Genomic DNA, 72089 nt, shown 5'->3' on the forward strand with positions numbered 1-72089 from the left:
CCTTTGTGCAAAATCTGAAGAAGAATATCATACATGCAACAATTAATGCTTGTGTCAGTTGTGTGCATCATATATGGCTCAGAACTAGAGCAAGATTAACGGTAAGCTCGACAGGCAGCAATGAGTTGCTAAAAAAATCAGGGATGAGATGAGGATAATTATCCAAGGCCATGTCAGATTACCACTCAAGTCTAGGGATCGGCATTGGTACGAGAAAATGATTTGCTAGACACTTGTGGATGACTGGTTTTAGCCAATGCTTGTTTAGAGGAGACCATCTGATAGACATGTTTGAACTTTAAATATGAATCTGTAATTAACCAATCCGGATATCAATATCCCCTTGAACTAAGCAACTACTGTTTCTCTGTAGTATACCAGAATGTCATCCCGTGTGTGTGGTGCTCACCTTTGTCCTATGACTCACGGACCTTGGTTTTCGGATGATTCATTCTTCCAGTTGCATAACTGCCCACGAGAATGATGAAGAAGTTTTTGATGAATCTATGATTTCCATGTAATATGAGATTTTTGTGTCAGCATTATTCATTCAACAATGATGAATAACTGAGTTTGGGCTCTTGGCATGGTCGGAATTCTACCAGTAACTCTCGAAGTACAAATTTTCACAAGTTCGGATAAGGCTATTGCACCCAAAAATCTTGCCATTGTTTTAGGACGGGAAAGGGTTCAAATTAAATTAATGTCTGTTGGTAAGACTTACTCGTTAACTTTGCTTTTTTGTTAAGAGGTCTCTGTCAACGCGAAACAACTGGTTCTGCTGTAGCAGTTTCCTTTTAAATATTATCTGTTAAATTAAAAACAACAGTAATTAGTATCATTATATGACCAACTGATGCAATTGAAGAACTTTTTAATGCACATAGAACCTTATTTCATGCACATAGAACCTTATTTAATGCCCATTTAATACTTATTTCATGCATATAGAACCTTATTTTATGCACATAGAACCTTATTTCATTCCCATATAAGGATAAAATGTAAATGCTTGCTATTGAAATTAAAACTCCTAGTACAATGTTGTTAGCCCAGACAACAACAGCTTCGTTGCTGAAATATTGATAGAATTGGGTAATTGCAGAATCTTAGTTTGGCTTGATTTGAACACCAATAATCTCACTGGTGAAGTCTCCCCTCGGCTAGGTAGGCAGCAAGGTAATCCTAAGTTACTTGAGTTTTTATCTGGAATTTACCTGATTTTTGTTCGGAAAGTTGGCAATAGTTGTAAAAGAGTAAGAGAGCTATTTGAGTTTGTAGGAATCAGATCTGAGAGATTGAACCAAATACCATCACTCAGAAACGGTGATTCTACACGTATGTACTCAGGTCTGTTCCTCAGCTTGTTCATCCAGTACTCATTATTGGTGCAGATTGATTTGTCTAATAGTCAGTTAACTGGCCAAATACCTCAAAGAGGGCAACTCAGTACTCTTCCGGCTACCCAATACAAAAATAATCTCGGCCTTTATGGTGTGCCCTTACCGGAGTGCAAGCATGCAGGTGAATCTAAGCCGCCTAATCCAACCTTAAACCCTTTCCTTTATGATGAGAACGGGTTTAACTTAAAAATAATGTCCTTAACCAACAGTAATTAGATGCAACTGGAGACATTTGTAATGCACATACAACCTTATCTTATGCACATATAACCTTATTTCATGCACATATAATCTTATTTCATGCCCATATAACACACTTATTTCATGCATGTACACGGTTATTTTATGCACATATAATACTATTTCATGCATCTACAAGGCTACTTCATACATTGATAATGATAACTTGACTGCAAAAAGCAAGAACAAGGCGAAATGATAACTACTTAGCTAGCAAGCTAGCAGCTCACCAGCAGCACGTGCTGATACTTTACCTGACTTAAGAGATGAACAAGTTAATGAATGAACTCTTCTATGATTATTATACAATCAAGACTAACAACTTTAACTCAAATTCTAAATGGCTCTATTCCTAAGTTCTAGCTTCTCGAGCAACTGCATAAGCAATTGGATAATTAGAATAACGTATGCTTCTTTGGCCAACTATTGTTTTTCATCGACTCAAATTACGGTTTGCCTAATCTAAAGCAGGAATATTTAGTCTATAATTGAAGGGGAAATTACAAGCAAATCACATTTTGGAAAACCACAAAAAAAAGCATTATTTTGGGAAATGGAATGCATCTAGACTTATAAGCACGTCACAGAACTCAATCAATCAACCACAAAAATTAAAAATCGTATTGCAACATTTATGGAAGAAATTAACAAATCAACTGCAAGGAACTGGTCATACCTTTGTCTCTGGACATTAGTAGACTCTCAAAATTTAGTATCGCGTTGCCTCTGTTGTACCAATGATACGCAATTACAAGTACAATCAACAAAAACCTAGATTCAACATCAAATTCAATTATTAACTCGAATCAAGCCTATTCAATTAACTCGCATATAGCATGAACAAATTGGCGTAGAATCGCCATGAATTTGAGAAGCGGATTACCTTAATTTGTAGGAATGAAACTCAGTAATGGCGATTGAATCGGATTAGAGGAACAAATATGCTATGATGAATGAGGTGATATTTGAGAAGTGACGTAAATATGATTTGGTTAACGATGATCGGAGAGGACGATCGGAAAGAATGACGGAGAGGGTGATGGTCGAAGAGAGAGAATGAGAGATCAGTGAGGAAATGAAAATGGGAAAATGAATAAGGTTTAAGGGTTTGGGGGTGCGCGTAGGTTTCAAACAAAATAAAGTCTAATGTCGTCCAAAGTATTATTATTAGTAGTAGTAGTGGTTCTCATGGTTCTCATTATACTAGTGGTTCTCATAGGATCCCAAATATATATATATATATATATATATATATATATATATATATATATATATATATATATATATATATATATATATATAAAAACAAACACAAACATGCATCGATCCCTCCAAGACATACCCCGTAGTGACTGACTCGGACTTGTGAGGGTCTTATTGCAGTTTTAGGACGTCTCCCAAACCTTTGCGGCAACTCCAAACAACTCCTACCCGGGTTCATTTTATTTGGACACCCTATGTTCATTTGGTTCATTATTTTTAGGTTCCAAAATCGTCGCTCTGATACCACTTTGTAACAACCCTATCTACCAAAGTACCATCCCAAGGCCTAGTATAGCAAACATGAGAGCTACCATCTCGGCTGCCCAAGGTAGTACATATATAATGAAACGTTTATGAATATAAAGTAAAGTTTAACAAGGTTACAAGTTCCAAAACCAAAATAAATTTCAACTCAACTAAACAAGTGAAAGTCTAAACAACAGCGAAAGCTAAAAATGTGATAATCTCGTAGATGTCCCGTCCAATCCCGCAATGAGCTCAAACATCAATACCTGCTAGATATCTGCTCTGTGACACCCCGCGATAAAGCGGAAAGCATACTAATAAATTTAAGCGGAAATTATGGAATTTTTAAAACTTTTATTTATAGATAAGGTTTAACATGCGGGATTCACTAAAATTCATCAGAAAGAAAGTATGCAGAAATGAAATAATGGTTCATACAAACACGATAGTCAAAAATGGAGAAAATATATCCCACGAATTACAATACGAAAATAGGTGAGTTTAGCAAAATGATAAATAAAGTCCAACGGTCAAGGTACTCACTAGCTCACACATGTCTTCACTCCATATAAGCACCAACTAATACCTGTCATTCATGAAAAATGAATGCCACAGTCAGTGGGGAGTAACTCAAGGTTCTCCTAGCCACATTATATCAATTTAAACGTAACAGAGAACTCAAACAAGCAAGCATACAACTTGGGTTATAAGAAAAACATGGGATCATTCATATTAATAAGATAATAGAAAACAAGGTGGAGTAATAAACAAGCATGTAAAAGGCATATTCAACAAGTGAAGTAAGGGAGGATCATAGATACAGTTAAATAATCACGAGTACGAATTCCAATGAAATATGACATATGCAACTATCCAAATTATGCAAGACCTTTACTACTCTTAGACTTAATTCCTTCCGGTACGCCGACGATAATATAATACGGTCCTAGTCTAAACCTCGCCAGACTCTCAGGATGTTACTTTACCCGATTTGACAAGCGATAAACATTTTGCATCGAAGACTCAAACGATAGAACGGAAGTCGAGGACCCCGAATTCGGCAGAACGACACGAAAGAGGCGGAAATGGAATGAGATAAAACCAATACTAGGAAGAATGGCACAAGTAGGCGTAAAGATAAGCCAAGCTAGAAGGCATAACATTATGGTATTTTCACATGGATATGACTCATTTCAAATAATCATGTAGAATAAATCACTCGTATTTGAAATACGATAAGTATGTGAAAAAGAATGAATTAAAGCTCACATAATAATTAAAATATGACCTTTCGTATAATTATGGCGTAATAAAAAGATAGATTCCACATTTACGATTCATGTGAGAAAAATGTAAATGAGCGATAATTAAAGAATTACGTTATATAAAACACGAGACGAGATTTAATTAAATTAATCACGGACAAAATTAATGAATTAGGTTATATAAAACACGAGACGGGATTTAACAACAGTAAAATTTAGGCATTCCAATATCCATACACGACCCAACATGACATTCCAAAGACCAACAAACGTACTCCTTTCATCCGTCCAAAACGTGTCAAGCATAGCTCAAATAACCGCCCAAAAATGGGCCAAACACAACCCATTTGACCACCCAAAACCATGAGATAAACAATCCATTAACCACTCTAGAAACTCGTGCCAAAACACGAGTTTTTGACCTGCAAATCGTGCCAAAAACAGAGGTGCAAAGCAGCCCCAAAACTGTCCAAAACAGCCCAGTTACAAGCTATGGTAAGGCGACTATAAGACGGATTTTAAAGCATGATTAAAACGGTATTTGTCGCATACAAGCAACTGAAATCATTCATGGATACATACTCAAGTTGGAAGTTAACGGTTTCACTCAAATTGACAAGAAAAACCACTCAAAACAGAAGCCAAACACACGGCTATACAGCCCTCATACACGGTTTTAACAGATTTTTGTACCGTCTTAAGACGAAAATTTAAGCATAATACAAGCCCGAATTCACCCAAACAAAAGACCCAATTTATTCATGTATATATATACAAGACGAAAGTTAAAAATTTTACTCAAATCGACAAGAAAAAAGCCCCAAAACAGTAGACAAAATACGGCTATACAACCCCATATACACTGTTTTCAAACTATTTGTGAAACCGTCTTAAGATGGAAATTTAAGCATGTAAAATATGATATTCACCCATTTAAATTATCACATTCATTCTCCCATTTCATAAGGAAGCTAAAGACAAAAACTTTACTCAAACTAACCATGTAAATCTTGTATAAAAACCGTCTCAATCAACAATGGCTCAAAACATGTGAAAATGTAAACTTTAATAAATAGAAGAGTAAGCTACCACATAAACACATATAAATCTAGAATAATGTCGAATAAGTTATCACCGTTACCTTCTTAGCTCTTCAATCTTCAAGAGAGTCGTCCACAACAAAGATATCTTCTTCCGGGTTGTCCAAGCTTGTACCTAGACACCGAAAACAACAATTAGTAGCCATTTTCAAGTAGAAAACAGGACGTCCAGCTGGTAGCTTGTGTAAATATGAAGTTTTTATTACATAGAAATGTGGAGGACGGAATAAGGAAGAATCTGGCGCGAAAATGAGTCGATTTGGTTATGAAATGAGCAAGTTATGAAGGTTTTAGTGAAGAGAAGAAAGTTGTTTCAATGGAGGTGGTGCCATGGATGAGTTTGCTGAAATTTTGAGTAAAAATGAGAAGATATGGTTCATCTCAACTGATTGGTGGAAAGATAGAGATAAGAGGGAGGTCCATTAGTCAATTTTGGCCCAAAACACCTAAATTGAGTCGATTTTTGCTAGAAAACACGCCTCAAGTCTACTATAACTTGACTCGGAAATTATTATGATTATTATTACATAATTAAAACTATATATTTTTATGAAAAATTAGATTTCAAAAATAAAATTATTTAAATAAAGTGATAAAATATTTTAAAACAATTTTACAAAAAAGCTAGTGTTACAATCACCCCTCTTTTTAAAAAGTTTCGCCCTCGAAACTTGACGCAAGGGAGATTACATTATGAGAACAAACTTCCACAACACCTTCACCAAGGGCAAAAATATAGTCCTTAACGTCTTATCATTCTTATCCAAAATGCGAATCGGTCTCTCTTCAAAAGAAAGACTAGGCTTAAGCTTGGGAATTTCATTTTGCAACACATGTCTTAGGTCGCTAATGTACTTCCTAAGTTGAGACACATGGAAGACATCATGAAATTTACCCAAACTCGGGGGCAAATTCAATTTGTAAGCCACGACACCAATTCTTTTCACCACATCGTAGGGTCCAATGGACTTTGGACTGAACTTTCCTTTGACTCCAAATCTCTTTACTGTTTTCATCGGGGATACTTTCAAGAACACCTTATCACCAACTTCAAACTCCAAGGGTCGACGGCGAACACCGGCATAAGACTTTTGGTGATCTTGAGCGGCTTTCATTCTTTCTCCGATGATCTTCACTTGGTCAATCGTTTCGGTTACCTTGCCGGGTCCTAGATCACGGACATCACTTGCTTGATCCCAACAAATCAAACTACGAAACTTCCATCCATACAAGGCGTCATAAGGAGCCATCTTGATAGAAGCATGATAACTGTTATTGTAGGAAAATTCCACCAAAGGTAAGCTCTTCTCCCAACTAGTATGGAAGTGAAGGGCGCAAGCATGCAATAAATCTTCAAGGGTTTGAATCGTCCTTTCGGCTTGTCCATCGGTAGCGACATGAAAAGCCGTACTCATCAACAACTTACTACACATTGCATCTTGTAAGGCCTTCAAAAATCTCAAACAAAACCTCGGGTCACGATCCGACACGATCTCCTTAGGGACACCATGGTAACGAATGATCTCCTCAACATAGGCACTAGCAAGTCGATCTAAACTCTAAGTCTCCTTGATAGGAAGGAATCTTGAACACTTGGTCAACCTATCCACAATCACCCAAACGACATCCTTCCCACCAACGGTCTTAGGCAAAGCCATAACGAAGTCCATGGAGATGGACTCCCATTTCCACAAAGGCACATCCAATGGTTGTAGCAAACCTCCGGGCCTCTTATGCTCAATCTTCACTTTGACAAGGGAGCCATTTTCCAACGTAAGTCACAATGTCATTCTTCATGTTAGGCCACCAAAATTGAAGCTTAAAATCCTTATACATCATGTCTTCTTTGGGATAAATCGAATAAGGGGATAGCTGAGCTTCATCTGGAACTCTCTTGCTCAAATCAATGACATCGGGGACATACATGCGGCTTTGGTAACGAAGATATCCACTAGCATCAATCTCACAATCTTTAGCTTTCTCTTCAAGAAGCTTGACTTGAAATCTTTTGAAAGTAGCATCATCCACCGAGTTATCACGAATCTCACGAAGAAGAATGAGTTCGGAAACCATAGAACCAAGGTAATCAAAACCACTCTCAACAAGTTGCAAACTACGAAACTCGGTAAAAAGGTCATCGGGAAGCACACGGATAACACTCAAGGAATGAGTTGAGTTTCTACTAAGGGCATCAGCAACTATTGGGTGAAAATATACCTCAGACTCTTATGATCGGTGTATATACGACAATGAACTCCAATGAGGTAATGTCTCCACGTCTTTAAGGCATGAACAATGACGGCTAACTCAAGATCATGAGTGGGGTAGTTCACTTCATTAATTCTCAATTGTCGCGAAGCATATCCAACAACTCTCCTATTTTGCATAACAACACAACCTAAACCTATCTTAAAAGCATCACAAAACACCTCAAACTCTACTCCATCCTCGGGCAAGGTCAAAACAGGAGCGATAGTCAACCTTCTCTTCAACTCTTGGAACGCTTCCTCACAAGCTTCAGTCCATAAGAACTTGGTCACCTTCTTCAAAAGTTGAGTCATCGGTCTAGCAAGTTTAGAAAAATCCTTAACAAAGCGACGGTAATAACCCGCCAAACCCAAGAAACTATGGATCTCACGAACATCGGTCGGGCTCTTCCATTCCATAACGGCTTCAATCTTTGAAGGGTCCACCATAACACCTTCTTTGGATATCACATGACTAGGGAAAGACACCTTAGACAACCAAAATTCACACTTGGAGAATTTGGCAAACCACTTTTGACGACGTAGAACCTCCAAGATAGTACGAAGATGATCGGCATGCTCCTCTTCGGACTTAGAAAAGATGAGAATATCATCAATGAAAACCACAATGCACTTGTCCATGAACTCACTAAAATTTCGGTTAATTTGGTCCATGAAGATAGCAGGAGCATTGTGTAGATACCCAGTATCTCTTCAATCCCCAACAAACACCCGATGATTATCGGTCTACAACATGCTTAGGAATCGCTACGTTTGATTGGGAGTTTGTACAACTTTGCGTCTGAAAACTCAAAATGATTTCAAAAACAAAACATTTTCAAAACATTTCAAAAGTACCTGAAGTGTTTTATGTACGACAAAAAAGTCGCAATGACATTAACTAAAGTCAAAATCGACACTGGATAAAAAACCTACTCGAAATTCAAATCCCGACTCCAACAACGGGTTAAACCGAGTCAAACACAAAAAACAAACATCACAAACCTTCCATGCAAATTATACACGGTATAATTGATGGTCAAGTACAACAATCATGACATCCAAAACCTAGGATAGAACAAGCCATGAATCCAAATGTGTGATAGTGACAAGACAACTCGAAGACCCGCGGACATGCTCGCGCCTCTTCGAATAGCCTATATGGCCACATCGCTCAAAACGCATACAACCACATAATCCTCTATTAATAGCCCTCAAATGCCACCATTTGAAGGCACGCGAGCGTCCCCCCCCCCCCCTCTCTCTTTTCTCCCTTAAAATTCTAGACCTCGACTTCCCCAGTCAACAAACGACGCGTATTTTCGACCTACCGATCGAAAATACAAGCCTTACACATTGTTTGGTACTGTCAACGTGCATTAAACCACTTGACCGACCACTTCCACTAACTACACCATCACTAAACAAAGCAACACTCCTTATATTACAAAAACGGTTTTAAATCGAGTTTTCGGACTGTGGACAAGGCCCTCGGGAACTGCGTCCGCGGGATCCACACTAGGCATAATCGACTCGAGGTTCTTTCGAATCGAATTAAGACAAATTAGAGTCGCCACCAAGTTTTTTGGGAACTTGGAACCGTTCAAGTCAACTTTACACCTTTCATCGAAAAGCATAAAGCCAATCGACTACGAGTGATTAAAGATAAAGACTTGTACCCTATATCACTCGATTTGAATGACTCTCGTAATCCAATGGTACTTAGACGGATCCACAAACCATAGATCTTGAGTAAGGGGTGAGGGTACGTGTTAGGAAGCCCATAAGGACACCTAACCCCGCCCGTCAATAACGGCCTCTACTAAGTCAAGTGTCGGATTTCAAACAAGGTCATAGCTACTACGATATATGGTATGCAAACATCGTTTTAAACCCTAACATGTGACAACAATTTCTATGTCGTTTTAGATGCAACTAAACTAACTTTGTCAAAGTTGTAATTTAGCATGTGGGTTGATTAATCTAACAACATACAAAACAAAGCAAACAAGGCTTAAGGGGGAATGGGGGAGCCGTGGGATCTACCTATTACAAACCAGGCATTTCATGCCGACACAACAATAAATTAAAGATACAACTCGATCTAAATACAATTGCTATATACGACACCATACACGACACATGGCCATTCGGCCTAGGAAAACGTGCACAAAGGGGTGACTCACGGCCTACATGACTCACGGTCTTGGGTCACTCCTTGTAATGCGTGCTTTCACTTAATCTTATCGAATTAGACATTGGGTCACACACCAAAGCATGCATTAGCATAAATCGGGCCATGTTGCTTTAAACAACATGCGATTTACTACGCTCTTACTTGCATTGGGGCACAACCATCTAACCAAACAAGACTAAGGTTTTTAGAAGAGGTTTTGACTCGATAAAATAAAACTAACTTGAAAATTACAACTCGATAACAAACGATAAATTACAAGCGACAAAACAAATAAAGAACGAACGATGCAAAAACAAACGAAACAAGAAAGGCCAAAGGCCACGGCCAAATCTCACGGCCTAAAGCCACGTCCAAACCTAGGTCCTAGGTTAGGTTCATTAGGTTAGATAGATGATTGCGAAACGGGATAGGAAACAAGTTAGAAAACGAATTAGAAACAACGTTGATCGATTGGAAGGATGTCGAGCAAAGGTGTATTCTACACGGCCTAAAAGGGGTCAAATTAGGTCAAGTTTGCTAATTAAGTTAACTCATAGAGTGTTAATAAGAAGGTGCTAATCACGCACTCTTATACTAGCGAGAAATTAGGTGAAAGAGAGAGATGCGTTCATTAACTTACAGAATTGTCGATTGATTTTAAAAGCTATGTCGAAGCACCCTAACATGTCCAATTAGGTTATTTAAATGATCGAATGTCGTCTAAATAAGTTATATGTTAACAATCAGAGGTCAAACTAACATGTGAATGGTCCTAAGGTGGGTCGAATCACACGAAACAAAGGAGGGGTCAAAAGCGAAGAGCGAAGTTAGAACTCGTTTTATTAATGCCCTACCTTGAACACGAGGATATGTAAATGAGACGGGGGTGTACGACCGACTGATGTAGCGGTTTCTTTCCCATCTCAAGTCAACGCGGGTGTTCATGGTGGTACTTTAACTAATACTCGGACTAAACTAGTTTCATAGTTAATTAAACAATCGATAAACGAAATAAAAGGGAGAAAGAGGAGGATTTGATGCACCCTCAACCTACATGTATCGTTCACACCGTTTTGGGTCATAATCGATGGTAGATTTTATCTCGAGAGGCCGTCGTCGACGAAGAAACAAAGCAAACAACACGTTTTTATCGAATCTGGACAGCAACTTTCAAACAGCGATTTCTCTCTCGTTTCATGGTGAAAATTCGATTTAAAAGATGTTTTGAAAACTAGAAAGAGAGGAGAACAGAGATATTAAAACAATCCCTGCTCATTTTCAGTTATTGGGCATGAAAAACGAGCACAAACAGAACTGGACAGACAGGAACAAACCGCGAAAACAGAGTGTATAACACTCTGTTTTTCGAGGGATTTCGTGTACTCTCAAGGGCAATTTGGCTCGTAAATCTTTGTCTAATGTGTATATGGATGTTATATGGTTAATTAGGAACAAGAAACTCGAGTTTTGATGGAGGTTTGAAGGAGGAACGAATTGTTTTTCGAAGAGGACACACAAACTGTTTCAGTTTGGATGTCGGTTTTGTGGAGGGTTTTTGAGAGGCAATTAGGGTTTGTTTCTGAGGTTTAAAGCTTGTAAGTGACGGTTGTATGTATGGAGAACTTAGAGGCATGAATTTATGATGAAGGGTGGGTATTTATAAGGAGTTAAAGTAGGGTAAAAGAGAGGAGAGGCAGACGGGCTCGGCTGAGCATAGCTGCTGTCCAGCAGCTTTTGGGGGGTTTTCTAGGGTTCGTATGGGGGGTTTTCTTGGTGATTAAGGTAAGGTAATATGGGTAGGATATTAGGGTATGGGTTAGGGTTAATGGGCACGGGCTTTGGTGGTGTTTGGAGCGGGTTTTGGACTCGGGATTGAGCTGCAAAACAGGGGGGCTGCTTTGTGTATGCGGGCTGGTTGGGGGTGATTTGGGGCATGATTTGGGCCATGGTTATGGGGTTCGAACTGGGGTTGGATGGGTAGTGGTCTAGGTTGGTTAGTGTACTCGATATTCGTGCCAACTCATAAAGAAAACGGGCTAAAAAACCGAGCTAAAATCGAGCTCAAAAACGTGTGTTTAAAAACGAGTTTTTCTCGATTTTTAAATCGATTTTTCAAATCAATTAACACATTAAAGTAAATGATTTTTCAAATCAAATATACTCATAAAATGATTTTTCAAATCAAATATTTATTTTATTTTCAATAAAATAAACTCAAGAAAATAAATTCAAAACAAAATAAAATAAATTGAAATTACCTTAAAAAAGGCTTTAATTTAAATATCATTTAAATTAAAAAAATGAATTCACTTAAAAAAACATTAATTTAAATATCATTTAAATTAATAAAATACTTCATCGACGACGCCCATTCTACATCGTAAAACGAGCTCCAAATAATGACAATGACAACTAAAGAATACATGTGTCCTATCATCATCGGGTGTTTGTTGGGTTCTCTATAAATTCCAATATCGACGGATACGGGTATCTACAGAGCCCCCACTTTGACTGAGGCTTGGACAAGGCGAAAGTCAAAGTATACCCCAGGTCCCTCTCGACCTGAGGATTCTTCGGGTCGTTTATAGTCCATTAGACTTGCGTACGTAAGCTCGCCAGCCATAAGAAGAGATCATACCTGAAACTTCGCTGCGGACTGACTCTTGCTTCCGTTGCGTCGAATTATCATCGTTGGTCATCGACCCATAAATTGCATAAATGGTGGGTTGAGCCTTATCCTCGGGCGCCTACGTATCCGTTTCTGACGGAATCAAACCCGCGTCGTAGTTCGGCAGCTGCTGACATATGCCCAAAGTTTATCATCTGCTGGCATTTGTCCAAAATTCATCATCTGTTGACATTTGCCCAAAGCTTATCATCTGCTGGCAGGTGCTCAAATGGGACGGGACTTTCCAAGGAGGTTGCCGCCACTTTCATTATTTGCTTTCTGCTACGGAATTCTTCCATTTCATACTCTTGTATTGAATTGAATTCTGAGTGGATGTCATCCATTTCATCTTTATAATGGTCTCTGAAGCCAACGGCTTCAGAGCCCCCAGTTTGCAATGGCTCTAAAGTCGAAGACTTTAGAGCCCCCAGTTGAAGCATATCCTGCTATATTTGAAACATAGAAAATGTACTAGCAATAATCATCACATAAGCACATTTGGATCATCGATCTTGAAATTGGATCATTTGAAATACTGGGTCATCGACCCGAAAATTGAATCTGAAAATTTTGAATGATTGGGTCATCGACCCGAAAATTGAATTTGAAAATGTTGAATGATTGGGTCATCGACCCGAAAATTGAATTTGAAAATGTTTAATGATTGGGTCATCGACCCGAAAATTGAATTTTGAATTTTTGAATTTCGAAGGATTGGATCATCGACCCACAAGGATTCCACTACTTGGATCATCTATCCACAATTCGCAAAAAGTATTTGGAATTTTGAAATTTTGAATTTTTTTGAAATCGAACCTTGATGGGTGAGCATGAAATACGACTCAGACACTCCGTGTGACCCGTAAACAACGTGGGCGTAGCCCGCTACCAGAAAACAAAAAGGAAAATAAAACCGCAAGTGTGCACGGGTTTTAATTCGATTATTGACTTGTCGGGGGTAGAAATGTAAATTGGCCATTCTGGCGCCAAAAGATGGCAAATGGGAATCACAAGGCCATCGAACTTGAGACAGAGATATCGTATGGCATGGGCGTGCTCCCGAGGGCACATGGGAATCAAGATCACTTGGCATTGACAAGATGGATTAAAATCACAGAGCAACAACGTTGGCTTCGCCCGACACTAAACACAGACTGATCTTATGAAAGCACTTAGACATCACACATCACTCTTGTTGGGAACATTCTGTCACTCTTCTCCTCGCCTCCTTTCTTTTCAGCGAGTTTCATCATTTCTTGCCACCGCCTTCTTTCTTTTCAGCGGGCTTTTACTATTTTTCTTCCACGCCTTCTTTCTTTTCAGCGGGTTTTTCATATTTTCTGTTCCCAAAACAAACCCACATCTATGTGACTCAGCATCTTTGCCTACACCGTTAGATAAAGCTCATTCCGAGACTTGACACTACTTATCTGAACCTATATCCTTATCCTAGCCTATATCGAGTGCTAAGACCGACCGACTCAAACAAATGTGGCTTCATTTGGACTTGGTTAAGACCCGTAATAAACCGACAAGACGACAACTTGGTTGATGAGTGGATTGAATCCCTTATTCTGAAGGACTGCCTACGTATTCGCGTGGAGCGAAATCAAATCCGACGTAGTTCGATCAAGGTGCATTAAATTGGCATTTTGATTGTGTGTACACACTCGAAGGTTTCACCTATGGTATCATGTCGTATCCCATTCTAGCCTGTAAGGTACCGTTGTATCCCGTGTCTAGGGTTGGTACAAAAGGTTTTGATTCTTTGGGATGTGGAGCTTGGTAAAAATAGGTACGTAAGGTAAACCATCATTCTGAAGGTTTGTTTTGTGGTGCTAAGGCCAAGGGCTATGGCTGCTGATGTGGTTGGAATGGGTGTCTCGGGTTTGATGAACCACGAGTGCAAATGGGTTGAAAAATGATGTGGGTTCAAATTTCCATGTCTGGACCCTAAAAGCTGGGTGTAACAACACAAGCGGAATGATTCTCAAAATTCCTGACTATCCCCTCAGAATCGTCTCTCGGAAGGACTTAGAGGGTAAAGAGGTCACTACTTACGCTTTTGGGCTTCGCCCATTGATCCTCAACTATGGGTACTTGACTTGACTTCTGGCTTCCGTAACTTCGACATCCAACCAAAAGCACTCTGCAATAACTTCAACATTTTTTTTCTTTTTTTCTTTTTCTTTCATCTTTTTCATTTTTTTTTTCTTTTGCTTTTTTTTCGTCCTTTTTTTTTTCTCATTTTTTCATTATTTTTCATCTTTTTTTTTCTTCTCTTCTTGAAAATGGTCTTCTATTCATTCCCTTAGTCACAAACGGATACACCTTAAAAAATGGGCTTCGCCAACTAAATTGGGTTAGAATTATCAATTCCTTCTTAGAACGGGTTGACATCTTCTCTCTTCGAGAGGGGATGATTATGTGGGAAAAAGGCTTGCCTTCCGTCATCGATATGGAAAACAAGGAGCTAGTCCGGGTTCGTCCTAGAATCATCTAAAAGCTTGTCAAAAGCACTGGTTCTGATGGAGGTTTTCTACCGCCAGACATGGAATAGGTAGAGGAATCAAACACGGAATCCTATTGTACCTTACATTTTGAAACGGGACATATTTCTACCCCAGGGATGCCTTTGAGTGTGTTGTGCGTTTTATCATGTTTCAGAATGATTGAGGATTGAAAACAAGACATATTGGGAAACGAAACTGCAACTTTTTATTGGAATGGCAAAAGCTTAACAGACTCGAAAGAACGATTCCTAGGACACACCCTAGGTCATCGCGGGACAAACGATCCAACTTCAAGAAAATAAAGTCCTAGACTCGACTCGACTAAGATAAGAAAACAGATCCGGCTCATAATTTTCAAATCTAGTTTTGAGCTTTCCCTTGTTCAACTGTCAGCTTAGATGCTCGGCTCTTGTCCTTGATCCCTTTGATGGTCGACCTCCATCCCGAGGTAGTCCTCTGAGGATCTACGCCAATGATGAAGGTTGGTGAATAGAATTGTCTTTTATTAACTTCGTTAACGAGAGGAGTACGTTCTAGAGCAAGACTCCCCACTTGAATTTCATTCTTCGGGTTTGGCAAGAATTCAAAGCAATCCACAAATATTTTCCCGATAAACACGCCTTTCAAGTGACATGGGTGGATAAGATGGGAATAATCGACATTGTCTTCGACAGAAACAAAGTTGGCGTGATCGCCAAATGGATTGGTGATATTATTGGGCTTTATGGCTGGGATTGGGAGCGTTCCGTTCTCAATCATGTCTTGAATTTCGTGCTTTAGTCTAAAGCACCTTTCAGTATCGTGTCCCTTCCCTTGATGAAAGGCACAGTAGGCATTCGGTTTGTACCATTTGCCTTGTTGTTCAGCAGGTGGATCCGGAGTTGGACCGATGGGCTTCAGCTTTCCTTGGGCTATGAGCCTTTGGAGAGCGTATGTATAAGTGCATCCGATATCGGTGAATGCCCTAGGTGTTTGGCGCTGCGACTTCTTCGATTGCCCTTCTAAGAGATTGATGGCTTCATCAATATGGGCCGTTGCTGGGGCCTTGCCCTTAGACGATGAGGGTCCTTGGTACCCTTTCGGCTTTTCAGCCTCTGCCCTTATGACATCATCTTCTACCTTTATCCCGATTCTTATCAATTCTTTGAAAGAGCCAAAATTCTGGTATTTCAGAGCATTACGGTAGACAGGTCGTAGATTCTTTACGAACTTATCTACCATTTCAACTTCATTAGGCTTCTTGGCTAGTTTCACGCTTTCAGCGCGCCATCTTGCGAGGAATTCAGTAAAGCCCTCTTTTTCCTTCTGTGTCATTACTTCCAAAGTCCTTATGTTGGTTTGAATCTCAACATTGTCAGCATAGTGCTTACAGAACTCCACCGTAATATCTTCGAAAGTGGGGAAGTTCTTAAGGTCCAGATTATAGAACCACGCCTTCGGGTGTTCATCCAGAGATTGGGCAAAGATTTCAGAGAGCATGTCAGCAGGTACTCCCTTTAGTGCTAAGTACCCCTTATAGGCCTTAACATGGTGGACTGGATCTTCTGTGCCCTTAAACTTTGGGATGTCAGTGAGTACCATGTTCGTGGGCAACTTATCCTGCACCGGGGCATAGGCCCTAGCATTCTCATAGTGAATGTTCTTCCCCTGGGAGAGTTTCAAACGGTCTTCGATGAACTTGAACCATTTCTCCAGATCAGTCAGAGGTGGAGGGGAATCTTCACCCAGCTTAGATTCGATTGCATCCATTCGGGTCATCATGAGGTTCACGGCCTCAGTGAGCTTGTTAACAGCATCTTCCATTGCTTGACGTCGGGTTTTTGGCGGCCTTTCTACAAGAAAACCCCGTGATCGAGTCAATATTTAAAGTAAGAGCCCCTGCACACTCAAGGACACGACCCCAACTTGACTCAAACAAAGACTCGACTTGAGACTGACTAACCAAAGGTTCGACTCACGGTTGGATTTAGACCTTGGTTCATTTTAGACTCGGCAAAAGGACATGACTCAAACTGTCATAGCACGATTCTAAACCGGACTCGGTGTGACTAAACCCGTGATTGGACCAACATAGTCCTTAGGTTCGGGTGAAACGTCCTAAAGGGCCTAGCTTGGACGTGTCTGTGGACTATCCTAGACCAAATGGATGACCGACATGACTCAAAGCCCAAGAGGTGAGCTTGGGTGACCCAACAGGGTCATGTTCTAGACTCTTAGAACGAAACACACCCGGCCTAACACGGCCATGACCCGGACACGACTCGACGCATTTCATGCTTGGTTGAGGTTCAAGAGGCATTTTGGATTGATTTTGAAAAACGAATGATCGATTTGGAAAATGAGATTTGAAATGGGCAGCATGCCGGCTATAAAAGCTTGTTTTGGCCGAAATTTCTTGTCCTATTTGGGCAGCATTCCGCGTTTTTAAAACCATGCTAATTTTGAAAGTAAATTGTTCAAAAGTTCGGTTTTGAAATGGACATGGAAAATTTTGAAAAGACTCGGGAAACAACTTGCACATTGTCATTCTCATGTTATAAGGATGTATGCTCCTAGACATCTCTAAGTCTCGGCAAGTCTTCTACAAGAAGGTCTATGCCCTCCATCCTTTTGCGGTCTTATAGAGCAAGGGCCTTAAGGTAAAGTACCTAGAAGAGCGTCCCCACCATCAAGAACCACGCGAGGTGAAGTGGAAGCGAGCAATGTGCAGCTTCCTAGCATAGTGGGATGTCGCCCCCCACGCATCACAAAGAAACGCTGGGACGGCCCGGGAAAATCCTTAAGGTTTTATGCATGAATCGTAGCACTATGAGTAATGTTTTACTTTCCAACACTTTCTTTTCAAGTTTCACCTCGGAGGAAAAGACCCTAGAAACAAAGTGTAACTAGTCCTCTTTTCCCAGTGAGTCGCCAAAGCGTGGACAAGGCCCTCGGGAAGGCTGCGTCCGCGGGATCCACACTAGGCATAATCGACTCGAGGTTCTTTCGAATCGAATTAAGACAAATTAGAGTCGCCACCAAGTTTTTTGGGAACTTGGAACCGTTCAAGTTAACTTTACACCTTTCATCGAAAAGCATAAAGCCAATCGACTACGAGTGATTAAAGATAAAGACTTGTACCCTATATCACTCGATTTGAATGACTCTCGTAATCCAATGGTACTTAGACGGATCCACAAACCATAGATCTTGAGTAAGGGGTGAGGGTACGTGTTAGGAAGCCCATAAGGACACCTAACCCCGCCCGTCAATAACGGCCTCTACTAAGTCAAGTGTCGGATTTCAAACAAGGTCATAGCTACTACGATATATGGTATGCAAACATCGTTTTAAACCCTAACATGTGACAACAATTTCTATGTCGTTTTAGATGCAACTAAACTAACTTTGTCAAAGTTGTAATTTAGCATGTGGGTTGATTAATCTAACAACATACAAAACAAAGCAAACAAGGCTTAAGGGGGAATGGGGGAGCCGTGGGATCTACCTATTACAAACCAGGCATTTCATGCCGACACAACAATAAATTAAAGATACAACTCGATCTAAATACAATTGCTATATACGACACCATACACGACACATGGCCATTCGGCCTAGGAAAACGTGCACAAAGGGGTGACTCACGGCCTACATGACTCATGGTCTTGGGTCACTCCTTGTAATGCGTGCTTTCACTTAATCTTATCGAATTAGACATTGGGTCACACACCAAAGCATGCATTAGCATAAATCGGGCCATGTTGCTTTAAACAACATGCGATTTACTACGCTCTTACTTGCATTGGGGCACAACCATCTAACCAAACAAGACTAAGGTTTTTAGAAGAGGTTTTGACTCGATAAAAGAAAACTAACTTGAAAATTACAACTCGATAACAAACGATAAATTACAAGCGACAAAACAAATAAAGAACGAACGATGCAAAAACAAACGAAACAAGAAAGGCCAAAGGCCACGGCCAAATCTCACGGCCTAAAGCCACGTCAAAACCTAGGTCCTAGGTCAGGTTCATTAGGTTAGATAGATGATTGCGAAACGGGATAGGAAACAAGTTAGAAAACGAATTAGAAACAACGTTGATCGATTGGAAGGATGTCGCGCAAAGGTGTATTCTACACGGCCTAAAAGGGGTCAAATTAGGTCAAGTTTGCTAATTAAGTTAACTCATCGAGTGTTAATAAGAAGGTGCTAATCACGCACTCTTATACTAGCGAGAAATTAGGTGAAAGAGAGAGATGTGTTCATTAAGTTACAGAATTGTCGATTGATTTTAAAAGCTATGTCGAAGCACCCTAACATGTCCAATTAGGTTATTTAAATGATCGAATGTCGTCTAAATAAGTTATATGTTAACAATCAGAGGTCAAACTAACATGTGAATGGTCCTAAGGTGGGTCGAATCACACGAAACAAAGGAGGGGTCAAAAGCGAAGAGCGAAGTTAGAACTCGTTTTATTAATGCCCTACCTTGAACACGAGGATATGTAAATGAGACGGGGGTGTACGACCGACTGATGTAGCGGTTTCTTTCCCATCTCAAGTCAACGCGGGTGTTCATGGTGGTACTTTAACTCATACTCGGACTAAACTAGTTTCATAGTTAATTAAACAATCGATAAACAAAAACGATAAACGAATAAAAACAAACTATAAAAAAACAAACATAAAAAAAACGAAATAAAAGGGAGAAAGAGGAGGATTTGATGCACCCTCAACCTACATGTATCGTTGACACCGTCTTGGGTCGTAATCGATGGTAGATTTTATCTCGAGAGGCCGTCGTCGACGAAGAAACAAAGCAAACAACACGTTTTTATCGAATCTGGACAGCAACTTTCAAACAGCGATTTCTCTCTCGTTTCACGGTGAACATTCGATTTAATAGATGTTTTGAAAACTAGAAATAGAGGAGAACAGAGATCTTAAAACAATCCCTGCTCGTTTTGAGTTATTGGGCACGAAAAACGAGCACAAACAGAACTGGACAGACAGGAACAAACCGTGAAAACAGAGTGTATAACACTCTGTTTTTCGAGGGATTTCGTGTACTCTCAAGGGCAATTTGGCTCGTAAATCTTTGTCTAATGTGTAGATGGATGTTATATGGTTAATTAGGAACAAGAAACTCGAGTTTTGATGGAGGTTTGAAGGAGGAACGAATTGTTTTTCGAAGAGGACACACAAACTGTTTCAGTTTGGATGTCGGTTTTGTGGAGGGTTTTTGAGAGGCAATTAGGGTTTGTTTCTGAGGTTTAAAGCTTGTAAGTGACGGTTGTATGTATGGAGAACTTAGAGGCATGAATGTATGATGAAGGGTGGGTATTTATAAGGAGTTAAAGTAGGGTAAAAGAGAGGAGAGGCAGACGGGCTCGGCTGAGCATAGCTGCTGTCCAGCAGCTTTTGGGGGGTTTTCTAGGGTTCGTATGGGGGGTTTTCTTGGTGATTAAGGTAAGGTAATATGGGTAGGATATTAGGGTATGGGTTAGGGTAATGGGCACGGGCTTTGGTGGTGTTTGGAGCGGGTTTTGGACTCGGGATTGAGCTGCAAAACAGTGGGGCTGCTTTGTGTATGCGGGCTGGTTGGGGGTGATTTGGGGCATGATTTGGGCCGTGGTTATGGGGTTCGAACTGGGGTTGGATGGGTAGTGGTCTAGGTTGATTAGTGTACTCGATATTCGTGCCAACTCGTAAAGAAAACGGGCTCAAAAACCGAGCTAAAATCGAGCTCAAAAACGTGTGTTTAAAAACGAGTTTTTCTCGATTTTTAAATCGATTTTTCAAATCAGTTAACACATTAAAGTAAATGATTTTTCAAATCAAATATACTCATAAAATGATTTTTCAAATCAAATATTTATTTTATTTTCAATAAAATAAACTCAAGAAAATAAATTCAAAACAAAATAAAATAAATTGAAATTACCTTAAAAAAGGCTTTAATTTAAATATCATTTAAATTAAAAAAATGAATTCACTTAAAAAAACATTAATTTAAATATCATTTAAATTAATAAAATACTTTATCGACGACGCCCATTCTACATCGTAAAACGAGCTCCAAATAATGACAATGACAACTAAAGAATACATGTGTCTTATCATCATCGGGTGTTTGTCGGGTTCTCTATAAATTCCAATATCGACGGATACGGGTATCTACACCGACTCAACAAGTTTTTACACTTTCGTCGACTTCTCGTCAAGCAACCTAGCATGTAAGTATGAGGGTGTAATTAATCCTCTTCTTTCATGTCCTTTTATCTGTTTTTATGATCTTAAGATGCTAAAACATGCATAACGTGGTCCAAAATACAGATTGAATGAGCCAAAACTGAGTTTTAACATGATGCAGAAGCCCGTAGTCAATACTAGGTGGCCCGCGCCTATTCTAGCTGCCCAGGTCAAAACTCAAATGTGTTTGTGTTCATCCTTTCCCATTTTCATTTCTTAGTTACAATCGCTTTTTACAGTTTCAAATCATTTTTATCATAATATTTTTAACCATAAATTATATTTACCCTTGGTTCCTTATACCATGACGGTTTAATCCGTGACTCGGTAACAATATTTGGTTAATTACATTTTAAAGGGTATTTTAAAGCCTTTTATTCATTTGTTTACATTTTCAAAACAACCATATTGGTCATCCATGCATAATCATCCTTGGTTCTACATACCATGTCGGTTTAATCCGAGTACGATGATGAACTTTGACAAATTATAAAGCAATGAACTTAATATAATTAGTCCATATCAAGCATCTTTTTACACTTCATTTACAAAGCAATGAACTTAACATATTTAGTTCATATCAAACATTTTTGCATCTTTTCTTACAAAACTATTCATGTCAAGCTTGCAAAATCGAACACGACACCGAATATTGTCAACATAATGACGATTATTGAAGTCCCGTTCTTCATATTAGCTCAAAAATGGTCTCAACGACCTTTTCAATAAAACGGGTTTTGACACCCTTTTGCAAACATTTTTTACAAACAGTTTCAAAAGCATTTGAAACAACCAGGAGACACCCTTTAGGCCGTCGCCTGACTCGTGCCTAAACATGCCTCATGATTTCGAGTTTTCAAACCTGGGCAGGCTCCTTTGCATTGCCCTATGGCTCGCGCCTCAATAGACTGCTTGGATATGCTCCTGTTTCTCTTCCAGCACTCGTCTAGGACGATCACGACTTCGGTTAGCCAGAATACATGACGGATCAGATTGATGAGTCCGCATTTTACACTTTGTATTTAGAACACACTTTTCTAAGACAAATGAATCACGTTATGCACCATAAACCTAACTCGGTAAATGGATGCTTAATTTCCCTCTCGCATCCAAATCGACATTAAATCCAACTTGACATCAATTACTTGATATTTGGATAAACAACCGACATAGCAAATTTCATATGTTAGGTTTAAACTTGTCGATGCGCACTCATGCATTTACCCGTTTTATCAACTTTTGCATTCAACCAACCAAGATCGATCAGTAGGGTCCGCTACCGCGGGCGGGATTGGGTGTCCGATTAAAGGGCTTCCCATTACGCACCTTCACCTCTTACTCAGAAACATTGGATTGTGGACGACCTTATCCAGGGCGAACGAGAGTCATTCTAGCGATAGGATGCTAAAGAGGGACGATTCCTTATCTTTAGTATCTATATCAAGCACAACTTTTACCTTGATTGGCCTAGGTATAAAGTGGACTCGAACGGTTTCCAGGCATCCCATAATTGCTTGGTGGTGTCTCCGAACATCTCTGCATCATTTCGAGACCCTTAACCGAGATGAAACCGACCGATCTAAAACGATCCGGTCGAAAGCATTTAATACACCGCCGAGCGTGGCTTTCCGTCCACCGTATGTCCACAGATTGGCTTGGCGTGCGCGTGGGCCCATGTCCATATATTGGCGACTCCGCTGGGGAAAACAAGAATACTTCTGTCTTTGCGATCCCTAGATGGTGAGACTCGAACGAGGTCTTGGTTGAAATGCATTAATTGATATTACGGTCATAAGCCGGGTTCCTTGTCCGGGCCCATAACCTAACCTTTACCGACCGATTGGCTCGTCCCGTCGGCGTGAATTTTCTTATCCCCGCGTTTTGAATCCCGATTGCGTCAAGCATACCATTGACGTTACACATTTCTGTTTCATCAAAGAGCATTCATTTCCTTCGTGCACGAGGCTAGGGCACTAACCTTACACAGTTTGTTTGGATTGGTATCGCTCTCGAAAATCGGGGATTGATCGCTTGGTGTGTAACCACCCTTATTAAGCCAAAACCCGTTTCAGCATTATGCATAATATAATGAACTGCGAGTGCTTATGTGCTATTTGATCATAAGTCTTTCCGTGTCATTTCCAAACCTTACAAACACCTTATTGCGCCGTTATAATGGGCATTTCAAACCTCAGTCTTTCGCCTACTGTTGCACAACTTTTTATGCTATCGTAATGACGATTTTCAAAATCGGTTTTTACAACCGTTACAAAAGCACCTTTTTATGTCGTCGTACTGACGATTTTCAACCTCGGTTTTTACAACCGTTACAAAAGCAGCTTTTTATGCCGTCGTAATAACGATTTTCAAACTGGTTTTTACAACCGTTTCAAAAGCACCTTTTTATGTCGTCGTAATGACGATTTTGAAAATCGGTTTTTACAATTGTTACAAAAGCACCTTTTTATGCCGTCGTAATGACGATTTTCAAAATTAGTTTTTACAACCGTTACAAAAGCACTTTTTTACGTCGTAATGACGATTTTCAAAATCGGTTTTTACAACCGTTACAAAAGCACCTTTTTATGCCGTCGTAATGAGATTTTCAAACCGGTTTTTACACCCGTTACAAAAGCAGCTTTGTATGCCGTCATAATGACGATTTTCAAACCGGTTTTTACTACCGTTTCAAAAGCACCATCTTATGCCGTCGTAATGACGATTTTCAAAATCGGTTTTTATAACCGTTACAAAAGCACCTTTTTATGCTGTCGTAATGAGTATTTTTAAACCGGTTTTTACAACCGTTTCAAAAGCACCCTTTTCATGCCATCTTAATGATGATTTTCAAACCGGTCTTTACAAGCCGTTTCAAAAGCATCTTTTCGCGCCATTATAATGGCCATTTCAAAACACGGATTTTTAAACGTTTTGCGCCGACATAATGGACTTTTGCACCGACATAATGCCCCTTTCAAAACTCGAAAATGACTCACTTTTTTCGAGACTTTTCAAATCCCGAGGACGACACACCGTTCTCGAGACGACAACAATTTCAACCCTTTTTAAACCTCGATTTTCAAAATGCACGATTTTGGATTTCAAAACCGTCTTCAGAAACAACACATCTTTTTCATAGCCACCGTAACTTTAACTCAAACCGTCTTTTGAAAACAAACCTAAGACAACCCTTTTTCAACTGGCCGTCCATAAAGCAACAGATGTATCTTTTTGAAAATTTCTATTTTTGAAAATTTCAATCCACCATTCCAATTCAGCCTCGTGTCTACCGAGTTAAAGCAAACGTACTTATGGGTCTTTACTTATGATTCGTCTCACCTCGAGACTCATTCAACAGCGTCAGGCCGTAACGTTGAACGTGAGTCAAAGTCTAGTCAACATCGTCGCACCATCAATCGAGTTAGCACCGAGGCGCCACATACGGTCGCCCTTGTCTCGTTCGGTCCAAAGTGTCTTTCTGTCTTTTGTGATGTCCGCATTTAGTCGTTAAACCGTGTTGGATTGGGATGTAATGTGAGCCATTTTTATACCTTTGATCCAAGGCCCCATCTTCAGCTTTGTCCAATAACAACAACGATGACAACAGAGATCTCACAACTGCTAAGCTAACCAGCCTGCTCAGAGCCCCTAAGGTCACTCTGGACCGTATCGAGACCCGTATCGACACCCTGGAAAACAAGGTAATCGGAGAACATAATACTTCGCCTTTAACCGAAACCGAGAAAAGGCTTAAGCTCTTGGAAGAGCAACTCTTGGCCCGTGGAAACAACATTCACCTCGAGAACAATCGGAGGTTTGACCCCGTCGGGGATCAACTGCCTGACAACTTTACCTTAACTGATGTACCTAAGTTCAAAGGAGTGGTGGACCCACTGAATCACATCCGGGCCTTCAAAGATTACATGTCCATCAAAGGGGTCAACCAGAAGCTCTTTACCCGGATCTTTGCATCGTCCTTGGAACCGATTACCCGCCAATGGTACTATTCCCTCGACCCAAAGAGCATTACCACTTGGGACGATGTCGCCGTTGAATTTTCTAAAGAATACGCCGACAACGTCGAAATTCAAGCCAACACCCGCACTATCGAGGTCCTAACCCAAAACGACAAAGAGGGATTCACCGAATTCCTAACCCGCTGGACGAGGGTGAGCACCCAGTTGGTCAGTAAGCCAAGCGAATCAACCCTGGTGGAGAATTCGTCAACAACCTCCGTCCAATTTATGCCAATATGTCAAGTTTTCAAAACATCAAAACCTTCCACAATCTACAGATCCTTGGGACCTGTATCGAAGATGACGTGCGCAAGGGCGTTCTAACCAAGACTAAGGGTATAGGCTATCAGGGATCTACATCAACTGGATCTCGTCCCTATGGTTAAACAAACAAGATTGACGAGGTCAACCTCCTCGAACTAACTACAAAGAAAGTCTAGCGTCCCTAAAGGACATTAACCAACTTGGGATCAACCTATGCTAGCTCCCTGAAAAGGGTCATGGACCAAGGGAAACTGCAACCAATCGGGCCCACTCCGGACCCGCCAGAATCAAGGAAAACCCAGTTTTGGAACCCTAACGCCTATTGCCAATATCACCAAGGCAAAGGCCATGACACGGAAACTTGCTTCAAGCCGAAGCACGCCATTCAGGATATGATCGAAAAAGGATAACTACCCTTACCTCCGCCAGTAAAACCAACAACAAAACAAAACCCTTGAGAATCCACGCAAGCTCCGATGATGAGCCAACTCTGGATTTCTTACACCTCATCCTACCTATTAAGGATGAGGTGAATGCCTTGGAAAAGGACACCCCGGACGGCATGTTCGTATTTAGCGCCGCAACCATGCTCGCCATGTTTCAGCAAATTGAAGAAGCCATAACGTGCCTCTCAGAAATTATCACCCTACTTGAGGATGCTTACCACCGGCTGATATTCAACCCGCAAATACCTGCACCACGTCCAAGGGATGGTCCTTCAAGCACCCAAAATCCCCAATTCTAGAAAGGACCACTCCCGCGACCATTCTGGCATGCACCTCACAATAAAAACCACCATAATCAACCCCACAATAATCAACCCCACAATAATCAAGCTCACAATAATCAACCTTACAAAAACAACCCCCACAAAAACATCCCCCACAAATCCTCCGAGGAATACCCCTCCAAGGCACCCTCGCGACTCCGAAATCAACGGTATCTGGCAAGATGACGTGAATGATGTCTATAATGTCTCAGGAAAAGGAAAACGAGCCAAAGAGATTGATCACCTTACTGGATCTGGGCCCCCTTACCAGAACCCAAACAACACAACAAATAATCCGACAACAACAAACGACCAAATAGTCCTAGACGTGGATGTTCAGCCCAGGATTCCCGAGAACTCGATTCTCAAGCAACTACAAAAAGCCAAGGCCGAAATATCCATTTGGCAACTAATCGCCACATCCTTCGAGCACCGGCAGGCTTTGCTTCAGGCCTTGGAGAAATTGACAGTGCCTTCCACCTCCTCACCCGAAGAAGTGGTAGCTCACATAACCAGGGATGTCCCTGACTTGAACAAGCCGAACATCTTCTCCGATGAAGATATCCCTCCTTTCGGAGCCAACCATAACTTGGCCTTGTACATCACTGTAAAATGCCTGAAGAACATACGCATGGTCCTGGTGGATGACGGATCTGCAGTCAACGTCATTCGCCTTAAAACGGCTTATAGATTGGGGATCAAGGAAGCTGACTTAATCCTGACCAATCAAGGAGTGTGCGCCTATGACGACACTCGTCGTAGGGTCGCATGCCTTATCACCCTGACCATCGTAATAGGGCCCTTGGAGAGACAAGCTATTTTTCAAGTGGTCGATATCGACGCCTCATTCAACATGCTTCTAGGACGCCCTTGGATCCATGCTGCCAAAGCCGTCACATAAGCCCTTCATCAGAAAATCAGGGTCCTCTTCAACGGGAAAACAATCACAATTCATGTGTCCCCAATTAAGGCTGTCATAAAGAAGGGGATAGCCTGTCAAGTCATTGAGGAGGACAACAACGATATGTGGAGATTCCAAGTTGTGAATGCTCTAACTAACAAACCAGCACCTTTTAATTGTGATCCGTTCTCGAACTTCACAGTCAACCGCATCTTTATACGCCAGGGTTATTTCCCGGGTCTGCCTCTCAATCATTGAAAAGCATCTTGCCTCCTCTGAACCAGGCCAAGGTCCCAAACATCCCTATCGGACTGGGCTACGAGCCGACCGGTGAAGATATCTAGGAAATGGGTCTCCTAGTAGGGAAGCGCAAAAAGCAAGGAATGATCCTCCGCCCCTATCACTTGACCCTGAATGGATACTTCGTCCCCGAGGGAGAATATGAGCTTTACAACGACTTCCCCGAGCCAATCTACGACCCCATGGCAAAGGTCAAGCACCCGGGTGTAGAAGTCTTTCAAGACTGCTATTTCATCCCCGACAACATCAAAGCTGCGTCGACCAAGTCTGAATCGACCCCTTGCCTGAACGGGCAAGCTGTGACCCTCCTTTTTGGAGAACACAACGTCAAGCACTTCAACTATGAGGACATAATCAACATTGCTCTCAAAGACAACGAGTTCGATCCCACTGCCTTAATCTCTGATGCTGACCTAGAGAAAGTTACCCAAGGCTGGAGGAAGACTGTTAAGTGGACCGATCGCCAAGGCCGCACTATCAAGATCCTAACTATAGAAGCCCCATGTTCAAAGAGGGAAGTGAAGAAGAGTTTGGGTCTGAATCTGATTCTGATGACAAGTCAGAGTCAGAGTTTATCGTAGGTCCTAACGCTCCCGACGTCCCGGTCAAAGTCCCTTTTCCGCTATTTTATCACAAACTCGTGGCTGCCTAAGAGGCTTAGTCAACTAAAGTCACCCCTACTCTCGTACAAGGTAGCAACCTGGAGCTTGTTCCAGAGGCCACCTCCTCTACTGCGTCGCCTCTGACTGCCCATGAGATGTCTGTCCTATCCGAGTTTTTCGCTCAGGTTGACTTAATGAATGCTAAGTTTGCTTATGACTCGTCTCAATCGAACTGCAATGCAATTCTGAACGAATATAAGGAATTTGACTTTAGTGACTACCCACCTCACCTAGCCAAAGAACTCGACAAACGCGAACATAGAAAACTCGTCATTGAGGAGACTAAACCCATCAACGTAGGGACAAACAATGCACCTCAATAACGTAGGATAGGGACCACCCTCGACCCCTCAGAAAGAGAGAAATTCATCGACCTCTTACACGAATACAAGGTTGTAATCGCATGGTCCTAAAAAGACATGCCTGGGATCGACAGAGAGATTGCAGGGCAGAGGATACCCATTAAGCCCGGAGCTAAACCCGTGAAGCAAAAGTTGCGCCGTATGCACCCTGAATGGGCCCTGAAAATCAAAGAAGGGGTAGACAAACAATTGAAAGCCGGATTCATCAAAGTTTCCGATTATTCTGATAGGGTGGCCAACATAGACTCCGTACCCAAGAAAGATGGGAGAATTCGGGTTTTGCGTCGACTTCAGAGATCTAAACAAAGCAAGTCCCAAGGACGACTTCCCTCTGCCACATGTTGACATCCTGGTAGACAACACCGCCGAGCACGCCTTAGTATCATTCATGGACGGGTATGTTGGGTACAACCAGATCAAAATGGTTGAGGAAGACATGCACAAGACTGCATTCACTACGCAGTGGGGTACATATTGCTACATTGTCATGCCTTTCGGCCTAATCAAAGCTGGAGCAACATACCAAAGAACTGCCACCACTCTCCTACACGACATGATGCATAAGGAAGTGGAGGTATACGTTGATGACATGATCGTCAAATGAAAAGAGCGAGACAGCCACATCAGCGCCCTTCGAAAATTCTTCGCTCGCCTTGGAAAATACAACATGAGACTAAATCCTCAGAAGTGTGCATTCGGGGTCACCTCAGGAAAACTCTTGGGACACGTCTTCAGCAAAAGAGGCATCGAAATCGATCCCACCGAAATTAAAGCACTTCAACAAATGCCTCGGCCTAAGAACGAGAAGGAGATTCGGGGATTTCTTGGTCGGGTCCAATACATTAGCCGCTTCATAGCCAAACTCACAATGAATTGTGAACCTATCTTCAAGAAGCTTCGCGCCATCGATCACACCGATTGGGACGACGACTGTCAAAAGGCCTTCGTCAGGATAAAGGAAATCCTATCCAAACCTCCTGTCCTCATGCCACCTCAGCAGGGAATTCCCTTATCCCTATACCTGTCTGTCACCGACACAGCCATGGGAGCAATGCTAGCACAAACATTCGACAGCGTAGAACTAGCCATCTACTACATCGGCAAAAAGTTCATCGAATACAAAACAAGATACACCCAACTGTAAAAGGCATGCCTTGCCCTAGTTTGGACAACAATGAAGCTACGACATTACATGCTCAGCTACACGGTTCACATCTACTCCAAGATGGACCCCGTCAAATACATCTTCGAAAAGCCCGTGCTAAATGGAAGGCTGTCTAGGTGGACACTCATGCTATCCGAATTTGACCTCAAATTTGTACCCCTCAAGGTTATCAAGGAAAGGGAAGTCGCCGATTTCCTAATAGAAAATCCCGTCAATGAGGATCCGACGACCGACACATGGTCACTCTATGACAAAGACATTCTTTGTGCCGACACTGATGCATGGGACCTCTACTTTGAGGGTGCATCAAATCTGAGAGGCTTCGGGGTAGGAATACTTCTAATATCACCATAGGGGGGACACGTTCCGATCTCAGTCAAATTAGACTTCGTCGTCACCAACAATGCCGCCGAGTACGAGGCATGCCTCATCGGCCTACAAGCAGCCATAACACTGGGCATCAAAAAGTTGAGGTTCTACGGTGATTCCTCACTCATCATCAATCAGGTGTCCGGATCATGAAAAATCCGAAGCAACAGCCTAGCACCATACCAAGCAAAAATTAACCAGGAAACCGAATTCTTCGATCAAATCGACTACTTCCACTTGCCATGGGAAGAAAATAATTTTGACGATGCCTTATCAAAACTTGTCGCGCTCGTCAACATACCCGACGACATGACATCCATGCCTCTATGTGTCGACAGAAGGAGGGATCCAGCTCACATCTGCGCCATTAACAACAATGAGGAAAACGATATCGAACCTTGGTACCAAGTCATCCTTAACTACAAAACAAAAAACGAATTCCCTCTTAACTCTGATACAAGAGGACAAAGAGCCATCCGTTTAGTTGCATCACAATTCTTGATAAACCAAGAGCAGCTATATAAAAGAACACCCCAGGGGATCATTCTCCTACGCATTGATCACCACAAAGCCAAGAAAGTCATGGAAGAGGTCCACGATGGAGAATGTGGCCGTCACATGAGCGCAATGATGCTAGCCCGAAAAATCATGCGGTTAGGCTACTATTAGACCACCGTGGAAGCCGATTGCAGAAACTACATCAAACATTGCCACAATTGCCAAATCTTCACCAACATATAACACATACCACCATCCCTTTTATACACCATGACATCACCCTGGCCTTTCTCGACCTGGGGCATCGACATAATCGGCAAAGTCAACCCGATAGGCACTAAAGGACATTGCTTTGTCCTCGTCAGAATCGACTACTTCACCAAATGGGTAGAAGCACAATCCTATGCAGTCTTGACCGCCAAACAGGTGGCCAAGTTCATCCACGACAACATCATCTGCAGATATGGGGTACCCCATGAGATCATCAGCGACCAAGGCTCCTACTTTCGGGCCGAAACACAAGCCTTGCTGGACAAATACAAAATCAAACAACACCGATCATCCCCCTATCGTCCCGAAACCAACTTAGCGGTAGCGCATCAAACAAAACGCTTGTCATCATCATCAAAAAGATGCAAGACAATTACCGCGATTGGTCGAGCAAACTCCCATTCGCACTCTAGGATACCGAACCTCCATTCGAACACCAACAGAAGCAACACCCTTCTACCTAGCATACGGTATGGAGGCAGTACAACCAGTGGAGTTCGAAGTTCTATCTCTACGCGTCCTACTAGAAAGTCAAGTTCCTGAGGGGGAATGGACCCGTCGAAGGGTTGAACAACTCACACTCCTAGACGAACAGCGACTCAACGCCTTGCACAACGTCCAGCTATACCAACGACGTATACAACGGGCATTCAACAAAAAGTCAAACCCAAAAACATTAAAGAAGGCGACTTAGTCCTTAAGTCGGTTCGAGCACCGTTACCCGTCGATCAGATCGAGGGAGAAACTTAAACCCAATTGCGCCGGGCTATACATAGTCAAGAAAATCCTTTGGGGGGGGCGCAGTGAGATTGAGTGATCTAGACGAGGGGACTTCACATACACAACCAACCTAGACCAACTCAAGAAATACTACCCTTGAACTTTAGCAACCAACAACCTCTCCCTAGTTTCACAACTAGTGACCGCAATCCAAACTAACAACCTTTCCCTAGTTTCACGACTAATGACCGCAATCTAAACCAATAACCTTTCCTTATTTTCACAACTAGCGATCGCAATCTCCATTTCAAGTCAATTCCTCAAAAGGTTCTTATTTGAAATTGCATGTTTATTCGAGTCTAAGTTACGACACCTTGCATTGTTCCCAGCATCTTCTGATCTGTCAAAGGCCCCATCCATTTGCACACGCAAACAAAACACCTGAACTACGAGCTGGTTTTATTTCACTTCTTTAGGTGGATACGTAGGCAATCCTTTCTTACACAAGAAGGACACAACCACAACACCCAAACAAAATTTACACCCCACTCAAGCAAAACACTTGAACTACGAGAATGGTTTGATTTCCCCTCTTCCGGTGAATACGTAGGCAATCCTTTCTTACACAAGAAGGATACAACCATCCCCACACAAAAACAACAACCCATACAAACTCCTAAAAAAGGGGGAAGTATTTCCTTTTCCTCACAAGAACAAAAAACAAAAAAAGCCTTTCTCCTTTCCCACAAAAATTCCCTTCACATGTGCAATGTTTAGGATAATTTAAACCGAATTGACTTTACAAGATGGATAGAAGAAACACTGAATGTTCACAACATTTACTTAGCACGAGCAATCCTCTTATTTAATTAATAATGAGAAGGATTACGAAATTGAAAACAAATAAAGCTAAGCAAGTCCACAAATTGTCAACCTAATGTGTCGACTAAGACATCTCACATAGTAATACTAACACAAAAATACAATAACTAGCTAATACAACATAATAAAAACACACGAACACTAATGCAACATAATAATAAAGTGGGTAATGGAGGTCTTCACTCTTTAATTTCAGTCTACTCTTGCCTTTGCCTTCGGGGTACATCTTGCCCTTGTTCTTCTTGCTAGCCCGCCGAGCATGGGCATCCTCTTTGGAACGAATCCACAACGGCAACGGCATCCGGTCTCTTACTAGACCCTATGCTCAGCCCAAGCCGAGCCCACACCCGGCTCACTATCTCTTTGGGACCCAAGCTCCTCCTCTTTGGTGGCCGCACCACATCCGGGCTAACGCCATCGGTAAAGTCGTCAAAGAAGGCACGGTTAGCCTTGCCAACCTCCCTATACTTCAAGTCAAGGACTTCATCTTTGCGGAAGTTTGACCTTTCTTCCAAGGTTTGAGCTCTTGACCATTTGAAATAAGCGGGAGTCACCCGTGTCGTTTGAGCAGGGTTAAGTACCTCCCAAGTCGGCCGAGTGGCCCACAACCTCTCGAAAATCTCCAAAAGCTCGGAGTTTCGAAAAACACTCTCTTGGACGAGAGTGTCTTGAGCGAGCACCTTTTTTTGGCGGCCCATTTGCCTCATAACCCTTTCCGGATAAATGAAGGAAGCAACCTTCAAGCCTACAACCATCAAAGAGCAAGAACAAGCGGCCGGAGCGGGCAACCCCGTAGAGGACCTCAAGTACCACCATGGTACCACCCAACGGATATGAGGACCACCCTCCTCCATCAATTTCGAGGTCCAATAGGCGTTGGTGTACGCAAAGCTATCCGCATACAACTTCTTCCTCATAGTAAGGTGACGGAAGGAGTAAGAAGAAGCATCAACCGGAGGGTCGACATAGCTTAGCCTCTCCATGAGCCATACTTGGAGGATCCTTGGAGATCCAAACAAAAGAGGGTTCCCCACAAGAACCCTTATTGTCCAAAGCTTGGACGATCTCGCCAAGCACCAACCAAGATGGATCCCACCCGTGCTCCATTTGCTGAACAACATGCACAAGGGTCATGCTACCATACCATCTTGGCCCCTCCTTCTTAAAAGCATCAACAAGGAGGTAAGCATGCACTAGGCAAAAGGCAAGAGCCCTTCTCCTAGCCACCTCCGAGATATTGATATCCAAGCGGTTTCAAAAGATGTTGATAAGAGCCAACAAGTCAACACCATGAGGGGCAAGGAGGAAGTTCACTTGGCACATCGACAAGCCCAACATAGAACGAAACTTCCCCTTGTAACACAACCTAGTTGGGGGAAGCACCAGAGTACAACTCGGTCACCCTCCAATAACACCCACTACTTCGGCAAGAGGGCAAATTTCATCCTTCGGAAAAACGAAAATATGATGTTTTGAATCCCAAAAAAGAGAGCATACTTCAAGGAACGAAGATTGCACCTTAACTTGACGAAGCACCAACAATTCACTAACTCCCATTACAATGAGCTGATACTTCTCGGGAGGCGATAAATCCCGACACCAATGTCGCAACCTATTTTCGAAACTATCCATGAATTATTTTGTGGAAGAAGAAGAGAAGGTTTTCGTAGAGATGTTTTTCGTGTTTCGGACGATGAAACAATGAAGCAGAAACGTCCATATTTATACAAAACAATCAGCACTTTTTTCCGATAAAAGGGGGAGCCACCTTGTAGCGCTCAGGGAGCTCGAGCCTCTTTGGGCTGTTTCCAAGAATCTGCACCTTGACTTGTCCCTGTCAAGTTAGTTGTGCTTCCTTCTGACGTATCGTTATTCTCGGCTTAAGGCCTGCGCCTCTCCAAGCCTATGCGGAAATTTTTTGTGTTTTCTCACACTCACATTTCCTTGGATTCACGTTTTACGATATCCGACACGGTTTCCGTGACTCAGCTTTAAACATACGGGTTTTTTCTCTTCTTTTTTTAGGGTGGAAGGGCTAGTCGCCCCGATCCGCGACGAATTATTTCCATGTCAGTCAAAAATTTCGAAAAAATTTCGCATTTTTCGCATTTCCACAAAAATAAAAATTGATAACATAACATCAATTTTCTCAAAACGCTTTTGCAAGTTCGAGTCTTGATCTCGCAAAAATCAAAATCTCTTTTGAAATTCATCCATGACTGTTTGAGTTTTAATTTTTGAGTTGCAAATTATTTTTGGCAAAATTCGATGCGATTTAATTCAAACACGATTTAATTTCTCAAAATTTCAAAACAATTGCATTAAAGAAATCGAAACGTGATGCCTTGTCGCGGAATTTTCAAAATTTTTGTTTTTAACAAACAATTTCAATTTTAACTTCGACTCATCGTGGTTATTTTTGTTTTCAGCATATATTTTTTTTTTGTATGCTTGCGTGTATATGTTTGCGATACTTGTTTCATGTTTTCTACACTAACGATGCAGGAACAAATGTCGAAGCAAATGGGGAATTAGCCGTTGACCGTGCTTCTCCGAAACACAACACCAAAAAGCCAAACGGAAACAAACTACAAACCAAAAACACATATATACAAACCGCCTCATGCAAAATACATCAACACACATTTGAAACCAACGACTGACCATATAAACAAGAGCCAGTACAAGTACTTATCATACAGACACTGCCCTAAAACAATAAACTGCGCCACCTACCAAACTAAGCACTCCCTATCCTTCTAACCAGCAAAGAAAGGGAAAAACATGAAAAGAAAAGGAGTAACAACGAAAGTAGAGGTGGTTACCATGACGATAGCCCCTATTTCCTAATCCGTAACAAAAAAAAAAGGAAAAAGTGTCTGGCACACGTCGGACGATATGGCGATCGGGAATTGTGTCACAGTGCATCGCCCCGACGTTAACCCCTAATCATCGGATTTCAGCGATGAGTAAGAGCCATGACATAGGGTGCCACCCCGATGTTGACCCCCAATCATCAGAATTCGGCAATGATTTAAAGCAGCAACGTAGCGCGATGCCCTGGTATTGAACCCCAATCATCAGACGTCCAAATCTCTGCAGACAACAACCAATGATCAACACGTGATCAAAGTTGGACAAAGGCCACCAAAAAAAGCACAACTGGATAAAGACGGAAAGACAGCCGCCCCTCCTCCAGCTGGATCCTTCTCCTCCTCTAAGGCCTCAGCCTCGGACCCAGGGGGCCTAGCAACCCCTGAACACTCGCCTGAAATCAAAACAAAAGCAACGTAAGCCGAAATTTCGACATTACAATGGCACAAAACGGGCAAAGTCCTAAACACAAAAATCACTTTCAAATACAAAACAAAAGAAAACAGCAGCGAGGGCAAACCCACCCAATCCTATCCAACACAAAAACTCACAAAAAAAGCAACTCGCCTTTCTTTTCAAGCAAAAGACGAGTCAAAGCAACAAAAAACGACTACAAAATAACCCAACACCCTCGGGCCCACACAAGGTCTACAAAAATAAGCAACAAAAATTCCCGACACAACTGGGCATTTTACACATCTCAAAAAAGGCAATTTTACGCCAAATTGAGCACAAATAGGTCAAAAATTCAAATTACGACCACAACAAAGCAACGTGATTTGATCACGCCCCAAAATAACCTAAAATACCGATACGATCCATTTCAAAGCAAAATGACTCAGTTTGAGCCCAAACGGACACTTATTTCGTCAGCATAAGACCGTCTGATAAAAGCAAAATGCAAAATTTTGCCCCTAACACCCAACGAAGGTTTCACATACCAAAGACGGCCTTCCCCGACTATAATGCAACCTAGTGGGGCACACAACTCGAGCAAACAAGCACAAAATTTTGAAATGAGACGGTCTTTTGTCTCATTCACGTTTTTCGCACCTAGGGAGCGGGAACGGGGTCCAAATTGCAAACTAAAAGCACCCTTATGATCCTAAACAGGTTTCTAACCTAATGCAAGCATCAATTTCACTCAAAAATGGGCAAATTAAAATTCCCAAATCGATTTCTATGGGGTTAGGGTTTCGCCCTAATTCAATCAACAAAGAGACAAACAAATTTGATATGACGTATTTCGTATATGTTAAGAGTGGTGATTTATGAGGAGTTTTGGAAGGAAAAATGAAATTTAGACTTGTAATTGCATAATTTACCATTTTATTGTTTTGATATTAATTTGAAGTAATTTGGTAGAATTATGGATTAGCAAATTTAAGGAATGTGTTGGGTTGATGTTGGTTTTTGAGATGTGTGCTAGTATGGTTGGCAAGAGAAGATGTGCAAATAAGGCCTGGTACGAGTTAATAAAACAGGCCCAAATCTCCGTGAAGCAAGACGGAAGCAAGTAGCAAAGAAAGAAAAGAGTTGCGTTTTTGGCGAAATTCCACCCGACTCGCGCGCGGGTCGCGGATGGTCGCCCGCGCCTCAATTAGGCCAAAGACGACTTTTGTGCTTTGTTTTCCTAAACCTTATTTTATAATTATTCTTAGACTTTTTATTTTTATTACTATCTTTATTAGGTTAAGTACTTAGCTTTTGGCTATTGCTTAAAGGATTCATTCAAGTATAGATATAAGAAAACTATCAAGAAAAAACCCAATTGTTATTCATCAACACTATGTGTAAGTAATCCTTCATCTTCGATACAAGCAATTGAAGCACTCTAAATCCGATTGTGAGTTTGAATGTTTTAATTCCTCTTCTTGATTATTGTGAATTGCTTAGTTGTTAATTATATGAATGTTGATTGATTATTGCTTGGTGTATAACTAGTAATTGGTTTCTCCATTCTAATGTTAGGATTGTTAATTGAATAGGATTTATTGATTAACTTTACGCTAGTAACGGTAATACTCCGTATTTATGAGTCTTTGGGTACTCTATCGAGTAGGCTTTACTCTGTCGAGTAAGGGTAAGTTGCGTTTTAAAAAAGTTTCTGACCTGTTGGGTACTCGATCGAGTAACTAGGATACTCGATCGAGTAAGGGGGTACTCGATCGAGTACCTTGGGTACTCGATCCAGTAGCCGGTTTACGGGGAGTTTTTCTCGGGTTTTGTTAATTATGCGATTAAGATATATAACCTTTTCCGTCATCATGCTAAACACTTTTGCAAAACCTAATTTACTGTCAAAGAGAGAAAGCAAGTACGTTCATCATCTTAATCGCATTGTTAGCAAATCCCGGAGTTTGGAAGGTCGGTTTTCGTCGTTGGTTATACCGTTGAGATCCTTGCGTCGAGGGTAAGATCTATGTACCCTTTTTGTTGTATTTCCTTTAAGTTGGTTAAACTCTAATCTAGGGATTTGGGGGTTTTTGAGTAGTTTGTGATTTGGTAGCATTTGCATGTTGTATGATAGGAGGAGGTTTCGTAGAAGAAGCTTTTTGATACAGCTGTAGAGACCGTCTGATAGTGTGCTTTCCAGGTTGGATTTCCTACTCAGTATTAGTCCCATAATGGGATGATCGTTGATGTGTTGAGATTGATTGTTTGAGATAGTAATTGTGTTGTGACGGCTGTGGTTGTGATTGTTTGTCTATGGTTCTCGAGATGCGTTCTCGGCTGAGTGGAGTCACTTGCGGGAGTGGCTTCACGCCCTACTTTCGCCCTTCGTGGAACCCGCCACGGAAGGGGATGTGCACATTAATGGACAGGGTTATCGCTCATTATGAGGAGCGGGGATTTGGTGGGTACGGCTGCGGTCCCCCACTGGCAGGGCTGGTCAAGTGGACAGTCGGTGATTGAGATTGTTGAAATTGGTGTGGTTGTGTGTATGTGACGGTTAAGCTGTCTGTTTATCTTATTGTTGAAATATATTCAGTTGTGTGATTAGTACTGTCCCCGGTTGTTGTTTTGTAAACCTGCGGTGATCCATTCGGGGATGGTGAGCAGTAATTGAGCAGGTTTGAGTTGAGTACTGGGATAGCTGTGATGTGCCACCGTCTGACGAAGAAGTCTTCCGCTGTAGTCTTATTAGTTTTTATGACATTTCAGTATTTCAGTAGACAGTTGGTTTTGAGAACTTGTACCCGTATTTTTGGGATTTGGTTTCAGTTGTACTTTTCACTAAAGTTATATTATTTAAGTTGTTTCGTTATTATCTTATGAATATCATGCCTCGGGTAACCGAGATGGTAATATCTTCATACCTGAGTGGTCCTGGTAAGGCACTTGGAGTATGGGGGTGTTACAGTAACAACTAGGAATTAATATTGAACGGGATACGTTAATCCTAGTTCTTAGAAGCGATTCACATTAATATCTAAAGTGCAACTGGATTGTCTGCATTATTTATTCTCTATCGAGTTCTCTATTTTATATTGTTGTTGTTGAATTAAATCATGAACTGGATAGTTAAGGTTGTTTAACAGCTAGGGTTGATTAAGAACATGATTCGTTTTAATTGACTATTTGTAAGGAGAATTGGAATTTGTCATTCACGATAGAGTAATCAAGATCAGTAATTGAAACCGTCTTACAGTGATCAATTGTTATTGAGTGTGGATATATGCTTGGCTCTAAGACCCTCTTAAATCATTTGATACACCGAAAGTCATTAGCCTTATTACTCAATTTGCGTTAGCTATTCATCTTAGTTCATTAAAGAATCAACTCAAATCCCCCCTTTTGTGTTACTAAGATCTTTAGTTACATTAGAGATCGACTTTTTCTACATTATAGTTTGCATAAATTGTTAATCTGATTCCCTTGGATTCGACGCTTATTTCCGCTTTACTACTGTTTAGGATTTGGATTTAAGTGATATAAATTGTTAATTTGAGGCATACGACTTTAGCCTGTCAAATTTTGGCGCCGTTGCCGGGGAATTGGCATTAATTATTTTTGTGTTTTAGTGTAGGTTTATGTATAATACTCGTATTTCTAATCTGCACCTCGAGCCTTTCGATCCAGAGATTGAGCATACTCTTTTCAGGTTACGGAAGAAAAAATGAGGTGCAATAGTGGCTATTCCTGAAGGCAGCGAGTTCGGCGATCTACATTCTGATTCTGACAATTCGGAAATTTCTGAAGAGTCTGATAAGTCTTTTATCATGGCAGGTATTATTAAGGAACTTACTACACCCGATATCACCCAACAACCTCTCTGTATTACTTATCCTCCGTTGGGTGAGAATGGAAATTTTGAGTTGAAGTCAGGGTTGATTCGTCAATTGCCCACTTTCAAAGCTCTAAGTGGAGAGGACCCCAATATGCATTTGTCGGATTTCCATATTGTTTGCTCAAGCATGAAGCCGACTACAGTTACTGATGAACAACTTAAATTGAGAGCCTTTATATTTTCTCCTAAGGATTCTACACGAGATTGGTTATATTACTTGCCATCTGCATGTATTGATACATGGGTGAAGATGAAAAGGGCGTTCTTAGAAAAATACTTTCCTGCATCCCGAGCCTCTCAACTGGAGAAGGAAATTAGTAATACCGAGCAGAAGGATTATGAGACTATGTGTGATTACTTGGAACGCTTCAAGAAATTATGTGTTACATGTCCATACCATGGATACACCGCTCAAGACCGTGTCATGTACTTTTGCAGAGGTCTCTGCATGGAAGATGGCCGTACTGTGTCTGAAGCATGTGGTGGAGATATTGTGAACAAAAGTCCACCTGAGGCTTGGACAATCATTGGTGAGTTGGCTGAGAGCTCCCGAGATTTTGCTAGAAAATACACAAAGCGTGGATTAAATTCGGTGGGTTCTTCTTCATCTTCTTCCCTTCTTGAAGAGAAAGGTGATACTTTGACAAATCTTTTCAAGGATATGATGTCACGACAAAGGATGGCAATGGTTTGTGGAATATGTTCCGATGGACATCCTAGTGAGCATTGTCCACACATGCAAGAAGGTTCTCAAGAAGAGGTGAATGGAGTGTGGGAGAGCACACCTCAAAAGAAGTGGGATCCCTACTCCGACACGTTAAATCCTGGGTGGAAAGCGCATCCAAATTTTTGGTGGGTTAATTCTCAAAACACCCAACAGTTTGGATAAGGTGGCCAATCCGGTCAATCTAAGACCCAGTCATACCTCGACCACCGGTTCAAAATCTGCCTCCTAATCAACCTCCTCCTAGTGGTCAAATGTCGACTGAAGACATGATTAGTGCTCTAGTTACTAGTCAAGCTACTCTCCAAGCAACAATGATTCAAAATAAAAAAAGAAAACAAGGATAGTATTCAAAATATTGAGACTCGGCTGGGGCAAATGGCGACCACTATTAATAGGTTGGAGGCTAGAGATTTTAATGCACTATCATCTCAAACGGTTGTGAATCTAAAGAATGTAAGTGCAGACTCTGTGAGAAATGGGAGACAACTAGTGGAGGCTGAGAAAGTGAAAAGAAAAGACAAGGAACCGGTGATTCAAGAGGTAGAGGAAGAGATAATGATCAAGGAAGGTGAAGAAGCTTCTATTGTACAGGAGAAGGAGCAGATCCCCTCTTCTATACCGGAGGTGGAACCGGAGGTACCCTTTCGTGATGCACTTAAGAGGACTCACCACTTTGAGCACGATAAGGACATTTATGAGGTATTTCAAAATTGTGAAGTAAACATACCCCTTCTTAATCTTTTGAAAAGTATTCCTAAATATGCAAAATTCTTAAAGGAATTGTGTACTATTAAAAGGAATAATAAATTGAAAGGGGTGAAGAAAATGAGGTTAGTGAACATGTGTCTGCTATTTTTCAAAGAAAATTGCCTCCTAAATGTAGTGATCCGGGCATGTTCACTATTCCTTGCACCATTGGAAACACTAAGATTCAAAAGGCCATGCTAGATTTAGAAGCTTCTATTAATGTGATGCCTTATTCCTTATATGAATCTATCAAACTTGGTCCTTTGCATGCTACTAGTGTTCTTATCCAGTTAGTTGATAGATCGAATGTGTACCCGAAGGGATTGTTGAGGATATGCTCGTTTTGGTTGATAATCTTATCTTTTCTACTGATTTTTATATGCTAGACATGGAACATGATAAACATGCAGCTCCTATTCTGTTAGGTAGGCCATTCTTGAAAACTGCTAGCACTAAAATTGATGTATCTAGTGGGTCCATGACTATGGAATCTAATGGTCATATTGTGCAGTTTAACATCCATGATGCTATGAAATATCCTGCTGATTACCACTCTGTGAATTTTGTTGATGCTGTTGTTGATCCATTAGCTCAATATTTCTTTAATCTTAATGGTGACGATGAGCTGCAGGTAGCTTTGGAGAATAGTGTAGATGGTCAAGAGGTAGAATATGGCTTTTCTGCTAACTTGCAGGAAGTGGTGGCCGAATTACATTAGTTATAGGAGCTCCCTTTGAATTTCAATAACAAATTGCCACTAACTATTCCTTCGGAGAAATTGTTGCCATCTGTTTTGCAGGCACCTATGATAGAACTTAAGGCTCTACCTGAGCATTTAAAGTATATTTTTTGGTGAGAGAGAAACACTTCTTGTTATCATCTCTAGTAAGCTCACCGAGGAACAAGAAGCAAGGTTGAAAGATGTACTTGTGGAGAACAAATTAGCTATTGGTTGGACTATTGCTGACATAAAGGCATTAGTCCCAGTACTTGTATGCACCGGATTCTGCTAGAGGATGATGCTAAACCGGTAAGGCAACTACAACGTCGATTGAATCCTTCTATGATGGAGGCAGTGAAGAAAGAGGTTCTTAAATTGCTTCATGTAGGTATGATCTATCCTATTTCTGATAGTAAATGGGTGAGTCCTACCCAAGTAGTCCCTAAGAAGTCTGGGGTGACCGTAGTTGAGAACAGAGATGGTGAGCTTGTACCCACTAGGATCCAAACTGGGTGGACGGTTTGTATAGATTATCGTAGGTTGAATGCGGTGACTCGAAAAGACCACTTCCCTCTTCCCTTTATTGACCAAATGCTTGAAAGACTAGCGGGTAAGGCTTATTATTGCTTTTTAGATGGGTATTCGGGGTATTTTCAAGTAGCTATTGCTCCTGAGGATCAAGAGAAAACCACATTTACTTGTCCTTTTGGTCCCTTTGCGTATCAACGCATGCCTTTTGGACTTTGTAATGCACCTGGTACCTTTCAGCGATGTCTGGTTAGCATATTTTCTGAGTATGTTGAACGTTTCATTGAGGTATTTATGGATGATTTTACAGTGCATAGTGATTCTTTTGATGCTTGTTTACACCATTTATCTCTTGTTCTGAAGCGTTGTATTGATACTAACCTTGTTTTGAATTCTGCGAAGTGTCACTTTATGGTGGAACAAGGTATAGTACTTGGACATATTGTGTCTTCAAAAGGTATTGAGGTTGACAAAGCTAAAATTGATACTATTTCGTCTCTACCTTACCCTACTAATGTTCGCGAAGTTCGATCTTTTCTTGGTCATGCAGGTTTTTACCGCAGGTTTATCAAGGATTTCTCTAAGATCACTTCACCCTTATGCAAGCTGTTGCAAAAGAAGACAGATTTCATCTTCGACAAGGCTTGTAAGGAGGCTTTTTATGAGTTGAAAGGTAGGCTTACCTCCCCTCCAATTATTCAGGCGCCGGATTGGTCTCTTCCCTTTGAGATCATATGTGACGCGAGTGATTATGCTTTGGGAGCGGTGTTGGGTCAAAAGAATGGGAGGGCTTCCCATCTTATTCATTATGCATCCATAACCCTAAATGAAGACCAACGGAATTACACCACGACTGAAAAGGAGCTTCTAGCAATTGTTTTTGCTTTGGAGAAATTCCGGTCCTATTTACTTGGTACTAAAGTGGTGGTATTTTTAGATCATGGAGTGTTGCGCCATTTGATGGGAAAGAAAGCGTCTAAGCCGAGGTTGATAAAATGTATTTTATTTTTAGTGAATTTGATTTGGAGGTGAAAGATAAGAAGGGAGCAGAAAATGCTGTAGCAGACCATTTGAGCCGGTTGGTGGATGTTGATGCGAATCCACATGAGAAAAATCCGGTTAAAGGAGTGTTTCCTGATGAAAGCTTGTTCGCTATTCATTCCGTAGAGCCATGGTATGCCAATCTTGTAAATTTTCTATGCTCATCTAAATTTCCACAAGGCTTTTCCAAATCTCAAAACGACAAACTTCGTAGTAATTCGAAGTATTATGTGTGGGATGAGCCTTATTTGTAGAAGCATTGTTCCGACCAAATCATAAGGAGGTGTATACCGGAGAATGAGATGACCTCAATCCTTACATTTTGTCATTCACATGCTTGTGGTGGCCACTTTGGTGCAACAAGAACGGCGAGAAAGGTGCTAGATTGTGGATTTTATTGGCCTACTTTATTTAGATATGCTCATGAATTTTTTCAAGCTTCTGACAATTGCCAAAGAGTGGGGAATATTTCCCGAAAGAATGAGATGCCGCAAAGCTACATGCTTAATTGCGAGATTATTGATGTTTGGGGGATCGATTTCATGGGTCCTTTTCCAAGTTCACATGGAAATCTTTACATATTGTTGGCGGTAGATTATGTGTCTAAGTGGGTGGAGATTATCCCCTCTAAGACCGATGATTCCAAGGTGGTGGCGGATTTTATCAAGGCTAACATATTTGCTCGATTTGGAATTCCAAAGGCCTTGATAAGTGACCGTGGAACTCATTTTGTCAACAAGACAATTGGTGCTATGCTCAAAAGGTATTGTGTTACTTTTAAAGTGTCCACGGCATATCATCTGCAAACCAATGGACAAGCTGAAGTGTCAAATATAGAAGTTAAATCTATCCTTGAGAAGACAGTGAATTCTAATCGGAAGGATTGGAGCTTGAGATTAGATGACGCATTATGGGCATATTGAACGGCCTATAAAACCTCAATTGGTATGTCACCTTATCGACTTGTGTTTGGAAAAGCGTGTCATTTACCTATAGAATTGGAGCATAAAGCATATTGGGCGATAAAAAGCTTTAATATGAGCTTGGATGACACGGGGTTGCATCGGAAGTTGCAATTGGAAGAGTTGGAAGAGCTCTGACATGAATCATATGAGAATGCAGCTACTTACAAGGAAAGAACGAAGGCTTGGCATGACAAGATGATCTTAAGAAGGGACTTTAAAGTTGGTCAAAAAGTCTTCTTATTCCAATCTCGTTTCCGTTTATTTCCAGGTAAGTTGATATCCCGTTGGATCGGTCCACTTATAATTGCTAATGTTTATCCTCATGGTGCAGTTGAGGTACGTGATTTAACGACGGATAAAGTGTTGAAATTTAATGGGCAATGATTGAAGCCCTATCATGATGCTGCTGAGTTGGAGGTGGTAGAGTCATTGGATCTCCACGACCCGATTTATGAAGATTAATCTCCACATTAAGTCGAGCAGATGACTATAAACAAAAGCGCTAACGGGAGGCAACCCGAATTTTGTATTTTGTATTTTGTATTTTGTAATTTGTTGGATTTAAGGTTCCTAATTAGTTTGAAAAAAAAGATAAAACAAAAAAAAAGAAATATTTAGTTATATTAAATTTCAGTAAACTTAATATATTTACTATATCTAATTAAGCTAGTGTGTTATTGCTTGAGTGTAGAATAATAATAAAAAAAAAAATAAAAAAAAAATAAAAAAAACAAAGAAGAGGGCTGAAATTCCCGACCCAGCTGCGGCCCGCAGGCCCACGCGGCTGACCCGCCCGAACAGGAAGAAAATTTCACTCAGGTATGTCGTTTTTTTTTTCTCCTCTCAAAATTAGAGATCTTCTTCTTCAGACCACAAATTCTCCATAAATCCTCCATTGCTACACCTTAAAACTCTCCTCTTGTTTGTCCCTAATCAAACTACACCACTTTTTCTCCATTATCTCACACAAATTACCCCTAGAACACTCCCAAATTGTCCTTGCCTCATAAAAAACGTGAACCCTAGAAATTGGGGTTTTCCAATTTCGAAAATTTTGCAGCAATTGGGGCGAGTTTTGGTTCGTTTTTTTTGCATATTGGAGTGTATGGGGTTTGTCTAAACACTGTCTCAACAATGTTTGGAGCCTTTCTTCAAGGTTTGGTCTTAATTTTCACTCTTTTTTTCTTTCAGTTAACTTGAATTAATCTAGTTTACTCTTTATAAAGGGTGTATATTATTGAGTTGCTCTTACTATTATTATCTTGAATTGTTGTGGGAATCGGAAAATTGGAGAATTGAGCTGTTAAGTTGCCAAAGTTGGTGAATAGTTGTTGCGTTGCTGGATATAGTTGTGTTGTTGTGCTGTTGTGCTGTTGTGCTGTTGTTGTTGAATTGTTGTGGGTTGGAGGACTTGGTTGGTCTTACTGCTGATATTGGAGTCCGTTGTTGCTGGTATTGCTGTTGACCGGGCTGTGTGTTGTCTAATTACTGAAATTCAAGTTTATTGTTGCCAATTGGAGTTTGTTGCTGGAAATTTATTGTTTTTGTTGCTATGGAAAAGACGTCGGTTGTTGATTTTATGGGGTGCAAGAATTTGAGTGCTTAGCATAAGAAGGTGTGGAGAATTTTGTATGATAGGATCATTATGGCTACTAAATTTATCGATCCCTTTGCTACTCAATTACTAGGGATTAAAGGTGCGGTGGAGGAATTGCTTGACAGAGTGGGTTTGGGAGCTTTTTGTGACAATAAGGTGCCCACTTTCCGGAGGTTTACCTTAGAATTCCTCTCCACATTACAAGTTCATAGAGATGATGACCTACCTAGGATCACCTTTCACCTTGATGGAGAGGAGAGGGAGTTGACTTATGATGAGTTGAGGGAAATTTTTGGGATTGATGAGAAAGGGGACGGAGAATTTAAGAAATTGAGCTCACAAGAGCAAGAAATTTTTTGGAAGGCACTAAAGGGGGGAGGAGGATACCCTACCGCGGGTGAGAAAAATGTTGATATTCCTCACCCGGCCCTTCGCTACATTCATATAGTGTTGAATTCTACTTTCTTATGCAAGGGAGAACCGACACACTTGCCCAAGGCGGATTTGAACTACGTGTGGGCAATGATGCCCGAGAGCCAGAGTTACCCGGATTGGCTTGAGATCTTTCTTTCTGGGTGTGAGAAGCACCAAAAAGCTGCATCTAGAAATATTCCGTTGGGAGGCATGGTTACTTTAATTGCTCGTCACTTCGAAATTAAGGATCCAGATGACATGGTTGCAGGATAAACATCTGTTAGTGTGGAGTTTATGCGGAGTTGCGATATGATTGTGTATTTAGCTGATTATGCGGCATATGTATGGACCGTTGGTACTGATCATTGTCATTACTTGAAGTTACCTCGAGGAGTTAAGGGTAGGCCATTGCCATTGGGGCCAACTCCGGCCATTTCTACATTCCACAGGATGTCGCTCACGGAGGTTTAGAACATGTTGTTGAAAACCGTGAGACACAACTAGTGTCTTCTACTCTTGAGATGGGACCATCTAGTTCATCAGGTCCAATTAGTTCCTCCCATTTTGAGAAGTGGGGTGAGTGTGTTGCAGCTAGTGTCCTCCACAGTTAGTGTGATAACGTGTATAAATCTCTTATAGGTTCACAGGGTATACTTAGTATTTTATCAGTTGATTAACGTTTACTAATAACGGTTGGCTTGCTAAAAGTTTGACGTTATTATCATACTGATGGCGGTGATCAACTTGTCCCTAAAAGTCACACCTAAAGGATGTGGTTGAGAGATGTGATTATATGAAAATAAAATCATATTGATGCCTTATATGACTAAAAGGTTAGTCAATGTATTTGACTAAAAGCTTAGTCAATGTGATGATGAGTCGATTATTTAATACAATTAAATAATATCTGATGAGACGAATTAATTGTTAATTCGTAAATTGAATGTAAACAGTTATATTTAATTAATGTATATAATGTTAGCTTAAACGAATTAAGATGTTAATTCCTAATTAAACATAAACGGTTATATTTAATTAGCAAATTATAAATATGCGATATTTATAGTTAATGTATATATTATACGAAATTGTCATAATAAATGTTGACAGACCGGTATTAATAAATCGACTACAAACTGTTGTGTTTGGATTTATTAATACGTGACGACATAAATGACAATTGATAATTATACACATTTTATACAATTTGATAACAACCTAAAAATAAGAAGATTTTTCTCCTTATTTTTAGTTGGTTACACGGTTTTGAAAAAACAAGGAAAGAAAAAGATCTTCCCCCTCTTTTCTCTCCTCTTGGACGGTTAAAAGGAGAAAGGGGAGGATCATTTCCTTGTTTTTTTAACCTAATACTCTCATCAAAACCCTAAAAACTACTCTAAAATTATGAGAAATTAGGGTTCTCTTTCTAGCAACAAAAGGGCATTTCTCGGAGCATCTTGGGTGCAACGATTAGGAGAATATCGATCTCGATATTTGTTCTTAGGCCAAATTGCTAGGACCGAAGGTTGATTCTAATCTCTATTCTTTTGTTTATGCAATTTCGTTTATGACTCGTAATTTCATATTTCATAATTTCGTTATAATCGGAATTTTCTTGATGAAATATACCGATATTTATAACAAGTGGTATCAGAGCATAGGCCACGAAATTATTTTATATGATTTTCATAAATGGATTAAAAAAAATAAAAAATAAAAAACTTTCGGCCGTTTCAAATTTTTTTTTTGCCGAGATGGTTTTTTGGTTTTTGATGCCATGTTTCCTTTTGATTTATTGATATTGTTGTTTTAATATGTTAAGATGATAATATGATAAATTTGTAGATTTTTTATTTAATAAGAATTAAATTGAAATGTAAATGGAAATTGTTTTGATTTACGATGTTCATTTGTTTTTGCTATATAGTTTTGGCATACATGATGTTAAAATATTGTTTAAGAATCATGCTTCATTAATTTAATAATGTTCAAATCAATTGTGATGAATCGAATATTCAGATAATCGATTTAATCATAATTTAGATATTCTTTTTAAGAGGTAAAATTGAATCATCTAGTTTGGATCTATGTTTAAATTAAATGTTGATGATTATGTCAATCTTGTTCTAGTAGCAACATTAAACAAATTTGTTCATATTAAAAGGGTTGTTTTCGAAAAGAAAAAAAAATCTGTTTTTTTTTTCGATTTTTAGGTCAAATGCCGAGAGGAGCCGAGAGCAATTAATTTTTTTTTTTTTTTTTTGTTTTTTTGTTTTGGTCAATAATTATTATACATTATATCTATAATGTATGATTGTTTGTTGTGAAAAAGTTCACAAATTTTAGATACCCAATTATTTTAAAGTGGTTTAAAATAATGTTAGATTAATTCATATTACAAGTTAATGTGTATTAAGATTGGAATTATTGTGAGTAATTGAGGAATTGTCACATAATTTTGATCATTTTAAAATAGGTGGTTTGGATAAATTACTCTACATAATTAAGGAATTATGTCTTGAATGTTTAATTTATTGTTGATGCATTTTATTTAGTTGTATGAATTGTTGAATGGTTTATTTACGTATTTTAGCAATCGGTTGTAATTTGTATTACCTAGTGTGGCCATAGTTGATTATGTTTTCGTAATGATGGAAACATAATCTTGATGTAATTTTGAGATCTCGAATCTCCTTTGGTTTTCTTTAGTATTATGTTTTTGATATTAAAATGTAAATAGGTTTATTTTGTAATTTATTAATTGTAATTTTGAGAAGACTAAAGATGGAGATTGGATTGCTCACTCCCGCTACATGGACCAAGATGGAACATCAAGACAAGCTTCTCGGGTCCTAAGAAGGATTCCAAAGTTGTATTTACGTTAATTTTGGTAGATAGGCCACACTAGGACTTTGTTTTTGTTTTACGTTTTTCCATTCTTGTTGCTTTTCTTCGCATGATAATTAGTGCATCATATTCCGCCTAAACCAAACCACCTACTTATATGCATGAAAATTGACTCATATAGTTTGGATGTTAGTTATCATGGACATAAAGATGTCACACTATTTTAAGCCATCATCTTGGTTTATTCATTCTCGAATGCTAGATATTAGTTCACTTAAAATGTATTAAAATAAAGTTGATGGGATCTTCCTTTAAAACTAAAATTGAGACTAGTCTTTATAGGCCAAACAACTATGAATCCCTTCTTCGTCGGTAGGCATATAGCACCTTACTCTCCATGTGACCCCTTCTACGTTGGGTAAGTAGTTTGTGTTGACTTATTTTACCTCAACATTATAATCCGAAGAGTTTCTCGTGATTATGATGGACTATAGATAGAATTTAAAGAAATTTATCAACCAAGAATTCTAATAGTAGAATTGGCCAAGAGGTTGGCTTATCAATTTACAGATAATTGAGTCTTGGGATCATTTATATAATTCTTGAGGGAGGTTAATTGTATAAATGCTTGAGTCTTCGCATTATAACAGTTTTTGCATTAGACTTAAATCATAACGATGAGTATGCTTATTATATTTTTCTTCTTCTTTTCGCAATGTAGAATTCGTTTTATATTGATAATACTGCTTACAACAAATGGCTAGAAATAATGATATCCTTATGCCAAGTGCCACACTTGCACGCGAGTCCTGGCTCAAAACTTTCATGGACCACATGAATCAGTCCACACGACTGAAGAATGACGGGTCCAACTTTGCGGACTGGGAGGCATTATTACGGAACGCTGCCATTGCTGACGGTAAGCTCAAGTACTTGACTAAGCCAATACCGCCAAACCCAGGCCCAATGCAAGAGCTAACGAGTCACTTGCTTATAGTGACTTCGTCATGGAAGCGGGTGCGATAAATAACGTACTCATTTTTGCAATGGAAACCAATTTGCAAAGACGCTTCATTGCCCAAGGTGCAAACAAGATTTTCACCATGTTCACTAATGAGTTCTAAAAAGCACCGAGAATCGTTACTTATGAGCATACCTGTCGCTTCTTTGAGGCGAAACTCCAGAAGGGGCAACCGGTTAGCCCACACATTCTTAACATGATTGAGAATGTCGAGAAACTGGAGGCACTTGATTGCAAAATCAGAGAGAGCATAGTCATTGACCGTATGCTTCATTCACTTCATGATGGTTTTGCCCTTTTCAGGGCAAATTACTACATGAATGACATGAAGAAAAGTCCTCATGAGCTACACTCACTTCTCGTACATACCGAGAAGGATATGAAATTGAGTGGGAGCATGAAGCAAGATGTTCTCATGATTTCCAATAAGAATAAAGGTAAGGGCAAAGCTCATGGCGACCTAATTGTAGGAAAGCCAAAGTTTAAGAAGTCAGGAAACGGTAAGAGTGAGCCTGGTGAGACTAGTGGCTCACAAGGCAAGGAAAAGAGCAAGGGCGGTAACGTTGAGTGCCACCATTGTCACAAGACTGGGCATTGGAGGAGGAACTGTCCCGTGTACCTTGATGACATAAAAGCAGGCCGCGTCACTCCTGTTGGTATGTCATCTTATATTCATATGATTGAGATTAACCATGCAAGTTTCGGAACTTGGGTACTTGATCTTGTTGTGGTCCTCATCTGTATAATCATTTGCAGGGCCTAAAAAACATCACACCCCTCGCAAAGGGTGATGTGGACCTGCGAGTCGGGAATGGAGCAAGAGTTGCTGCAGTCTCAATGGGAACATACGTAATCCAGCTCCCGAGTGGTTTTAAGTTATATTTATATAACTGTTACTATGTACCCAGTTTATCTAAGAATATTATTTCTGTTTCCGTACTTGATAAAGACGGTTTTTCATTTTCAATAAAGGACAATAGCTGTATTTTCTCTTTTAATGAAATGGTTTATGGCAAAGCAGTTTCCATGAATGGAATTTATATCTTAGATCAAACCACAGATATATTACATGTGAATAATAAGAAATTAATGGTTGGTGACAAAGATCAAACTTATCTATGGCATTGTCGAATGGGACACATAAATGAAAAACATATAAAGAAACTTATTGAGAGTGGGACTATCTCCACATTTGATTTATCATCTTTTGGCACGTGTGAATCATGTCTTATCGGCAAAATGACTCGAATATCCTTCAAAGGTGTTGGAATGCGCGCCAATGACCTATTAGGACTCATACATACTGATGTGTGTGGACCTATGTCAATCACCGCAAGAGACGGCTATAGATATTTTATCACTTTCACGGATGATTTGAGTAGATACGGATATGTCTACTTAATGAAGCATAAAAGTGAGTCATTTGAAAAATTCAAGGAATACCATAATAAGTTGAGAACCAACTGGGAAGAAAGGTTAAAGCACTCCGTTCAGATCGTGGTGGCGAATATCTTTCAAATGAGTTTGATCAACACCTTAAAGACTGTGGAATAGTTCTACAGTTAACTCCACCTAGAACACCTCAATTAAATGGTGTGTCCGAATGGAGAAATCAAACACTAGTTGATATGGTTCGATCCATGATGAGTCACACGGTAGTACCTGATTCATTATGGGGTTTTGCCCTTTTGTCAGCTGCTCTTATACTTAACCGAAGTCCTTCTAAAGCTGTCGACAAGACTCCGTATGAAATATGGAAGGGAACGTTCCCTAACTTGTCCTTTATTCAGGTTTGGGGCTGCGAGGCTTATGTTAAGTGGAGACACGAGGATAAGCTCGGCCCGCGATCGGTCAAGACATACTTTATTGGTTATCCAAAAGGAATGTTTGGTCATTACTTCTATTCGCCTACCGAACATCGAGTTTTTGTTGCGGCTAGTGCAAAGTTCTTAGAGAAAGAATTTCTCGAGAACAAGTCAAGTAATAGAACCTTCGAGCTGTCGGAGATTCAAGAACCAACAACCGAGGAACAGATGGAGGAAGATTTTCCTTCAACTAATGATACGGTTAATATTCCTCAGGAACTTAGGAGATCGGGTAGAGTCTCTAATCCTCCAGACAGATACATTGGTATGGTCGAGGAAAATGACGTTTTGCTCATAGAGAGTAATGAACCCGCTACCTATAAAGGTGTCATGACCTGTTCCAACTCTAAGTTATGGCTTGAAGCCATGCAATCCGAGATGGACTCCATTTATGAGAATGACGTATGGGATCTTGTTGGTTTACCTAACAAGGTACGACCTCTTCAGTGCAAATGGCTTTACAAAATAAAGCATTCTTTAGAAGGGCAACCAGATACCTATAAGGCACGACTAGTGGAAAAAGGTTTCACTCAAGTGCACGGATTGCATTATGATGAAATTTTTGCAACCGTAGTTATGTTGCGTTCCATTCGGATAATATTAGCGATTGCCGCTTTTCATGACTATGAAATTTGGCACATGGACGTGAAAAACGCCTTCTTAAACGGTTATTTGGAGGAGGAATTGTACATGGTACAACCCGAAGGTTTCATAGATCCTGAAAATCCTAAGAAAGTGTGCAAGCTTAAACGTTCCATTTATGGACTTAAGCAAGCTTCTCGGAGTTGGAATCATCGTTTCGACCAGGTGATAAAAGAGTATGATTTCACTCGATCGGTCGAGGAACCATGCTTATATGTCAAGTCGAGTGGGAGCAAGATTGTTTTCTTGATATTGTATGTCGATGACATACTCTTGATAGGGAATGACATTCCTCTCTTATCTTCGGTAAAAGGATGGTTGAAGAACCATTTCCAGATGAAAGATCTGGGTGAGGCACAACGCATATTGGGAATCCTTATCTATCGAGATAGATCACGACGGATGTTATCACTGAGTCAGGAGTCTTATTTAGATAAGATTCTTGAAAGGTTCAGCATGACCAACTCCAAGAAGGGGAACCTTCCAATGACATCTGGGATGCATTTGAGTAAGTCCCAGTCATCCAAGACACCTGAAGGGGTTGAACGCATGAGTCGCGTTCCTTATGCATCAGCAATAGGATAAATCATGTATGTCATGATATGCACACGTCCAGATGTAGCATATGCATTGAGTATGACGAGTCGGTACCAAGGCAATCTAGGTGAAACACACTGGATGGCTGTTAAAAACATCCTTAAGTACCTACAGAGAACTAAGGATTCGGCATTGACTTATGGAGGAGATACTAAGCTATGTGCAATCGGTTACGCAGATGCTAGCTTCCAAACGGATCGAGATGATTCGAAATCTCAGTCTGGATTCGTCTTTACTCTTAATGGTGCTGCGGTCAGCAGGAAAAGTTCCAAACAGGAAGTTGTAGTAGATTCTACCACTGAATCCGAGTACTATGCCGCTTCAGAAGTAGCAAAGGAAGCTATATGGATGCATCAATTCTTATAAGGATTAACCATAGTTCCTAGTTCGAATGACCCAATCACCATCTATTTTGACAATAGAGGTGCCATCTTCCAGACCAAGGAGCCTAAGTCTAGCAACAAGTCTAGACATGTACATCGGAAGGCTCACCTGATACGTGATTACATGGAGCAAGAGGAGATAGTGATTGACAAGATTGCTTCGGATGACAACATCGCGGATCCTCTCACTAAACCATTGAAATATGATAAGCATGAAGGGCACGTTATTTTCATGGGAATTAAACGTGTTCCTGAGTTGTACTAGTTGCTTATGGATTCGATACATTTTCTTTTTCATATGCTATTTATAACTTCATCGTATTATTTCATATTTTTTTTTTCATGTGGTTTGTACGACAACATTGAACGCCACAAAGTGAACTGAATTACATTATATTTGTTTTGGTTCGTAATCCCCTATATGAGCTGATAACTCTGGCTATTATATTGTGAAGTTGATTGATGGTGGGTTCAACGAGCCATAAGTCAAACGGTTGGCTGATCGATCACCGATGGGAGTTATAACGATACCTCGTAGTTCATTGTGACAACGTAATGGAGTCCTAAATGTTTAAAAACATTCGGCGCCAGGTCGTGGATTGGACGTCCATTGTGTTCCTAGAGTCGATTCTTTTGACTATCGACTATCTCTTGAGATTAAAGCAGTTTTTGGGTGACTTTGGTTTCTTTCTCATGGTCGACCGTAAGAGGAGGTTAAGAAGATTTTTACTGGATTATTTCATACTGTGCTTGTATCTACAGGATTCGAGTTGAAGAAAATATCCATCCTTTATCAGGTTTAGTCATTTCTCAGGGCCACTCGAGGAGTTGTAACTGAAATGCATGGCCATGCTCGAATGATGATTCGTTTATCAGTTAAGTTACTCTCTAGTCCGGAAAACCACTCTTGATATTGATCACTTATAAAATACGACCTTTGTGAATACGGATTTCGAAAATTGTTTTACATTAAGTGGGAGAAATTAAGGATATGATAATCGGTTATCGCACATACACTTGTGAGGACAAGTGGGAGATTGTTGGAGCTAGTGTCCTCCACAGTTAGTGTGATAACGTGTATAAATCTCTTATAGGTTCCAGGGTATACTTAGTATTTTATCAGTTGATTAACGTTTACTAATAACGGTTGGCTTGCTAGAAGTTTGACATTATTATCATACTGATGGCGGTGATCAACTGGTCCCTAAAAGTCACACCTAAAGGATGTGGTTGAGAGATGTGATTATATGAAAATATAATCACATTGATGCCTTATATGACTAAAAGGTTAGTCCATGTATTTGACTAAAAGGTTAGTCAATGTGATGCTAAGTCGATAATTTAATACACTTAAATAATATCTTCTGAGACGAATTAATTGTTAATTCGTAAATTGAATATAAACAGTTATATTTAATTAATGTATATAATGTTAGCTTAAACGAATTAAGATGTTAATTCGTCATTAAACATAAACGGTTATATTTAATTAGCAAATTATAAATATGCGATATTTATAGTTAATGTATATATTATACGAAATTGTCATAATAAATGTCGACAGACCGGTATTAATAAATCGACTACAAACTATTGTGTGTGGACTTATTAATACATGACGACATAAATGACAATTGATAATTATACACATTTTATACAATTTGATAACAACCTAAAAATAAGAAGATTTTTCTCCTTATTTTTGGTTGGTTACACGGTTTTGAAAAAAAAAGGAAAGAAAAAGATCTTCCCCCTCTTTTCTCTCCTCTTGGACGGTTAAAAGGAGAAAGGGGAGGATCATTTCCTTACTTGTTTTTTTAACCTAATACTCTCATCAAAACCCTAAAAACTACTCTAAAATCATGAGAAATTAGGGTTCTCTTTCTAGCAAGAAAAGGGCATTTCTCGGAGCATCTTGGGTGCAACGATTAGGAGAATATCGATCTCGATATTTGTTCTTAGGCCAAATTTCTAGGACCGGAGGTTGATTCTAATCTCTATTCTTTTGTTTATGCAATTTCGTTTATGACTCGTAATTTCATATTTCATAATTTCGTTATAATCGGAATTTTCTTGATGAAATATACCGATATTTCTAACAGAGTGGAGGGAGAAGATGGAGGATATGCAAGGAGAAAGCCTAGATAATTCTCGTCTTTGTGCTGAGATGAACCGGTGTGTGAAGCAGTTTTATTTGACGAAGTATCCGGGAGAGTACGTGGAGCCCTTTTCGGAATTCTATGCTGAACTAGCTGCTAAGAAGGAGGCCCGACTGGCTAGGAAAGCGGCACGTGATGCTCGATCACGTGGTGCTACTTCCTCTTCACATTCTTGAGCTTATGATTTGCTCCATTTCCTTTCTTTTTGCTTTGTCTTATTTTCACACATTTGAGGACAAAGTGTTGTTCAAGCGTGGGGAAGGGAGTCACACTCATTGTATATAGTGTCCTTTTGCATAGTAGTTGTTTTTATTCATTTATGCTTTGAAAAAAAAAATGAAACAAAAGAAAAAAAACAGTAAAAAAAAAGGAAAAAAAAAATTGAAAAAAAGAAAAAGACGAAAAAGAGAAAGACCCAGCTAGGTTAAAACCCGAAAGGGCGCCTAGGCAAAAAATGGAAAAGTGGCCGAGGACGGGGTGAAAACCCAAAAGGGCACTCCGGGTAAAATGAATAAACGAGTTGCGTGCCACGAGAGTTAGTGTGAGGTAATAGCTAGAGTGAAAACCCGCAAGGGCGGGTGCTCTAGGCAAAATGAGAGATCTACGAAAAAAACACATTAAGTCTTTCTATTTTTGGGGGGCCGCCATAAGAAGGGTGCTAAAGAAGGTCGGTCGGGTAGGATTAGTGGCTACGGTGAGGACAACCGCAGTGCGTTGTTGTTGTGAGCACCGTGCTATAGCGGTTATTGGTCTTGTGCTAGTACGAGTAGTAGAGGTGTTTAGGATTATTCACATGAATTTTGGTTGTTTGTTGCAATCTATCTTTTTGGTTGTGATAGGATTATTGTTGTGAACCATGTGAATTACTGGTTAGGTTGGAGAGATAAGGGGCGTAGATGTGCCGGATTTGCTAAGTAATCCTTGTGGATAACATTTTGAGTTGTGCTTTGTGGTGATGTTGGAGCTTTGGTGACATTAACATTACGTAGATGGTATAAGGAGGGCAAGAGAGAGTCGTTTGATTTGATTGTGATCGGATTTATCCATGTTTCTCTTGTAAGACCTAGGGTGTGGGTAATAGTTAAGTTTCCGAGTTTTGCTCGTCTAAGCATGGGGAAGTTTGATATGACGTATTTGGTATATGTTAAGAGTGGTGATTTATGAGGAGTTTTGGAAGGAAAAATGAAGTTTAGACTTGTAATTGCATAATTTACCATTTTATTCTTTTGATATTAATTTAGAGTAATTTGGTAGAATTATGGATTAGCAAGTTTAAAGAATGTGTTGGGTTGATGTTGGTTTTTGAGATGTGTGCTAGTATGGTTGGCAAGAGAAGATGCGCAAATAAGGCCCGGTACGAGTTGATAAAATAACTCTAAATCTCCGTAAAGCTACACGGAAGCAAGTAGCAAAGAAAGAAAAGAAGCTGCGTTTTTGGCGAAATTCCACCCGACTCGCGAGCGGGTCGCGGATGGTCGCCTGCGCCTCGATTAGGCCAAAGACGACTTTTGTATTTCGTTTTCCTAAACCTTATTTTATTATTATTCTTAGACTTTTTATTTTTATTACTATCTTGATTAGGTTAAGTACTTAGCTTTTGGCTATTGCTTAAAGGATTCATTCAAGTATAGATATAAGAAAACTATCAAGAAAAAACCCTATTATTATTCATCAAGACTATGTGTAAGTAATCCTTCATGTTGGATTCAAGCAATTGAAGCACTCTAAATCCGATTGTGAGTTTGAATGTTTTAATTCCTTTTCTTGATTATTGTGAATTGCTTAGTTATTAATTATATGAATGTTGATTGATTATTGCTAGGTGTAACTAGTGATTGATTTCTCTATTCTAATGTTTGTATTGTTAATTGAATAGGATTTATTGATTAACTTTTCGCTAGTAACAATGGGGAATTAATATTGAACGGGATACATTAATACTAGTTCTTAGAAGCGATTGACACAAATATCTAAAGTGCAACTGGATTGTGTTCATTATTTATTCTCTATCGAGTTCTCTATTTTATATTGCTGTTGTTGAATTAAATCTTGAACTGGATTGTTAAGGTTGTTTAATAGTTAGGGTTGCTTAAGAACGGTATTCATTTTAATTGAATATTTGTAAGGAGAATTGGAACTTTTCATTTACGGTAGAGTAATCAAGATCAGTAATTGAAACCGTCTTACAGTGATCAATTGTTATTGAGTGTGGATATATGCTTTATTACTCAATTTGTGTTAGCTATTCATCTTGGTTCATTAGAGAATCAACTCAAATCCCCCCCCCCCCCCCTTTGTGTTACTACGATTTTTATTTACATTAGAGATCAAATTTTCCTATATTATAGTTTGCATAAATTGTTAATCCGATTCCCTTGGGTTCGACCCTTATTTCTGCATTTCTACAGTTTAGTATTTGAATTTAAGTGATATAAATTTTTAATTTGAGGCATACGACTTTAGCCTGTCAAAATTCAAATGGAATCAAGAGGATTTACATACCTTGAGATAACAAAAGGACAAGGGCACAAATACAAGCAAGAAAACGAGACCGAAAATGGCGATTTTGGGTGTTTATCGTGTGTTTGTGTGAGGAAGACGAAGTGAATGAGGAGCTGCTGCTCCTCGCGTCTTTTAAAGAAATAAGGAGAGGCTCCTTACATCACCTAACAGATTGCGCCTCTTTTGGGTGCTCTCAGCATTTTTAGCGAAATTTCAGGCTTTGGCCCATTTTCACACAATTTCTCGCTATTTCACAAAATTCAATGGAGGAATTAAAAAACCGTCATTTTTAAACAAAAAAGAAAAATAGCGAAACACAAATTCGTTATCTTTCACAAAATTCAAGCGACGGAATTAAAAAAACCGTCATTTTCTTCACAAAAAAAAACAAAATAGCGAAATTCAAATTCGTTATTTTCAAAAAATTTATTGGCGGAATTAAAAACCGTCATTTTAAAACAAGCAACAAAATAACGAAACACAAATTCGTTATTTTCACAAAATTCAAACAGCGGAATTAAAAACCGTCATTTTCAAACAAAAAAAAAAAATAGCGAAACACAAACTCGCTATTTCTCAAAAATTCAGAATGTAAGAATTAAAAACCATCATCTTCAAACAAAATAGCGAAATTCAAAATCGCTATTTCTCACAACTTCAAACGACGAAATTAAAAACCATCATTTCCTTCACAAAAACAAATAGCGAAACACAAACTCGCTATTTCTCAAAAATTTCAAAACAACGGAATTAAAAACCGTCATTTTCAAACAAATAGTGAAATTCAAACTCGCTATTTCCCACTAATTTCAAACGACGGAATTTCACTATTTCTCACAAATTTCAAATCGCAGGATGACGGAATTAAAAACCGTTATCTTCCAAACAAATAATAAGTGGCGAAATTCACATTTGCTATTTCCACAAACTCCGGGCGACGACAATAAAAACCGTTATTTCTCTTCAAAATCTGAAATTACGAATGACGACAACAGAGGCCACCATCCGCCAGAGCCAGGCTCAAACTACAAAAGCCTATCTCTTTTCGGCACCGCAAACATCCAATACAAACACCAAAATTCCTCGGCAGGATATCGAAGACCTCCCCACGAAGCCCACTAACAACAAGCAACCTCTTGAAATAAGCTCGATTAATCCGGCTATTTCGCGTAGGCAATTATTCGATCTTCAACGATGAACAAGTCTCAGCAACCTCTTTAAATAAGCCCGATAAAATCCGGCTATTTCCCGCAGTCGATCACTCGACCTTTAACTACGAACAAGTCTGAGCAACCTCTTGAAATAAGCCCGATGAAATCAGGCTATTTCCCGCAGTCGATCACTCGACCTTTAACGACGAACAAGTCTCAGCAACCTCTTTAAATAAGCCTGATAAAATCCGGCTATTTCCCGCAGTCGATTATTCAACCTCCAATGATAAACAAGTCTTTGCAAATCAATCTCTTGAGATAAGCCCGATAAAATCCGGCTATTTCACGCAGTCGATTACTCGACCCTCGACGGCTGGCGAGCCTTTACGCGCAACCAAGGAGCATTTCAAACAAATATCCCGAAGATGCCTCAGGTATGACTCCTTCCTATGGCTGGCGAGCCTTTATACGTAGTCTAACGGACTTTAAACGACCCGCACTAGAAGTCGATAAACTCTAAACTGTTCTCGACGGTAGGTCCTTGACTCAAATCTCTGAGTCACCTCGACGTCGCCCTTTCCAACGGCAGGTCCTTTGCCCGAATCCTTTCGAGCCGCCTCGACGTCGCTCCGGTCTTTTGGTTGTAATCTTCGATTGATCTGGGGGCTGTACTTTGACTTCGCCCTGTCGAAGCCTCAGTCAAAGTGGGGGCTCTGTAGATACCCAATATCTGTTGAATCTCCAATAAACACCCGATGATTATCGGACTACAATATGCTTAGGAATCGCTACGTTTGATCGGCGGTTTGTACAACTTTGCGTTGGAAAACTCAAAGTGATTTCGAAAACAAAACATTTTCAAAACATTTCAAAAGTACCTGGAGTGTTTTATGCACGACGACGGGGTCGCAATGACATTAACTAGAGTCAAAACCGACACCGAACCAAAAACCGACTCGAAATTCAAATCCCGACTCCAACAACGGGTCAAACGGAGTCAAACACAAAAAAACCAATATCACAGACCTTTCATGCTAAGTATACACGGTATACTTGATGGTGAAGTACAACAATCACGACATTGAAAACCTAGGATAGAACAAACCATGAATTCAAATGCGTGATAGTGACAAGATAGCTCGAAGACCCGTGGACATGCTCGTGCCTCTTGTAGTAGCCTATATGACCACGTCGCTGAAAATGCATACAACCACATAATCCTCTATAAACACCCCTCAAATGCCACCATTTGAAGGCACGCGAACGTCTGCCCCCTCTTTTCTCCCTTAACGAGTCAACAAACGACACGTATTTTCGACCTAACGATCGAAAATACAAACCTTACACATTGTTTGGTACCATCATCGTGCATTAAACCACTTGACCGGCCACTTCGACCAACTACAGCTTCACTAAACAAAGCAACACTCCTTACTTCACAAAAACGGTTTTAAATAAAGTTTTCGGACTCAACAAGTTTTTAAACTTTCGTCGATTTCTCATCAAGCAACCTAGCATGTAAGTATGAGGGTGTAGTTAATCCTCTTCTTTCATGTCCTTTTATTTTTTTTTATGACCTTAACATGCCAAAACATGCATAACATGGTCCAAAATACGGATTGAATGAGCCAAAACTGAGTTTTGACCTAAAGCAGAAGCCCCTAGTCACAACTAGGTGGCTCGCGCCTATTCTGACTGCCCAGGTCAGAACTGAAATGTCTTTGAGTTCATCCTTTCCCATTTTCATTTCTTATTTACAATCGGTTTTTACCGTTTCAAATCATTTTTATGATAAATATTTTTAACCATAAATTATATTTACCATTGGTTCCTTATACCATGACGGTTTAATCCGTGACTCGGTGATAATATTTGGTTAATTACATTTTAAAGGGTATTTTAATGCCTTTTATTCATTTGTTTATATTTTCAAAACAACCATATTAGTCATACATGCATAATCATCCTTGGTTCTACATACCATGTCGGTTTAATCCGAGTACGATGATGAACGTTGACAAATTATAAAGCAATGAACTTAATATAATTAGTTCATATCAAGTATGTTTTTACACTTTATTTACAAAGCAATGAACTAAATAAAGCAATGAACTTAACATATTTAGTTCATATCAAAAAAATTTGCATTTTTTCTTACAAAACTATTCATGTCAAGCTTGCAAAACCGAACCCGACACCGAATATTGTCAACATAATGACGATTTTTCAAGTCTCGTTCTTCATATTAGCACAAAAACGGTCTCAACGACCTTTTCAATAAAACGGGTTTTGACACCATTTTACAAACATTTTTTACAAACAATTTCTTAAGTATTTGAAACAACCAGGAGACACCCTTTAGGTTGTAGCCTGACTCGCGGCTAAACAGGCCTCTTGATTTCCAGTTTTCAAACTGGACAGCCTCATTTGCATCGCCCTATGGCTCGCGCCTCAATAGGCTGCTTGGAGATGCTCCTGTTTCTCTTCCACCACTCGTTTAGGACGATCCCAACTTCGTTTAACCCGAATACACGACGGATCAGATTGATGAGTCTGCATTTTACACTTTGTATTTGCAAAACACTTTTCTAAGACAAATGGATCACGTTATGCACCATAAACCTAACTCGGTAAATGGATGCTTAATTTCCGTCTTGCATGCAAATCGACATTAAATCCAACTTGACATCAATTACTTTATATTTGGATAAACAACCGGCATAGCAAATTTCACGTGTTAGGTTTAAACTTGTGGATGCGCATTCATGCATTTACCCGTTTTATCAACTTTTGCGTTCAACCAACCAAGAATGATCAGTAGAGGCCACTACCGCGGGCGGGATTTGGTGTCCAATTAAAAGGCTTCCCAATACGTACCTTCACCTCTTACTCAGAAACTTTGGATAGTGGAAGACCTTATCCAAGGCGAAGGAGAATCAATCTAGCGATAGGATGCTAAAGAGGGACGATTCCTTATCTTTAGTACCTATGTCAAGCACCGCTTTTGCCTTGATTGATCTAGGTATAAAGTGGACTCGAACGGTTTCCAGGCATCCCATAATTGCTTGGTGGTGACTTTGAACATCTCTGCATCGTTTAGAGACCCTTAACCGAGACGAAACCGATCGATCTAAAATGATCCGGTCGAAAGCATTTAATACGCCGCCGAGCGTGGCTTTTCGACCGCCGGATGTCCACAGATTGGCTTTGCGTGCGGGTGGACCCATTTTCACACATTGGTTAAACCAAAAGGCATCACCCTAAATTTGAAATGTCCATATCTTGTGCTAAAGGCGGTCTTTGGCATATCGGACTCACGAACGGAAATTTGATGATAACCGAATCTCAAATCAATCTTGGAGAAAGTAGAAGCACCTTTGAGTTGATCAAACAGATTTTCAATCCTTGGTAGAAGGTACTTGTTCTTGATAGTAACACGGTTGAGCTCACGATAGTCGATACAAAGTCTCATGGATCCATCTTTCTTCTTCACAGAGAACGGGAGCACCCCAAAGTGAGGCACTAGGTCGAATAAATCCCTTCTCAATCATCTTATAAATTTGCTTCCTCAACTCCTCTTGTTCGGTTGGTTCCATACGGTAGAGAGCTTTAGCAACCGGTCAAGTTCCGGGCACATGGTCGATAGAAAACTCTACATCACGCTCGGGAGGTATCCCGGGCAATTCCTCAGGAAAGACATCGTTGAATTCACATACCATGGGCACTTCTTCAAGCTTCAGCAAAAAAGAAGAGGTAGAAGTCACCACACAAAAAAAAAGACTTGGTAACCTTTCCTCTCCATACTCATCAACTTCAAAGCGGAAATCAACTTCACACCTTCTTGGGAATGGACTCCTTTATAGGAAAGATGAGTGCCTAGCGGGCTCTTGAGGCGAATCTTTTGATCTCTACACTCGAATCTTGTATTGTTCTTAGACAACCAATCCATACCCAAAATTACATCGAATTCCTCAAGGGGAAAACAAAGTAGGTTAGCGGGGAAAAGAGTTCCTGAAATTAAAATAGGGACATCGGAAAAAGAGTAAGAACATAAAATGATTTCTTCGGATGGTAAGGATATAGGGGTATCCTCACTAGGTATAGGCTCAAGGGCTAGCTTTTCTGAAAACTTGGAAGATATAAAATATAAAGATGCATCGATGTCGAAAAGAATAAGGCTTGAGAACATACCCGTAATGATGTCGGGATGAGTGGCGGCGTCGGCTTGACTCATGACATAGATAGTTCCTCTGGGCTTGGCTTTTGGAGCTTGAGTGGGAGAAGGAGTAGTAGAAGCTCTTCTATCGGGGCAATCATTGTAGCGATGTCTGGGCTTCTTGCAATGAAAACAAGTTAGAGGCTTATTATAGCATCCAACTCCGGGGTGTAGATCTTGTCTACAATTGAAGCACTTGTGAGTCTTCTGAAGGTTGAGGTTGTTGTTGCTTGGTCGGGGAACTTGTCCACTTGGCATTTGCCCTCTCGGCTCTTGTCCTCCGGGCACAAATCTCTTCTTAGCATAAGTTGATGTAGAAGAAGGAACAAAGGGTCTCTTGCCATGAAAGTTAGGACGGTAAGAATTAGAGAAGGAACGAGGCTTAGCATCATCTACAATAGCCTTCAAAGAATTCTCGTTCCAAACAGCATCATCATAGACCGCCACAAAGGTTGTGGAGTCTCTTTTTGTGACACCTCGCGATAAAGCGGAAAAAAATACAATAATAAAATGCGGAATTTTAGGAAATTTTTGAAACTTTGAAAGTTTAAAGCACAGGTTCATTAAAATCTAAAACATAAATAAAGAATGCGGAAATAAAGTTAAGTTTATACAAACGTGATAGTCAAAAATGGAGAAAATATATCCCTCGAATGACGTAACGAAAGAGGTGAGTCTAAGCGGTGAATAAGTAATCTAATGGTCCAAGGTACTCGCTAGCTCACACGTCTATACCCCATATACTGCATCTTCACAAACCCGTCATTCATGTAAACATGAAAGCCATAGTCAGTGGGGAGTAACTCAGGGTTCTCCCAGCCACATTATGTAAAGATAAGTATAACAAAGAACTCAATTAAGCAAGGCATAGAAAATGATTGAAAGCAATGTGAATAAATAAATAAATGCCATGGAATAGAACTTGCCAATTGAATAAAAATAATTAAAGCGACTAATATTAGCATAACATAAATTCATCCAATTATGTGGGACATTTGAATAAAAGAAGACGAGAAATCGTTAAATAATTATGGAGACGCATCCCAAGTAAAAATGACATATGCGACCATCCATAATGCAAGACATTTACCACTCTTAGATTATAATTTCCCCGGGTAAGACTACGATAATATTACGGTCCTAGTCTAAATCTGCAGATTCTCGGGTGTACATCCCGATTCGATGTGCGCCAGCACAACACGCACCCAAGACTCGACTACTAATGGAGATCGAGTACCCCAATCGCCAGAACAGCACGAAAGTGGCGGAAAGACTAAGAAGAAACTCACTTGCAAGAACAGCACCAGTGACCAAAAGCCGTACTTTCTAGAACAGCACAAGTAGGCCAACCCGCACTTCCCAGAACAGCACAAGGGGGCGTAAATGTAAGTCAAGCAAAAGGTATAGCAAAATGACAAATTTACATGGATATGACCCAATTTAAATAAACAAGTAGAATAATTCACTCGTACTTGAAATACGATTAATAGATAAGAATGAACGGATTAAAACTCATGTTATGGGAAATTAAGACATTTTATAATATTATGACATGTATAAATAGTAAATTCCACATTTATGATTAATGTGAGAAATATACATAAATGAACGGTAGATAAAGAATTTAGGATGCAAAAACATGCGACGAAAGTTAAATAAATTAAACCCGAATACATGTATTTCACGGTCAAAAATTTATCCAAACGAGGCTACGGCCTAGCCATGACCAGCCCAACCCGGCCACGGCCTGGCCGCACCCCGTCTCAGCCAGCCACGACCTATGCCAAAAGTGGCAGCCCTTGCACAAACAACCAGCAGCACAACAACATACAATACAGGCCAAGAAACGCAGCATACAAGCAGACAAACAGATTACTTCCCCCTCTGTCCAACCGTCTTAGGACGGTTTCCTAGCCCAAACCAAGGCGGATTTCACCCGTAAAAAAGACCCAATCCCAACATGTACATGTACTTGAGACAATAGCAAAAAAATGGTTCAATATAGCATAAAGAAACCCGTCAAAACAGCCCACGAAAACTGCCCCACAAGGTTCATTTTCATCATTTATAAAGTTCATTTGTGACCGTCTTAAGACGAAATTTTAAGCATGAAAAGGGTGAAATTTCTCACATACAACTAACCCATTACATACTTTGATATACATATGAGACGGAAAGCAACTATTCGGTTCAAATCATCCGTGGAATCGACTCAAAAACAGTCCACAAAAGTCGTCCATTATCAACCTATATAAACATGGTTTTTCTAGCAACTTATGAGGCCGTCTTAAGACAAGTTTTTAAGCATGTTACAAGGTGGAATTCATCCAAACAAAAAACTATATTCATTCATGTATATGCACACAAGACATGAGCAATAAAATTAACTCGAACCAACAACCATTTCAACTCACAAATCGCGTCCAAAAACGCCCCAACACAGCCCCTGTTTCACGGTTTTATGTCCAGTTTTGTGTCCGTCTTAAGACGAAATTTTAAGCATGAAAATGATAGTATTCATCCAAAAACATTACCCAACATGATCACCCACTTCACTAAGAATCCAAAGGTACCAACTTTTCTCAAAATCGATAAGTAAAACTCGAATAAAACCGTCTCAAAAGACACCCCATGAACTCAGTCAAGACAAAAACTTTGTTTTGTAAAAAGTAAGAACACATGTAAATACATATAAATTTCAATATAATGTCGAGTAATCCCATCACTGTTACCTTTTTTTCTCTTCAAAGAATTATTTTCCGACTCAAAACTACTCCGGGTTGTCCAATAGCACACCTGAACACAAAGGAAACGATTAGTACGGAATTTCAAGCCATAAAAGGGGCACGGTCAGGATAGGAGAAGAGCAAAGCTTGGCTCTTTCTTACATACAAAGAAGGAGAAAGAGAAGAGGAAGCTAATGGAGCGATAATTAGCGAATTTGGTCGAGAAACAAAGAGGAAATCTCAGTTTGTAGGTCGCGTGAAAATGGAGTTTATAGCTCCTGCTTTGATTTTGTTGTTTGCTGGCTGGTGTTCGAATTAGAAAGGAGAAAGGGGATAGGAAGCAGCGTGTGGCATTGAGAGATCAGTGAGGGAATTAAAAATGATTGTTTTAATGAGGGAAAGAGAGTGTAACCAAAAATATTATTTTAGTTAGGTGCCAAAAGTGAATGGTGTGTTGTCGGTATGGGATTGGTCGGGATTAAACTAGTCTCTCATGTGAAAATATGACGGTCTTTTGCTAGACGGAAATACGTCTCAAATCTACTATAATTTAGGACGGAAACTATTATTATTATTATTATTATTATTATTATTATTATTATTATTATTATTATTATTATTATTATTATTATTATTATTATTATTATTATTATTATTATTATTATTATTATTATTATTATTATTATTATTATTATTATTATTATTATTATTATTATTATTATTATTATTATTATTATTATCGTCCGACTGAAAATATATATATATATATATATAAACAAGCTTATAAAAATGCAACTTTTATAAAATTTATGTTTAAAAATGAAATTAATTAAATTAAATAATTTAAAATATAAATAAAACAATGGAATGGTTAATTAAATTATAAATGCTAAAAATGGGAAATTCACGGGTGTTACACTTTTCACCATGCTTTCCAACTTGGGATTCAACGTGCTCTTGTAGAAGTAGACACGCTCTTCTTCATCTTTCACGAATCTCGAAATATAATGAGCAAGATCATTGAACTTGTCGGTAAAAGCTTGAACGGATACACCTCCTTGCTTGAAATCAATGAACTCCTTCAATTTTTGTTGCTTGAGTTCCTTAGGGTAGAAACGATTTTCCACAAGAGACTTGAAACGATTCCAATCAAAGGTGGGGTCTTGAGTGACGGAAGGCCCGGTTATAGTCCACCACCTATCGGCCTCCTTTACAAGGAAATGAGAGGCAAGTTTCACTTTGTCTCGATCTTGGACATCATAAAGAGAGAAATTATTCTCCATGTCACGAAACCATTCCAAAAGCTCAATCAGATCCAATTCACCACCATAGGTTCTAGCCTTGTTCTTACGAGTTGCCTTGTAATCCAAGCAAAACTTCCTTGTCGGTCTCCTACATGTTGTGCGGCATTGACATTCACATTCACATTGGCATCTTGTTGATTTTGGAGAATTTGAGTAAGGGCTTGCATGATATTATTCTCCACATTGGTTGGTCGTACCATCTTTTCAAGGCAGAAAAGAAATCAAACAAGTTAGTACCTAACAAATAGCACATACAAAGAGACTCCCAACTTAGATCCTTAGTACTACCCATCTCTCATTTATTATTCAAGGTCAAGTTTAAGTTTAGGGTACACGTGTGTGCGTCGGGAGCAATGTAGGCTCTGATACCAATTGTGACACCCCGCGATAAAGCGGAAAGTATACTAATAAATTTAAGCGGAAATTATGGAATTTTTAAAACATTTATTTATAGATAAGGTTTAACATGCGGGATTCACTAAAATTCATCGGAAAGAAAGTATGCGTGATAGGCTTGTCGTATACCTAATCAAAGATAAAAATTCCAGAGACACAAATGAATGTAGTACAAGGGGTCGAATACAAGGAGACGGGAATTGCGTTATGAAATGCTATGAATGGAATTCTATCAAGGTCGATTACGATTGGTTGTTTGATTGGTATGAATACTTGTAAATAAAATGATGTAAATATATATGATAAAGGAGTTTAGGGGAGTCGGGTCACACATGCAATTGTATATAGATGTTCATGTTAAACTCAGAATAAATAACATTGTTAATTGTTTAGGTGTTATGACAACCACCTCTCGGCCTTATTGTCAACCATAGGTGTAAGAGAGTGCAAAAAGATATCCTACAATGACGGATTAAGGCCCATATTTATAGTAAAATAGGGGCATAACGTAAAATCCATAGAGCAAGCTAGCCCCGATCGGGGTCTGGCCACCCCGATCGGGGTCGTGACTATTCCAATATATTGGTTTAATTCCTCATTGATAATCACAAGGTATCCTATGATCCGTCATTAAGATCCTTAATCACCCGGTTAATTGCATCATTTTGGCATCCAAAGCTTCCCAATTGACTTGGTCTTTGGACTTTCTTTTGGGCTTGACTTTCATTTCTTCACTTATTCATCAATCCAAGCTCCTTGCTTCTTACTCGGGTATGGAAATTACCAAAATACCCTTCTGTGGTCATGCTTAGTCTTGTTAGCCTCGAGAACTCATGCGCTTGCTACTTTGACGGGAAAAAGCTACTAAAAGCTTAATTTCCTACAAAACACAATGAAAACAAGCAAACACAACTAGAACACGGAATTAGCTCACATAATTACTAACATTAGTGCAAATGACATGTAAAATAGAGCTAAAATAGGGAGTAAAATCATATATAAAATGGACACATCAAACTCCCCCAAGCTAAGCTCTTGCATGTCCCCAAGAAAGAAACCATATCCCATCAATTGCAATATCCTAAAACAAGCTAAAGCATAATGATTCAAAACCCGAAACAACATGGGCATAAGAATAATGCAAAAACATGGATGAGATTTACATGACGGCGTAGCATGAATGACTTCTAAAGAACGTTTCGGCCCTTGCATGATCTTTTTGACTTTGGACTCTCACGATTCACTCAATACTCATTATATGTGAAAAGATTTTTATGTGAGTAGCACTTACCTATCCTCGACTCATGAGAGTGTGCCCGCAATCTAATATGGTAGTCATTTCAAATCACAAGTCAAAAACAATCAAAATGCAAGCATATAAAAGAAGCTAAATGTGTAGAAGAAGGCGATTTTGTAATGGGTAAGAAAGGGGAACATATGAATTATGGTTATGTGGAGCAAATTCAAGCTAGCAACAACCAAATGAAAGGATGCTCAATCCCAAAACAAAACCCAAAAATATCAATGCAAACCATAAGAAAACTCTCCACAAGATGATAATAAAACATGAGAATTTTCTTAATTTCACTTCTTCTTCTTTTTCTCAATACAATTCATGCTTTTTTTTTCTTTTCCATTCTTTTCATTCATTGTTTTTCCACATCTTTTCTTTCTTTCTTTCATCATTTTTTTCTCTTCTTTTCTTTTTCACAACTCCTTTTTCACTTCTTTCTTTCATTAACCTAATCCGGAAAATAGCAAATCCGGCATAACCAAGCTCACAAAGACTAAAAATTAAGTTTCCCAAATGAGCACCCTAACACCAATGACATAGCTACTAGCTTAACAAGGTAGGCAAGTATAATGTAGCTAAATAAAATGTACACGTGTAAGGAGAGGCTAGAAATGGGCAACAAAATTTTATGTGAATGGCTTCAAATGCAAGCATATATTGAAAATAAAGCTCATAAAGGATGAAATAAAAACCATACTTGTGTGTTATTGATATAACACACACCATATGGAGACCTATACTCACCTAAGTGAGACCGGAAAAAGATGTACCGGTCCAAGGAGGCTCTACCTTACCATTTTGTGGCCTGCGAAAGTCAAGATCAAGCCTATTCGGTTCAAATTTCATCTTCCACCTACTATGTCAAGACATCCCCATGAAGCAAATATCCCATTAAATAAGAATAAATCATTTGCTAAGAAGCTATCATTAGGATAAGCAAGAGGGCAAAAGCACAATTTTCATGACAAAAGTAGGCTAAATGGAGCATTAGAAGCAAAAAGCAACACAATTCTCTCAAAATTTTCAGATTTTCTACAATGCCTACATTAAAATGCAAACGCAATCCCCCCAAGCAAAACATAACATTGTCCTCAATGTGCCAAAATGTAAAGCATCCAACCAAACCATAAAAACGGCTCAAAGCACATAAACAAGAAAGACAAGAGGTTATATCTAATGGGTTGCGAGAAATTAAACTAAAATGCAAAGGAAAGAACACTTACTAGACTAGCTAGCCCCCCCCCCCCCCAAGCTAGTATGTATACGGGGGACTCTCCCATTCATCAAATATTCAAGAAAAGGGCCAAAAGTTGAAGCCCTTCCTACCTCTCGGTGGTGTTAATAGATGAACAAACCTTGAAATCATGATGAAGGAATGGAGTTTGCAAGTGATTTAAGTGAAGAAAATGATGGAGAATAGAGAGAAATAGGAGATAGAGTATCGTCAAAATGGAGTTGGGATATATGAACAAGTGGTTCTTACCCGTGTAAAAGAAATCACTACAACAAAAACATGGGTTAGTGTAGATACCTCATTTCTGCATCTCCCGCCAAACACCCAGTGATGATTGGGCAGCATGTTTAGCATATGTCGCGATTTTATGACCTTTTGTAAATCAGTTAATAAAAGGTAACACATACACTTGTGTCTACCCCTTGGTTGTCATCTAGGTGTCATTACGGTCGTTTTGGCAGTAATTAGAGTTTATTTGGAGTCCGGGTCAAAAACCGTCTTCATTTCCTAAAACCGTCAAAACCCGAGTCAAAAAGCAATGTGCTTGTCTACCTAAGGTTAGGATGTCATAAAATGTTGAGATTATACTTCATTTTAAGTCCCATGTCACTTCATTAGGCTAAACTTAAGGTTACATTACAAAATGTGCATTTCATTTAGCTAAAATGATAACCCGACATTTAGGCCCGTTTTACGAGGTGATAACAACTTTTTTGGACCAGGTCTATTTCACAGAAAGTTCTAGATATTTTTCCTTAGATTTCAAACACCACCGAAATCACCTTATTCCGAGTCTTGTAGAGAAAGTTATGCCTAAACTACGACAGGCTGTCAAACGCGTTTTCTACGCGCAGAAGGATCCTACCCGAGAAAGGACGCAGTAAGTACTACGCCTCTTTGAAGGATCGCAGCACCTGCTACGCCTTTTCTCCAGGCTTTCTTTTTGTCCGAGTTTCCGTGTTTCAACTAAGTCGGTTATTTCCGGACCTTTATTTCCTATTCTTTCCCAAATTCTACTCTTACCATAATTCCTCCGTGTGTGTAGTATAAATAGAGGCCTTTGTCTCACATATTTTTCACGCGAGTGTCTGCCCTTCTCTTCTCTCTTTGCATTCTAAGACCTTGCTCTAAGCTTTTGACGCCTACGTGCTTGATCAATCGACCACGTAAGCTCAGATTATTCTGAGTACCAGTCAAGTTGCATGACCGACCAATTTGACCACTACACAATTAATCAATTAATCAATCTTTTTAATTCCTTTTTCAAGGGCACTTTCATATTTGCATAGATCGAGTCGAGTTACCACAAAAAAC

At 39.8% G+C, this 72089-nt stretch overlaps 2 protein-coding genes across 2 annotated transcripts; one reads left to right on the forward strand and one right to left on the reverse strand.

Moving 5' to 3' along the window:
* Positions 1 to 6203: 6203 nt before the first annotated feature.
* On the reverse strand, positions 6204 to 6767 carry LOC141617995 (uncharacterized). Its single transcript, XM_074435119.1, has one exon. The coding sequence runs from the start codon at positions 6765 to 6767 to the stop codon at positions 6204 to 6206; it is 564 nt and encodes a 187-aa protein (XP_074291220.1).
* A 32863-nt stretch (positions 6768 to 39630) lies between these two features.
* On the forward strand, positions 39631 to 40587 carry LOC141617997 (uncharacterized). The gene has a single exon (XM_074435120.1). It carries the CDS (start codon positions 39631 to 39633, stop codon positions 40585 to 40587), a length of 957 nt encoding a protein of 318 aa, XP_074291221.1.
* The last annotated feature ends 31502 nt before the right edge of the window (positions 40588 to 72089 follow it).

The sequence above is a fragment of the Silene latifolia genome, chromosome X (genome assembly GCF_048544455.1).
Source record: "Silene latifolia isolate original U9 population chromosome X, ASM4854445v1, whole genome shotgun sequence".
NCBI lineage: Eukaryota > Viridiplantae > Streptophyta > Magnoliopsida > Caryophyllales > Caryophyllaceae > Silene > Silene latifolia.

What these genes read in the sequence shown, in the direction of transcription:
- LOC141617995 (XM_074435119.1), bottom strand. Translation starts at nt 6,767, where the DNA reads ATGGCTCCTTATGACGCCTTGTATGGATGGAAGTTTCGTAGTTTGATT.
- LOC141617997 (XM_074435120.1), top strand. Translation starts at nt 39,631, where the DNA reads ATGGCAGGTATTATTAAGGAACTTACTACACCCGATATCACCCAACAA.